The sequence below is a fragment of the Pocillopora verrucosa genome, chromosome 1 (assembly GCF_036669915.1).
Source record: "Pocillopora verrucosa isolate sample1 chromosome 1, ASM3666991v2, whole genome shotgun sequence".
Taxonomy (NCBI): Eukaryota; Metazoa; Cnidaria; class Anthozoa; order Scleractinia; family Pocilloporidae; genus Pocillopora; species Pocillopora verrucosa.
Window position 1 is genome coordinate 32,168,678 of NC_089312.1, and position 71,095 is coordinate 32,239,772.

The window sequence follows — 71,095 nt, forward strand, 5'->3', positions numbered from 1 at the left end:
TGACGTCACTGTTTGGATCTCATTTCCTCCCACGATGAATTTATAATATTGACATTCGATTAAGGAGGCTTACTCGTTTTAATCCCTTTTAATTCCTTTTTTACCCTAAGCTTTTCAGTAATGTGGGGTTCTATTCGTTACATAACCAAGATAAATTTCGAATTAGACTCATCACTCGGTTTTTAAGGTCCTCTACGCAATTTCTAATCGATACGACCGTGGAATAAAATTTTACTCTTGGCAGAATTAGAAATAATGATAATAATAAGATATGCAAATTCATGTCAAGGTGGTGTCTGGAGGTAAACTCGAAGAGGGGAGGTAGCTATTATTGAATGTTATAAAATAACTTAGGTAATACATGCGCTCTGATGGTCAAGAATCTATCGTTTATTGCACTATAAGAGCAATACACTGCATTTTCTCTCGGTTTACCGGCGTGTTAACCCATGCGGGATGTTGGGAGAATAGAGAATCAAGAATAGTTTATAAATCACAAGCAGGCCGGAAAATAATTATTTATAAACTTCTCTCCCATCATCCCTGGTGGGTTTTTTATGCCAGCAAACCAAGATAAAGTGCAGTCTATTGCTATAATATAATTAAATCGAACATTTTCCGTCTTTTCCGTGAAAACAACATGCAAGATCCTCACTCATATCTTTTGAAATCCTCTAGTTTTACATTCCTAGCAATTTTGTACCACAGCAGCACTTGCACACAGCTGTGCCACATTACAATTATTATTGTTTTTATCAGTTTCCCGTCCGTTCTTCAATTAAAACGGGCTTTGAAGATTATATCTGTAAATTGGATGCCTTTTGGCGATGGATTATGTGGGGTTATTTACAGAACTGTCATTGGCTTTATTCAAATTAATAAAGATGTGTCAGAACCTGTCGCTTCATCGGTGCCTCAATGATTGGGTTTAGTCAAGCTACGTATTAAGCCTTTGTTGTTCTGCAATCATTGTGTATGACAGAAAAACCTCATTCAGAGCCACGTGCAGAGTCTTAAGTCAGAGTTGATAAACACGCGACATCGCCATCCAAGATAATTGGAAAAATACATGGTAAATGTACACTTCTTGCTTAATTTCCGCCTGCAGGTCAGGCGTAATTTTGGCGAGCGAGTGCTTAGTACTTTCTTAACGAAAATTATGGCTGCCATCTTTCATTTCATTTTTAAGTTTCTATATGCCCAAGGAGTACTGTTTAATAGACGACTTTGAGTTAAATCCCATAACTTTTTTCAACGCAACGCTGCGGCTGCGCAATTGTCGAACCGTGAAGTGGAGTAAACAAGATTTGAGTAACAGTAAATGTATCTGCGCGGGTTTTGTGCGCGCAAAAAATTTGGGCCTACATTTTTTACTTTTAACAACGAATGTAGCATATATTTGCATAAAGTTTTTTCTCAAAATATTTCTCGATCATTTTTGTTCTGCTTTTCATTTTCATAGTTCTAATTTTTGGTTAGCATACAATTCTCTGGTAATCCGACAAATTTGTATGCCTGGAAATCTAATTCCCACGGATGTTCCGCGACTGAATCTTGAATTTCTTAGTATGCATCTAGTAATTTTCCTCCATTTTTTATTCAGTGTTTTAGCCTAGGGAAAGGGTAATTAAATGTACCTGTATCATTTTAGCTTGGCCTTTGGAGAAGGCGAAGGTGTTATGTTTTAGGTTTTTTAACTACCAAGCCAGTATTACTCTGGGCTACGCCTGAAGCTACTCTCACACACCTCTCGTGAGTTCCAAACTTTCACGTGCTTCATATCTAGACGAACGTCCGCGGGCGCATAAACCAGCCTGGTAAACCCATTTGAGCTTTTACTCTGAATTAAGTAAAACTACTTATTAAGTAGTATTACATTTTGTTGACATAAGCCATATATGATGAGCTTATTGTTATTTTTAGCCACCAATAATGCATTATGCTAGTGGTTAGCTAAGAAAAATTATAGTTTTGTTTTTGGCAGAGACGCCCAAAACGAGGACATATTTTCTCCCAGGGCCGTCAGAATAAAGCGGTATTGCCGTTTCACAATCATTTTTACAAAGCTTGTATTACGATCCATCCATTACTTACATGATTACCTGCGAATCGCGGAACCATCACTGGGAATCGCGGAGCTCACTTTCCACGACCGAGACATGTTCGATCCGGTCTTACTCTGTTACAATTCAGTTGAAACTCAGACGGAATTGTTTGACAGATTCGCTGGACCTGGAAAATCCTCTGCAACGATCTGAAAAAATTCTGCCATTACTAGGAATCCTTCCCACGGTTTTGAGGAGCGATATTTCTTCGCCAATTTGTTCAGTAGTACAACTTTTACTCTTACCAAAACATGAATTCGAATTTCCCAACTGGAAAGTGACTTCTCATTTTGTGAAAATATTTCCTATCCATGACGATTTTAAGCGGGCTGATTTTAAACACCGATTTTACACAGCTATCTGGTGTTTCGTACTTTTGCATGTTCCTAATAATTTAAACAAAAACAAAATTCTTTTTGAGGATCTCTCTATCATTGATGTCAAGAGTAAATATTAATACTTGTAACATCGCAGTTCAGAGCTCGAGACTGAGTATGTAAGGTCATCGAAATAAACTTATATCTTTAAATTTAGTAACTAAACAATATAAACATGATCAGTTAACAAAGTCGACTTTTTATGAATTCCCCCACCCCTCTCAAAAAAATTACAAAAAAATAGGAATTGCAACAATAATGAAAATTACTAGCCACTGATTTAGAAAAAAGAGTTATGGTGGGTAAGATATCAAGGCCACTGGACTGGCTTCGTATTTTAAAAACCTTTGGTAAAGAATACTCACGTTTCATGATGGTCTACTTCCGGAAAGCAGCTTCTCAGCGTTCTCCGTGCAAATTTTAGCGCCATGGAAAGCACTTTTTCTTTGGAGCAAGAGGACCAGTGACTGATCTCAGGCGCTGGTCAAATTTTTATTCAATTAGTTATGCAAAGGCGATATCCCAAAAGGTTTGGAAATGGAGGTAATAACCTCATTGGCTTTTGTGGTTATAAGCTGCATTTTGTGAATATTAATCTCTATTAATATGAATCTAGACATCGATAACTGAGAGGCCTGGACTGGCACAGGCAGGTTGCAAGTTAGTACTTTCCCTTTTCTGTAAGATTGAGCAATTTGTTCAGCATATAAGTCATAAGACTTTGGTAGAGCCAATGGCTATTCACCACGCTAACGCGTTTTAATTGCGAAATTACTGTAGTATTACCGCTTAGGTATATGTGCACGTATGATTAGTAATCTTGCAAGCAAGCAACAAGTTTATTTGTAGCATTAAGAAAGTTTTAGTTTCCCACCCACCCACACCATCGACAGTTTTGATTGTACCTAAATCTCATTCGTGTTTGCAATTTATTCTTGATTACTGGACCGTTGTTTTAGTGTATTCGTCCAATATCTTCGTTAAAAGAAACAGTCTAGAGTGTTATTTACGTAGGATATATACATTTAATAAACTGTCTGGTCCCAAAACAAGCCTCTGTCTGTTATGGTGTTTAGTTCATATCTCAATTTGCTTTAACATTATCTTATATCATTTTGTACAATGTAGTCGTTAGAGCTCTTCCACATGTCCAAAATCCCACCTTTGAAAATAAACCGGGGCTCTCCACAGGCCACCAGACTCCACTGCGAGTTCCAGGTAAAATTCTCCTCTACAAGAATAGTTTGGTTTTTCTTATATTGGTCAATGTATTTATAGAGAAAGAAACAAACTGAAATATAACAGATGATGTAACTACCATGGTTATTGCGAATGATTATAATCATGACAAACACCGAAATATCCTCCGTCTGATATATACATTGAGATGATTTTTTATAACACTTAATAATAGCTGCCTTCCCTCTTCAAGTTTATCTCTAGACACCACTTTGATATGAATTTGCATACCTTATTATCACGTTTATTAATTCTGCCAGGAGCAAAATATTTCCCTCGGTCGTATCGACTAAAAAATTGCGTACAGGACCTTAGAAACCGAGTGAGACTAATTCGACATTTATCTTGGCTATGTAACGAATGGAATCCCACATTACTAAAAGAGCTTAGGGCAAAAAGGAATTAAGAGTTAATGTCAACATGCATTAGACAAACAGCGGCAAGTCATTCAAAATTTGCTTTCACTCCTACCTTCATATTTTGTAGCCCAATATAAAAGACAGTTTAACAATGACCAATATGACAGAATCTACTGAGCTTCTAGATTTTAAAAGACAAAAGGATGTTTATAAAGATACTGTAAAAATTTCCTTGTGTATTTGTGTTGTTCTATCGTGAGACGAACCACCGTTTACTGTCATAAATCACCACAATTCGTACAAAAATCTAACATAACACTCTCACCTTGTTTATTTATGATCTTATTAACTGTTGTCAGAAGCCCAGGTTTTGTGCTGTGTTTTCCCCTCCCCCATTTATATCATAAACTAGTCACGCAATGATTGATGCCGACACAAATGAACATATACCCTGTATAAAGATTTTTGTTTATATATGTTGAATTGAAAATATTAGAACATGTGCTTTTTGTGGTCACTAATCGTTGTTTCAGGCGCTGCGAAGCAGTTAAAAGCGGGTTGTTGCTTCAGCGCTATTGAAATTTATAGTATTCAGACAGGAAAGCAAAGCGTGATGCTCTCGGAATAAAAACTTTTAGGGGCCTTTTCTATGATATCGGAATGAGTTTTGTTCAAGAACGAGTTCATCCCGGTTGCCACATAATACCAGAGTAAAATTTATTCGAAACGAGTCATTTCTGAATGAGTTTTTGGGGATTCCCTATTAATTAATCGCTAAATTCTCTACTAATTATAATTAATCCGGAGAAAACCAGAGTCTTTCTTGTGGGAGTGCCGCAGTTAGTGCGTAAATTGCCTCCAATGTCAAACTCCCTTTTAGGAAAGGAAATAACACCAGCTCCCGCAGCAAAGGACCTTGGTGTCTTCATCGATCAGTCCTTAACTAACAACGATCATGCTGCAAAAACTACCTCTAATTGTCTATTTAAATTAATACAGATTAGCAGGATGAAACACCCTCTGGGTAGAAAGTCTCTTATATTGTTGATGAACGCTTTCGTTTTTAGTAAACTGTTCTATTGCTCAACTGTATAGGCTAACACTTCTCAAGGCAATGTAACACTCCACTTAGTACATATTTTTTCGCTGCGCGTATCGTATTAGGTCTTAGGAAAGATGACCACATCTCAGAAGGCATAAGATCCCTTAACTGGCTTACTGTTAAGGATAGGCTCCTTCTTAACGATGCTGTAATGGTATTTAAATTTCTTAATGATTTAGTCCCAAAATATCTGGCCAATATATTTGTACCTCGCTCTCATATTCACACTAGGACTTTGAAAGCTGCGGACTGTGTAAATAGCTTCAGGCGTGGTTTATTGCAGAAGCTATTGTTCCGCTTAGAAAGTAATGCCGACGAACTGATCATGACTACAAATCGTATAATTTGATTGTTGTTTATTGGGACGATACCGGAATTTATTCGATCTGGCAAAAGGACAATACAAAATTGTTTGTAACTATGTATAACTAAATTCTCATACAATGATTTGACTTCAAAATAGCTCAAAATTATAATTTATACTTACTTCTGTAGCGGGCCGTTGGTTACAGGTTAACTTAAAGGCTTGTTTCTGGTTAGCAAATTACACTAAACCTTTCCTTTTAAATTGATTTACTGACTGAAATGTGATGTAAAGTACAAAGCTTAAATGTCAATCAATGTTCTAAATCACGTGATTCTCATTCATTTTTAACGAAACAGCTATTAAGCGGTGAACATTTGTGTTGAGTATAACTTAATTTTTTAATTATATTGTTAGGTCTTTTTTGATTGATTCTAGCCATAAAATGTATTACTTACCTGTTATTCCTTATCTTTTTTAACTTACATGTAGTTTAAATATTATAGTTAGACATTGTAACCGAAAAGCCCAAGTTGGGGGTTACAATAAACGTATATATGTATGTTTTCATTCCAGAAAGTAACACTAATTCTGGACGACTTTTTGTACCTGTATAATGTAAATGCGGTACGACACTCATATCTGTATGAATCCTCTTTAGGAGCGAGAGAAGCACAGAAAAAGACAGAAAAGGACATAAATACTTGTTTTTACAGCCTAAATTATCTTGAATGTAAACGCAGTATGAAATTCATTTCGTTCCGGAACGAAACTCATTTTGGAATTATGTCAAAGGGGGATTAGATTTTTGAGGGGGGGACTTTTGATGACGGACGAAGGGAGATTTGGTCGTGATCTATTGATTTGTCCATTATTTTCATTCGAACAGGAAGGTAAAAGATTGCGATATTAGAGATTTTGTGTTAATTAAAGAAGGATTACAAAGGCGACTCTTTTTTGGGGTTCCTTGGAAGAGTCCGTCTGGAGAGTTTGAAGAAGGCTAGCAATTAGCTCGATCAAATAACCGCTTTGAAGAATTCTGGCATTGATAAGTAGTTGTATTTCCCGTTTTGTTTCTTAATTAATCACACACCCTTACATATTAAAACAGGTGATGACACCGTTGACCAGTGAAAGCTTGGATTTTAGATTTTACTTTTTAAACAGAAGTTTAAGGCCTCATTAGAACAGTTTTATATTTTTAATTATGCTGCTGAAGGACAACATGAACAGATTATTGAAATGTTCAGCGTTCAATGTTTAGTAGTCAATGCGCCTTGCTACACCTATCTAGTTCTCAAGCATGCCTCTAGTTCTCAAGCATGCCTCTAGTTCTCAAGCATGCCTCTAGTTCTCAAGCATGTCACTTTAACTGAAAGAAACAAATATTTCAAATAAACATAAATCGAACCTGCAGTTGGATAAACCAATACCAGTTTTCCTGAGTCAGGATAAAGACAGAGTACAGAAAAAATAATTACCAGAACCTACAAGCCCCTACTTCCCCTAACTATGGTTTGACTTAGCAGAGGAGTAAGAGCGGTTTAGTTTTCCGCCCCCCCCCCCCCTCCTACACAAATAAACTCATCCTTTTCTATATCTGTTTTGTTATTTCATATTGCAGTTCAAATATATTAGGGTACACATGTAGTCTTGCACAATCAACCTTCTTGTTGAATTCCAGAAAACAAATCATTGCAAACCAGATAATGGCTAATTGTTCACAAGTAATATAATGATTTACAATAATTTACTTGAGTGTTCTTTCTTTATTTACATAAATGTGCAAAAAAATATTAAACTTTCAAAGATCTTTGAATGTTTTAAAAATATACAAAGATTACAATCTTACAATTAAAAAATAACTTTTCATAACCCAACAACAGTCAATTAATAACAAGTTAAGGATAATGTTGGGTTAGGGGAGGGGTAGGTGGGCAGTTGCCCAGGTACTGATATTGATCCGAAATTTCATTTTTTCCTGGAGATAAGGGGTTGGGGTCACCACGTGAAACAAGGCAACAGTATTTTCTTTTTGCAGTTAACCCTGTATGTGTAATGCAGATTGTTTGTAATTCATATCTTTATTAATAACTACAACCCCAGGACCACAAAGCCACCTTTCGTGTCGTAATGTTACTCACAAAGCCACAATTTCTTTACTTAGGCCATCCCTCTCCTGGATAACTGGGCCTCATCTTTTGGATCCTGCATGCCAAACCATGAGAATGTTGTACCCTGCTGCTGAAACAGAAATCAATTGAAATAATAACCCAGCAAGGAATAAATCCTACGGAATTGTGTTTATTGACTGTAGTGTAATGTCCTGTCCATTACCAACATCCACCTAGCCCTGCATCTCCATCTTGAAAATCTATTGGACAGAGGATTATCTATAATAGACCCGGGTCTAAAAACACGACAAGCAAAATTTTAAAATGTATCATTTTACCTGACAGCCATGTTTGACATGTTCCTGCCACAAGCTGCTGTAAATTAATACAATTTTAGCACCATTTGTATTAAGAAGATTTAAAGATTTATTGACTTCTTCAAGTTGGGTACCAAGGCCTTCACCTTTAGATTGGTTTCCACCACTGCTCACAGATTCGTGCTGCTCAATGAAATTCTTAAGGTCCACAGGGAACAGGGTACGATCACATCTGCATGGGCAATAATAAAGAAATTTTGTCAACACAACAATACAATTATTTTAATATTGCATTGAGCACCCTGATGATCTGTAAATTACCATGTTGGCGTTGAAATTGTTCTTTTGATTTGAACTTGCCTGCCAGATAGTCCTTGCTGCTGCATTTAACTCTGCATTTCATGCAAATAAATCTGGGGTGCACATTCGGTAAATCCACCAACACAGAGACCTCCCAAATTTGTTTAATTTCATCCTCGTGCGTAGCGACGTCTTCTTTCCTATCTTCTCCCTTTATTTTTTTTCCCACAAATTCGGTAAAGTGCCTGGAGCAGTCGAATATGCTCTTCCATGTACTTAATAGAGAAAAATAGAAAACAACTGTCGTAAAAACGAAGGTACGATGCATTACTCAAGCCTTACAACAACAGCGGTTTGGGTACACTTGTCAGGCCTCAACAGGCCCCTTGTAAGGCCCCTTGCCATGTTGAAACTTTAACAGCACTAGAACCAGTAAAAAATATAAACAGCTCAACAAAAATACGCAAATACTAAGAAATAACGCGTTCTCTTTACTAACCTTAGGATTAGACCTCACAATCGCGTCTATCTCGTCGCTTGACACCGAAAAAATTCAATGATAATTAGACAGTTTGCGCTCTCTCACTTCCAAAATGGCCGCTTATTCTCCTTCTCAATGTTAGGTCGAAAAACGTCCCCGATAATGCCGGATGGACGCTAGGAGAGAATGGAAACAACAACAAAGGTCCACCATTTTTGGGAGGGAATGAGATTCAAAATATAAGTGACGTCACCTACACTGTTTCGCAGGGACCAGTGAATGGGCGCAAACTGTCTGATCAACGTATACGTACCTGTGAACGTTAAAACGTTGTCTATAATCCTCGTTCGAAAGCTGCTCTAGGACGTAACAGCCCCATGGTATACGAATACGTATGGAGCGTGAAGTAACACATTTTTCATACAGAGGAAAACAAATAACCTTCACCGAAAGAATAAAACGAAAATGTTAATTGGTTTCACGCCGTGAAATGCAAATGATCTCAACCAAACGCATGATCAGTCATACATGAAACGAGTAAGTCGTTAATAGCAGTGATCAATATTACTGTTTACGGCGAGACTGGGATACTATGAATCTCTGGTAGATATCTACCGAAAGATTCGAAATGATAACAATCATTGAATGTAAAGTTAAGCTTAAAGAAAGAATGAAGTGTGAGAAAAACACACTTACTTCGCAGTTATATGGCGATTAAACCCAAAAAACAGACAATTTTCTCCAAGTAAGGCCAAATTTCTACTGTTCGAAAAATCTAGTTGTTCTCATATGTTACCAAATTAACATAGAACAATAGCACAAAAGAATGAAAGATTCACGTTTAAATCTGTGATAAAAATCGAGTTCCATTGAAAATACTAATTTCTTATGTAGGAATTTCTGTTTAGGAGTGAAATGCCTGACAGTCAGTAGAGACGAAATTAGATTTGGCTGGCTGATGGGTAGGTGTCACATGCGGACCACAGCAACCTGTCATACCTATATTGGTTTTGAATATATTAATAAATTAATGACATAATAGCGCGGAAAGGGCTAAGGAAACCGGTAGTACTATTGAAGATACGTTGAGGTCGAAAACGAACCAGCTCGTTAATAAAATGGATAATAGTACTTGTAGCAGCGAACAAGAAGATGCTGCCAACCGATGTCGTTGGTTTCGCATCAATTGGAAATGGTGCAAAATGGGCAGCTCTAGTCTCGGAATAAATATCCGCTTAAATCCAATGGTGTCGCTTGTTTCTGCTCTGATTATTTGGGGCTTTGTCGCTTGGTGCATAATCAAACCAGAGACAACGAATTCTACGATGGCCGAGTGGAAAACATGGATCACTGCTACCTTTATCTGGATGTACATTGGTACCCAAGACGCCTGGGCTGCAAATACGGCAACATGAAACTGGGAAAACCAAATGAAAAACCTGAATTCAAAGACGCGACCTACTTCACCATGCTGTTTGCCGCTGGGTATGTTTACACCAGTTATTAGTGTAGTTAGTACGGTTCCAGCAATAATTCCTCATTCGAATTATTTTTGTAAAAGGCGTTTTAAATAGAGCGAAACTGGTCGAACGGCTGGTGAGAAACGATAATATTTCTCGCTCATCAGAACGCTGATTTTGTTTTATACGGTATAAAAAATATGCGAAGAATATTAAATCTCTCCTACTTCTTTAAAATATAAAATAAGATAAAGAAGGCGATTTCATGATAATATTTCCTCAGAGTTCTCTGAGTGAAATTCCGATTATTTCATTCGCACATGCTCAGTAACGCTCATAGCAAGTAAAACTACTTTCCTCGGGTTAGAGTACAACTTTTCATATGTGGAAGTAAAATTACTATGATGTCGTTACGCGTGATAACCTGCCACTTAACGCGTCAAATGAATATAAACTATTAAAAGCATTGTTTACAGACCGCAGAAAAGCTGCGCGCTATTTATGCAATTACACTCTTTGAGTGGTTTTACGAGCCAGTCACATAGGAAAATTCGTTCATTTCCTAAAGAGCTTAGGTTAAATATGTATTATGGAAAAAGCTGTTATTTTCGTTATTTTCGTTATTTTTTAGAATTCAAACGTGTACGACTTATCTTTGCTTCATATTCGCTAATGCAATGACAGTTTTGACAATTGACTTTGAAATGGCTTCCTGGGGCGCACGCAGATGCGATTTACGATGTAAACAACTGAATGAAATTGATTAAAAAAGATTGAGTTTTCGAACTATGTGATCACCCGTTTAATTCTATAGCTCTCAGGTGTAATCGATTTTCTTTGCAAACGAGTATTGAGACTTCAAATGGTTACATGACAGCAATGAAAATATTCTTCGGCGATCACTGAATATGTTCTGGTTTCGCTCCATCTCACATGCCTTTTACAAAATCGCGGTTCTTGAAATAATTCGAATAAGGAATTATTGCTGGAATTGTACTAACTGCAATAATAACTGGTGTAAACATACCCACTCCGAAGTAGAATAAACCGATCCCTATGCCAGTGGCACCAGCATGGTGAAGTATGTCGCGTCGTTGAATTCAAGTTTTTCATCCGGTTTTCCCAGTTTCATGTTGCCGTATTTGTAGAAGTACAGGACTATTATAATTACAGCCCAGGCGTCTTAGGCACCAATGTACATTCAGGTAAAGGTAGTGGTGATCCATGTTTTCCACTCGGCCATCGTAGAATTCGCTGTCTCCGGTTTGATTATTTGACAACCACTTTTGTGGTCACTAATCGTTGTTTCAGTGGCAGCGTAACGGTTCAAAGCGGGTTGTTGCCTCAACTCTATTGAAATTTATAGTGTTCTGGCAGGAGAGCAAAGCGCGATGCTCCGGGAATAAAAACTCTTATGGGCTTTACATTATATCGGAATGAGTTTTGTTCAAGAACGAGTTCATCCCGGTTGCCACATGATACCAGTGTAAAATTATTCGAAACTAGTCATTTCTGAATGATTTTATTGAGGTTTTCATTCCAGAACGAAACACTTATTCCGGACGACCTTTGGTACCTGTATAAAGTAAACGCGGTACGACACTCATATCTGTATGAATCCTTTTTAGGAGCGAGGGAAGCATAGAAAAAGGACGTAAATACTTGTTTTAACAAGTTAAATTATCTTGCATGTAAACGCGGTATGAAAGTAATTTCGTTCCGGAACGAAACCCATTTTGGAATAATGTAAAAGGTACCTTAAGGACGGACCATTAGATTTTTGATCCAGGGGGGGGGGGTCTTTTGCCAATTGCACGATGTATTTTCTTCCATTAAGCCTATGCTCGATTTTTTTGCCCAAATACCGAGCGAATTTCAAGTGATAATTTCAGGAAGTAAGAAGCAACAACAAAAAGATTCCTATCAAAGCGAGGTGCCATTTCCAGTCATACCTGGTCGGACACCTTGAAAACAAAGGATGACACGCAAGCAGTTTACTGCAAATTTGAAATGAAAAAAAGCCTTGAACAGTAGACATCGCAAGGTCTTTGACGATGTTACAAAAGAATACTTATTGCATTAGAAGTGCAAACATCGAGCACATCGATAAAAGAGTGCTTATTTTTAGGATTTTTTAAATTTTTTTGCGTTTAAATTGGTAATTTTTAGGGGTAGATATCAGTTGTTGCCACTCCCACACGGATAAGACTCAGGTACCTTTATAATTTTATAGAGGGTCTCAATGGGGTGATGGCTTTTACGGCTAACGGTTAAAATTTTGGCCAATTTATGGCTAACGGTTAACACCTTTCCATTGTTTCCTTGAAACACTGTGCGCTTAATTACGCATCCCGCCAGACGGCGGGAAGTCTACAAAGTGCTCAGACATGAGTATAGAAAACTCCGCCTCTGTCTGGATTTTTGGTAGCCTATTAACCAATTCCCAATCAAGGCCTAAGTCTGACGGGACGCGTAATTTTGCACAAGGTGGTAAGTAGCCAGGTTATATGAATTTTCCAACGTCTTGCGTACTGTCTGTGGTACAAGCTTGCCAATTCCCCAATAGGCTTTTGGAATCGACTTAACCCTACCTTTACCATGGCCGTACGCTTCTTGAGGCACTCTACATCTACTAATGGAACCACGAATCCACCTAACACCGGCACCGAGATTTAATCTATGAGTGGGGCAAATTGTAAAATCATCGATATCTTTTGGCGTCTCGAAGATGCCGGCTCGCGACAAAATAAGATCAACTTCAGTTTCTGGATCTCCGCAAGTAACTTGAAATGTCTCTTTTACAACTACGCAAGGGAACGACCTGAGATATGCAACGTCGGTCTTCTCGATAACAAAACCTAAAAGTCCCACCAGCGAACGATTTAATTGAACAGCAACTCTCCTTGTTTGCATGTAAAATGAGACGCTTATACAACAGATCAGTTAGCTAAATCAGTATGTAGCTTGTCAATCGAATTGACTTTAGTAAACATTCTTTGACTTCCGCCGGCAAAGGAATTATTGATGGATCTGGACAATTTAGTTTTCTGAATACAGTAATTCTTGGAAGGTTTTTATAGATATGCAGAGAGGGCCAAAAAACCTTTCTCTTGGTAATTCGAAGGGTTAATTCATTTTTGAATTTATATGTATCACGCTCGTCATGCAACTAATATAATAATGTGGAGAAGACTGGGATTTATAAACTGCAAATTAAATCTGGCTAAAATGTGGTAGAGCATAACTTGATCATCCAAACAGCTAATAAAATCATAAATAAACAAGGTAAGAGAGTCATGCTAGATTTCTTTACAAATTGTAGTGATTTATGCAAATAAACGGTGGCGATAAGTAGGCACACCATGTTTATTTCATAGTCGCTAGCAAGTAAATTTTGCCGGACTTTTTCACGATAGAACAGCACAAATACACAAGTAAATTTTTACAGTATCTTTATAACCATCCTTTTGTCTTTTAAAAGCTTGAAGCTCTGTAGATTCTGTCATATCGGTCATTGTTAAAACTGTCTTTGTTTTGATGCTACTTTTCGACATAGAAAAAGTATGTCGGACAAAAATATTTACCAAAAAATTAATATTTCTTTGCCAGCTTCAATAATGACAAGGAATTAAGTTTAGATGATAAAACAAAGGATTATGCCGACAGAAATACCGAAGGTCAAGTAAATTCGTTACATGAGGTCACACAACTCGGGTAATATTCAGGGTGAGAATTTGCATATTTGAGCGATCGAACGAATTTAAAGTACATGTGACGGGGGTTCCCCTTCATTTACTTCACTAAAAAGCTATCAACGAACATTTTCTGGCTAATAAGAGAATATGAATTTCAATTACATAAATCGAATTTCCCTTCATTTACTCCATTATAGGGCTATCAACGAACATTTTTACGCTGATAAGGGTACGAATTTCAAGTACATGTACATAAAGTGAGATTCCCCTTCATTCATTTCCTTTTGGGCGAAATTACTGATAACACTTGAGTGAAAGTTCGACGGTATCCAGTACATTTGTAACCTGGTTAACGTACCGTTAACCAAAAAGTGATAATCTATAGTCTACTTTAACCCTCGAAACTGGCAGCCTTGGACATGTCAGCCAGGTTGGTTTCATTTCCATAAATATTACTATAAACAGTCATTGAATCGTTAATTTAAAATGTCACTTCAGTTGATGCAGTTGTTAGTTTCCAAACGCTTAGTTAGTAAACTCTTTATTATCGTTTTGTTCAGTCTTTCGTTAGTTAATGATTATTACATAATAAGTTTGTTCAAAGACGTGTATAAGAGATTGGATTTCGATCATTGTTACTAGATATCAGTTTGTTCTTAGATGCTATCGCTGTCAGTTATTTGCTGTCCTTAGGAGCTGAACAAAGTAAGTCTTTATCTCTTCTGCATTTACGATGTTTAACTTTTGTCTGTATTATTGGCGTTGTTCTCGTATTCAGCTTTCTGTGCAATTGCTTCATTTTTAGTTAGGTTGATGTAACATTTCGCAACGCATTTTTCTTAGTTTAGTTTCTGTTGTATTTTCTCTGAGTTCTTACCATACCATACCATACCATACAACCCTACGTCTCAGCGCTATCTTCTACAATCATTAAAGATCGCTTCACATTCTATATGCGTTCGAATTGTCTACTCAGCCGCTTAGGCAACCTTTTGAGGTTACAGCAGTCGCCGATTCTCTAATAGTTGTAGATGCGCAAATTTACTTACATCGCATTATTTTTAAAGATCAAAGGTGACCATCGTCCTAAATATAACGATAACGAAAATGATGCATTTGTACAGCGCACTATCCATATCAAAATGCTTTACTGTGCTTTGCAACACTTTGCAATCATGTGTTATTAGCGGAGCTACTGCTAAAACATGCGAAAAATTAAATTTTTACCTTACAAAATTTTAAATAAAATTAAATATTTACATATTATTCAACAAGCTGCTGGAAAATTGTGCGCCCTAGCAATCTCCGTGCAAAGCTTCTCAAAGTTGTCGTTTCCTGTTGTCTTATGAAGATTATAACTTATGATATTTGTCCTTAAAATTGACCATAAACAGAACAAGAACTTTAAATTAAAATTTTTTAATTATACTATAAGTCCCATAAAATGATATCTATACTAAGAGTTAAAAACATTATACGTCCGTTTTTCTAGCATCTGGATCCATTAGTTTTTCCATCTCTCCGAGAGGTATACGACATGACTCAGGCAGACAGTGTCCATTTTGGATATGATTCGTCGGCTTATGGTTTTTCATGTGGTGTTCCATCTGGTAAGCAGCAAATGGGTATAACACCATGACTGCGAAGAAGTCTTCAGCTATGTTTCCGTTGATTTCGTATTTCTCGCGGATCGAGTTGCGTACCCCGGTAGCATAGGCGAAGAAACCAAAGAGCAGAGTATATCCAACGTAGCAGATCCCTGAAAAAACGCAGAGGCGTTCCAGAACCAGCATGGAAATACAAGCGTAGAACGGTAGCGCCATGATCAGCATATGGGTCCACATTCTACCATTTTGTTTCTCTACCATTCCAGCTGCAGTTCCCATGGAGTACCAGGGAGCAAAGATGCTGATTATTACTTTACATACGCTCTCGACGGTTGGGGTACTTAAAACATCCAGAAGTCCAGTGGTGAATTGTGGACCGTTAGGATCCAGGTCTCCAGCCTCTACTTTGACGGCCTTCCATAGTGCCTTGGACATAAAGCAGAGTATGATTGTGTATGGCGCTCCAGAAGCGATAGAAACTGTTTGCAAGGCATTCAGTGCTTCGTTGCCTCCGACGTAAAGAAGAGCAGTGGCTGTAGCACCTTCTGTTAGAGCCCAAAAGACTCGTTGTAGGACTGGTGGCTTTGGGTCGCCATTGGCTGACAGACAGTCTATAACAAGTGAACCACTGTCAGAGCTTGTGACAAAGTAAAGGGCAATGCTGATCAAGGAGAGCGCGGAAAGGAAACTTCCCATGTCTCCATATTGGCTCATTACATCGAACCACATGCCATTTTCATCACGACAGGACGGGCGGAATAAACCGTTCAGAGACTCTGAAGCGTTAGTTCTACCCAGAGCTGAGTCGCATGTTATATTGGCAAGAGCAGCCTTTCTTTCCATTTGAAGTCCTGCTCCTCCAAAAACGCTGAACCATAAGATTGAGAAGGCCACTGGTGCAGCGAATGTTGCGATGATGAACTGTCTGATGGTTCTTCCTCTGGATATCTTTGCGATGAACATGCTAACGAATGGTGTCCGAGCAATCCACCATCCCCAGTAGGAAATGGTCCATGCGTCCATCCACCCAGTGGCTTCCTTGCGATCGGGTGCATTTCCAAGTTGAGCGAAGGCGTCAGTGTGGATGCCACGTTGGACGATAGTTTGCATGTAATAACCAGTGCTCTGGACGAGCAAGTTCAGACTATAACAGGGAGCGTCAAAGAAGAACACGAGCATCATAATGAACACGCCCAAGGCAAAGCAAGTCTCGCTTAGGCGTCGGATCCCCAGTTTCAGTCCACTGTTGATCGAGACAATAGCACAGGCCATTACGCACCAGACGATGATAATTTGATTAAAGGTGCTGACCTCTACTGAACTTTCTAGGCGATGGACACCGGCATTGAGCTGCATAACACCCAGTACCAAGCTTGTACATACGCCAAACATAGTACAGACCACTGAAATTATATCGATGGCGTCGCCTATCCATCCATAAATCTTGTCACCTATGAGGGGGTACATGCAGGAGCGCATTGTCATGGGAAGCCCTTGTCTGTATCCTACAAAGGCAAGGAGAAGGCCAACTACAACGTACACAATCCATTCGTGAATTCCCCAGTGGAATAAAGTTAAGTTGATGGAGTCTTGAGCGCGTTGATTGTCAGTGTACCTGGGGCAAAGGAATGATTAAATAATTTAGTTGTGTAAAAAAATAGTCGAAAATTTTTGTGATTTATTCATTACCAGGGTAATTTAATCATTAATCACTGCCGTCCCCCTGTTCTCCCGTTCCGCTGTTCCGCTGTTCCTCCGTTCCTCCCGTTCCCCTACCCCACGTTCCCCGTTCTCTATTTTAAAGATAGCCTACACATTTGTTGGAAAAAAATGTAAGTAATTAAGTAATTCTACTGACAGTAACTCAAATGTTATTTCTGTGCCACTATAGCTGACATATATATTAGTGAATACCCTCTACATACCTGTTATAATGGCGTTTTTCATAGAAACCAGGTGCGTAGTGCCATACTGGTTCAGCTGTAACACAAGAATAGCCACATTAGCATGAGGAGAACTGGTCAGGGTAAAATATCAATTGCTACATAATTAACTGGTCCATCGTGTATTGACTCGGAAGAACTGGAATGCCAAAAATTATTCCTGTAAATCAGTTAATATGAATTGTTACGCTTGTGAACTCATAATTCAGAAACACAATTGAAGTTCACGGAAAACACCAAGAATAGTTCTCTTTGCCGTACACTTTTAGAAGTTCAAGTCAGAATGTTACATTTTTGCGTATTGTTAACCGTCCAAATCCGCACAAGCAGGAATAGAGTTGTAAGCAGTAAGAATATAAAGTTTGACTATTCTCGCGGTTGAGGGGCAGATAACTGGCTTATTTACGATATTGAAAGCAGTGAACAAAGCTCTTGAACATTCTTAAAATATTCACAGCGACATGCCATTTGAAAGCGTGGGTAAATGGTCCACTTGAACTTTGTACTCATAAAGCGCGCGAAAAAATATACGTTAACCATTCATTGATTCATTCATTTATTTATGTGAATGAATTCCAGTTGTGTCATGCCATGTGGATTATCCATTTATTCACCGTAATGCATTTCTTGTTCTTTAATTGAAGTCAGTCTCATGAAGCGCCATTAATAACGTTGCTTCAAGCTAAGTTATTATTTCGAGTAAAATGTTTTTTGGACCTAAATCGAGTTGGATAGTGTAAATAGTATCATAAATAATTTCAGGCATTGAGCAAGGAATTTTAAAAGTGTTTTTACAGTAAAATGGAATATTATCGAAACAAAATACGCAACGAATCTTACAGAATCAAAACGGATGAACGGTATGAACTACAAAAAAAAAACAACAACAACAAACTGAGAAAACGAAACGGGTTATTCTATTGGGTTATCATACGACAGAATACGTGACATCGCTGTTTAGCGATATAATCGAACCGCTTGTTAATTCTAGGAAAATCATTGCTCGCCGTTATCAGTTAGGCGCAGTTAAATTGTCCCTGATCTTAACAACATAATTGACATCATTCTCTGAATCCCATTCAACTGAAGTGATTTCTATCAACTTGAAGGTTATAAGATATTTGATCTACAAGAGTAGCCGTTCATTCATTCGAATGCCGTTCAAAGTCTAACCTAGGAAATAAATATCATTACGTCGGTTTGGTACCGCTCGAAAATAACGGCTTTTCCATAACACATATTTAACTCAAGCTCCTAAGAAAGGAAAGAGTTTTCGTGGCTGGCAAGTTAAGTCACTCAAAGAGAGTTGCATAAATTGCGCAAGGTTTATCTGCGATTACAGTAATACGGTACGATCGTAATGTTTATCTCGTCAGCTGTTTCTTAAATACTCTACTAAATTTATTTATGGATCGAAATTGAAAATATTTCATTGGTAGATTGTTTAACTCAAGCCAATAGAGACCAATTACTACTAGGCTTTTGTTACTTTCATTCTTGTGTTTATAACGTATGCAAATGAGGACGTACTTGAAAAACAATAGAATAATACGCGAATAATACGCACCGCGATTTTGATGGTTATTTTCATAGAAAGAAAGTGCGCATTATACAAGGGTAAATAGTACTGACTACGATAATAACTGCTCTAAACATACCCACTCCGAAGTAGAATAAACTGATCCCTGTCCCAGCGCCAAACAGCATAGTGAAGTAGGTCGCGTCTTTGAATTCAGGTTTTTCATCCGGTTTTCCCAGTTTCATGTTGCCGTATTTGGAGAAGTACAGATAAATTATAAATCCAGCCCAGGCATCTTGGGCACGAATGTACATCCAGGTAAAGGTAGTGGGGATCCATGTTTTCCACTCGGCCATCGTAGAATTCACTGTCTCCGGTTTGATTATACACCAAGCGACAAAGCCCCAAATGATCAGAGCAGACACCAGCGACACCACTGGATTTAAGCGGATATTTATTCCAAGACGATAGCTGCCCATTTTGCACCATTTCCAATTGATGCGAAACCACCGACATCGGTTGGCAGCATCTTCTTGTTCGCTACTACAAGTACTATTATCCATTTTATTAACGAGTTGGTTCGTTTTCGACTTCAACGTACCTTCAATAGTACTACCGGTTTCCTTAAACCTTTCCGCGCTTATATGTCGTAGTCTTGCGTCACATGCGAGTAAAATTACTAATAGTCAGTTGAGACTAAATATGGTTACCCGCCACGCGACATACCTATATCGGTTTTGAATATATTAATAAATTAGTGCCGTATATTTCCGAGTGAAATTACTTGTAGTTTAGCGTCACATGCGAGTAAGATTTTGATGGGTGAGCTCACATGCGGACTTTAGCCACCTGTCATAAATTAGTGCCATAAGCCACAGTTTTTGTCACAGTTAAGCCACAGAATTTATATCAGATTGCTTAAAAACCTTTCTAGTTTGCCAAGAAAGTTAGAATTTGCCCTCTCAACATATTTGAAAAGGCGAATTTTAGCATATTCTGACCACTAGAAATCGCCATCGGCCGATGGCCGTAAATAACCTTGATTTAGACGCTAAGTTTTGGGATTTGGGACCTGGTTGACGATTCTATCCTACACAGCCGTTAAGTTTAGACCTTTATAGGCAAAACTAAGCAAAAACCCCTGTACGTTTTCGATTTTTTAAAAGTTATGACCGTTTGAATCAGAATAATTTATCTGTACTTCTCCAAATACGGCAACATGAAACTGGGAAAACCGGATGAAAAACCTGAATTCAAAGACGCGACCTACTTCACCATGCTGTTTGGCGCTGGGACAGGGATCAGTTTATTCTACTTCGGAGTGGGTATGTTTAGAGCAGTTATTATCGTAGTCAGTACTATTCTAGCAATAATTCCTCGTTCGACTTATTTCAAGAACCTCGATTTTGTAAAAGGCGTGTGAGCTGGAGCAAAACCAGTTGAACGGCTGGTGAGAAACATGACCGCAGATAAACCTTGCGCAATTTATGCAACTCTCTTTGAGTGACTTAACTTGCCAGCCACGAAAACTCTTTCCTTTCTTAGGAGCTTGAGTTAAATATGTGTTATGGAAAAGCCGTTATTTTCGAGCGGTACCAAACCGACGTAATGATATTTATTTCCTAGGTTAGACTTTGAACGGCATTCGAATGAATGAACGGCTACTCTTGTAGATCAAATATCTTATAACCTTCAAGTTGATAGAAATCACTTCAGTTGAATGGGATTCAGAGAATGATGTCAATTATGTTGTTAAGATCAGGGACAATTTAACTGCGCCTAACTGATAACGGCGAGCAATGATTTTCCTAGAATTAACAAGCGGTTCGATTATATCGCTAAACAGCGATGTCACGTATTCTGTCGTATGATAACCCAATAGAATAACCCGTTTCGTTTTCTCAGTTTGTTGTTGTTGTTTTTTTTTTGTAGTTCATACCGTTCATCCGTTTTGATTCTGTAAGATTCGTTGCGTATTTTGTTTCGATAATATTCCATTTTACTGTAAAAACACTTTTAAAATTCCTTGCTCAATGCCTGAAATTATTTATGATACTATTTACACTATCCAACTCGATTTAGGTCCAAAAAACATTTTACTCGAAATAATAACTTAGCTTGAAGCAACGTTATTAATGGCGCTTCATGAGACTGACTTCAATTAAAGAACAAGAAATGCATTACGGTGAATAAATGGATAATCCACATGGCATGACACAACTGGAATTCATTCACATAAATAAATGAATGAATCAATGAATGGTTAACGTATATTTTTTCGCGCGCTTTATGAGTACAAAGTTCAAGTGGACCATTTACCCACGCTTTCAAATGGCATGTCGCTGTGAATATTTTAAGAATGTTCAAGAGCTTTGTTCACTGCTTTCAATATCGTAAATAAGCCAGTTATCTGCCCCTCAACCGCGAGAATAGTCAAACTTTATATTCTTACTGCTTACAACTCTATTCCTGCTTGTGCGGATTTGGACGGTTAACAATACGCAAAAATGTAACATTCTGACTTGAACTTCTAAAAGTGTACGGCAAAGAGAACTATTCTTGGTGTTTTCCGTGAACTTCAATTGTGTTTCTGAATTATGAGTTCACAAGCGTAACAATTCATATTAACTGATTTACAGGAATAATTTTTGGCATTCCAGTTCTTCCGAGTCAATACACGATGGACCAGTTAATTATGTAGCAATTGATATTTTACCCTGACCAGTTCTCCTCATGCTAATGTGGCTATTCTTGTGTTACAGCTGAACCAGTATGGCACTACGCACCTGGTTTCTATGAAAAACGCCATTATAACAGGTATGTAGAGGGTATTCACTAATATATATGTCAGCTATAGTGGCACAGAAATAACATTTGAGTTACTGTCAGTAGAATTACTTAATTACTTACATTTTTTTCCAACAAATGTGTAGGCTATCTTTAAAATAGAGAACGGGGAACGTGGGGTAGGGGAACGGGAGGAACGGAGGAACAGCGGAACAGCGGAACGGGAGAACAGGGGGACGGCAGTGATTAATGATAAAAATTACCCTGGTAATGAATAAATCACAAAAATTTTCGACTATTTTTTTACACAACTAAATTATTTAATCATTCCTTTGCCCCAGGTACACTGACAATCAACGCGCTCAAGACTCCATCAACTTAACTTTATTCCACTGGGGAATTCACGAATGGATTGTGTACGTTGTAGTTGGCCTTCTCCTTGCCTTTGTAGGATACAGACAAGGGCTTCCCATGACAATGCGCTCCTGCATGTACCCCCTCATAGGTGACAAGATTTATGGATGGATAGGCGACGCCATCGATATAATTTCAGTGGTCTGTACTATGTTTGGCGTATGTACAAGCTTGGTACTGGGTGTTATGCAGCTCAATGCCGGTGTCCATCGCCTAGAAAGTTCAGTAGAGGTCAGCACCTTTAATCAAATTATCATCGTCTGGTGCGTAATGGCCTGTGCTACTGTCTCGATCAACAGTGGACTGAAACTGGGGATCCGACGCCTAAGCGAGACTTGCTTTGCCTTGGGCGTGTTCATTATGATGCTCGTGTTCTTCTTTGACGCTCCCTGTTATAGTCTGAACTTGCTCGTCCAGAGCACTGGTTATTACATGCAAACTATCGTCCAACGTGGCATCCACACTGACGCCTTCGCTCAACTTGGAAATGCACCCGATCGCAAGGAAGCCACTGGGTGGATGGACGCATGGACCATTTCTTACTCGGGATGGTGGATTGCTTGGACACCATTCGTTAGCATGTTCATCGCAAAGATATCCAGAGGAAGAACCATCAGACAGTTCATCATCGCAACATTCGCTGCACCAGTGGCCTTCTCAATCTTATGGTTCAGCGTTTTTGGAGGAGCAGGACTTCAAATGGAAAGAAAGGCTGCTCTTGCCAATATAACATGCGACTCAGCTCTGGGTAGAACTAACGCTTCAGAGTCTCTGAACGGTTTATTCCGCCCGTCCTGTCGTGATGAAAATGGCATGTGGTTCGATGTAATGAGCCAATATGGAGACATGGGAAGTTTCCTTTCCGCGCTCTCCTTGATCAGCATTGTCCTTTACTTTGTCACAAGCTCTGACAGTGGCTCACTTGTTATAGACTGTCTGTCAGCCAATGGCGACCCAAAGCCACCAGTCCTACAACGAGTCTTTTGGGCTCTAACAGAAGGTGCTACAGCCACTGCTCTTCTTTACGTCGGAGGCAACGAAGCACTGAATGCCTTGCAAACAGTTTCTATCGCTTCTGGAGCGCCATACACAATCATACTCTGCTTTATGTCCAAGGCACTATGGAAGGCCGTCAAAGTAGAGGCTGGAGACCTGGATCCTAACGGTCCACAATTCACCACTGGACTTCTGGATGTTTTAAGTACCCCAACCGTCGAGAGCGTATGTAAAGTAATAATCAGCATCTTTGCTCCCTGGTACTCCATGGGAACTGCAGCTGGAATGGTAGAGAAACAAAATGGTAGAATGTGGACCCATATGCTGATCATGGCGCTACCGTTCTACGCTTGTATTTCCATGCTGGTTCTGGAACGCCTCTGCGTTTTTTCAGGGATCTGCTACGTTGGATATACTCTGCTCTTTGGTTTCTTCGCCTATGCTACCGGGGTACGCAACTCGATCCGCGAGAAATACGAAATCAACGGAAACATAGCTGAAGACTTCTTCGCAGTCATGGTGTTATACCCATTTGCTGCTTACCAGATGGAACACCACATGAAAAACCATAAGCCGACGAATCATATCCAAAATGGACACTGTCTGCCTGAGTCATGTCGTATACCTCTCGGAGAGATGGAAAAACTAATGGATCCAGATGCTAGAAAAACGGACGTATAATGTTTTTAACTCTTAGTATAGATATCATTTTATGGGACTTATAGTATAATTAAAAAATTTTAATTTAAAGTTCTTGTTCTGTTTATGATCAATTTTAAGGACAAATATCATAAGTTATAATCTTCATAAGACAACAGGAAACGACAACTTTGAGAAGCTTTGCACGGAGATTGCTAGGGCGCACAATTTTCCAGCAGCTTGTTGAATAATATGTAAATATTTAATTTTATTTAAAATTTTGTAAGGTAAAAATTTAATTTTTCGCATGTTTTAGCAGTAGCTCCGCTAATAACACATGATTGCAAAGTGTTGCAAAGCACAGTAAAGCATTTTGATATGGATAGTGCGCTGTACAAATGCATCATTTTCGTTATCGTTATATTTAGGACGATGGTCACCTTTGATCTTTAAAAATAATGCGATGTAAGTAAATTTGCGCATCTACAACTATTAGAGAATCGGCGACTGCTGTAACCTCAAAAGGTTGCCTAAGCGGCTGAGTAGACAATTCGAACGCATATAGAATGTGAAGCGATCTTTAATGATTGTAGAAGATAGCGCTGAGACGTAGGTGTATGGTATGGTATGGTATGGTAAGGAAACTCAGAGAAAATACAACAGAAACTAAACTAAGAAAAATGCGTTGCGAAATGTTACATCAACCTAACTAAAAATGAAGCAATTGCACAGAAAGCTGAATACGAGAACAACGCCAATAATACAGACAAAAGTTAAACATCGTAAATGCAGAAGAGATAAAGACTTACTTTGTTCAGCTCCTAAGGACAGCAAATAACTGACAGCGATAGCATCTAAGAACAAACTGATATCTAGTAACAATGATCGAAATCCAATCTCTTATACACGTCTTTGAACAAACTTATTATGTAATAATCATTAACTAACGAAAGACTGAACAAAACGATAATAAAGAGTTTACTAACTAAGCGTTTGGAAACTAACAACTGCATCAACTGAAGTGACATTTTAAATTAACGATTCAATGACTGTTTATAGTAATATTTATGGAAATGAAACCAACCTGGCTGACATGTCCAAGGCTGCCAGTTTCGAGGGTTAAAGTAGACTATAGATTATCACTTTTTGGTTAACGGTACGTTAACCAGGTTACAAATGTACTGGATACCGTCGAACTTTCACTCAAGTGTTATCAGTAATTTCGCCCAAAAGGAAATGAATGAAGGGGAATCTCACTTTATGTACATGTACTTGAAATTCGTACCCTTATCAGCGTAAAAATGTTCGTTGATAGCCCTATAATGGAGTAAATGAAGGGAAATTCGATTTATGTAATTGAAATTCATATTCTCTTATTAGCCAGAAAATGTTCGTTGATAGCTTTTTAGTGAAGTAAATGAAGGGGAACCCCCGTCACATGTACTTTAAATTCGTTCGATCGCTCAAATATGCAAATTCTCACCCTGAATATTACCCGAGTTGTGTGACCTCATGTAACGAATTTACTTGACCTTCGGTATTTCTGTCGGCATAATCCTTTGTTTTATCATCTAAACTTAATTCCTTGTCATTATTGAAGCTGGCAAAGAAATATTAATTTTTTGGTAAATATTTTTGTCCGACATACTTTTTCTATGTCGAAAAGTAGCATCAAAACAAAGACAGTTTTAACAATGACCGATATGACAGAATCTACAGAGCTTCAAGCTTTTAAAAGACAAAAGGATGGTTATAAAGATACTGTAAAAATTTACTTGTGTATTTGTGCTGTTCTATCGTGAAAAAGTCCGGCAAAATTTACTTGCTAGCGACTATGAAATAAACATGGTGTGCCTACTTATCGCCACCGTTTATTTGCATAAATCACTACAATTTGTAAAGAAATCTAGCATGACTCTCTTACCTTGTTTATTTATGATTTTATTAGCTGTTTGGATGATCAAGTTATGCTCTACCACATTTTAGCCAGATTTAATTTGCAGTTTATAAATCCCAGTCTTCTCCACATTATTATATTAGTTGCATGACGAGCGTGATACATATAAATTCAAAAATGAATTAACCCTTCGAATTACCAAGAGAAAGGTTTTTTGGCCCTCTCTGCATATCTATAAAAACCTTCCAAGAATTACTGTATTCAGAAAACTAAATTGTCCAGATCCATCAATAATTCCTTTGCCGGCGGAAGTCAAAGAATGTTTACTAAAGTCAATTCGATTGACAAGCTACATACTGATTTAGCTAACTGATCTGTTGTATAAGCGTCTCATTTTACATGCAAACAAGGAGAGTTGCTGTTCAATTAAATCGTTCGCTGGTGGGACTTTTAGGTTTTGTTATCGAGAAGACCGACGTTGCATATCTCAGGTCGTTCCCTTGCGTAGTTGTAAAAGAGACATTTCAAGTTACTTGCGGAGATCCAGAAACTGAAGTTGATCTTATTTAGTCGCGAGCCGGCATCTTCGAGACGCCAAAAGATATCGATGATTTTACAATTTGCCCCACTCATAGATTAAATCTCGGTGCCGGTGTTAGGTGGATTCGTGGTTCCATTAGTAGATGTAGAGTGCCTCAAGAAGCGTACGGCCATGGTAAAGGTAGGGTTAAGTCGATTCCAAAAGCCTATTGGGGAATTGGCAAGCTTGTACCACAGACAGTACGCAAGACGTTGGAAAATTCATATAACCTGGCTACTTACCACCTTGTGCAAAATTACGCGTCCCGTCAGACTTAGGCCTTGATTGGGAATTGGTTAATAGGCTACCAAAAATCCAGACAGAGGCGGAGTTTTCTATACTCATGTCTGAGCACTTTGTAGACTTCCCGCCGTCTGGCGGGATGCGTAATTAAGCGCACAGTGTTTCAAGGAAACAATGGAAAGGTGTTAACCGTTAGCCATAAATTGGCCAAAATTTTAACCGTTAGCCGTAAAAGCCATCACCCCATTGAGACCCTCTATAAAATTATAAAGGTACCTGAGTCTTATCCGTGTGGGAGTGGCAACGACTGATATCTACCCCTAAAAATTACCAATTTAAACGCAAAAAAATTTAAAAAATCCTAAAAATAAGAACTCTTTTATCGATGTGCTCGATGTTTGCACTTCTAATGCAATAAGTATTCTTTTGTAACATCGTCAAAGACCTTGCGATGTCTACTGTTCAAGGCTTTTTTTCTTTTCAAAGAGGCATCAGAATTATTTTCATTTCAAATTTGCAGTAAACTGCTTGCGTGTCATCCTTTGTTTTCAAGGTGTCCGACCAGGTATGACTGGAAATGGCACCTCGCTTTGATAGGAATCTTTTTGTTGTTGCTTCTTACTTCCTGAAATTATCACTTGAAATTCGCTCGGTATTTGGGCAAAAAAATCGAGCATAGGCTTAATGGAAGAAAATACATCGTGCAATTGGCAAAAGACCCCCCCCCCCTGGATCAAAAATCTAATGGTCCGTCCTTAAGGTACCTTTTACATTATTCCAAAATGGGTTTCGTTCCGGAACGAAATTACTTTCATACCGCGTTTACATGCAAGATAATTTAACTTGTTAAAACAAGTATTTACGTCCTTTTTCTATGCTTCCCTCGCTCCTAAAAAGGATTCATACAGATATGAGTGTCGTACCGCGTTTACTTTATACAGGTACCAAAGGTCGTCCGGAATAAGTGTTTCGTTCTGGAATGAAAACCTCAATAAAATCATTCAGAAATGACTAGTTTCGAATAATTTTACACTGGTATCATGTGGCAACCGGGATGAACTCGTTCTTGAACAAAACTCATTCCGATATAATGTAAAGCCCATAAGAGTTTTTATTCCCGGAGCATCGCGCTTTGCTCTCCTGCCAGAACACTATACATTTCAATAGAGTTGAGGCAACAACCCGCTTTGAACCGTTACGCTGCCACTGAAACAACGATTAGTGACCACAAAAGTGGTTGTCAAATAATCAAACCGGAGACAGCGAATTCTACGATGGCCGAGTGGAAAACATGGATCACCACTACCTTTACCTGAATGTACATTGGTGCCTAAGACGCCTGGGCTGTAATTATAATAGTTCTGTACTTCTCCAAATACGGCAACATGAAACTGGGAAAACCGGATGAAAAACTTGAATTCAACGACGCGACATACTTCACCATGCTGGTGCCACTGGCATAGGGATCGGTTTATTCTACTTCGGAGTGGGTATGTTTACACCAGTTATTATTGCAGTTAGTACAATTCCAGCAATAATTCCTTATTCGAATTATTTCAAGAACCGCGATTTTGTAAAAGGCATGTGAGATGGAGCGAAACCAGAACATATTCAGTGATCGCCGAAGAATATTTTCATTGCTGTCATGTAACCATTTGAAGTCTCAATACTCGTTTGCAAAGAAAATCGATTACACCTGAGAGCTATAGAATTAAACGGGTGATCACATAGTTCGAAAACTCAATCTTTTTTAATCAATTTCATTCAGTTGTTTACATCGTAAATCGCATCTGCGTGCGCCCCAGGAAGCCATTTCAAAGTCAATTGTCAAAACTGTCATTGCATTAGCGAATATGAAGCAAAGATAAGTCGTACACGTTTGAATTCTAAAAAATAACGAAAATAACGAAAATAACAGCTTTTTCCATAATACATATTTAACCTAAGCTCTTTAGGAAATGAACGAATTTTCCTATGTGACTGGCTCGTAAAACCACTCAAAGAGTGTAATTGCATAAATAGCGCGCAGCTTTTCTGCGGTCTGTAAACAATGCTTTTAATAGTTTATATTCATTTGACGCGTTAAGTGGCAGGTTATCACGCGTAACGACATCATAGCAATTTTACTTCCACATATGAAAAGTTGTACTCTAACCCGAGGAAAGTAGTTTTACTTGCTATGAGCGTTACTGAGCATGTGCGAATGAAATAATCGGAATTTCACTCAGAGAACTCTGAGGAAATATTATCATGAAATCGCCTTCTTTATCTTATTTTATATTTTAAAGAAGTAGGAGAGATTTAATATTCTTCGCATATTTTTTATACCGTATAAAACAAAATCAGCGTTCTGATGAGCGAGAAATATTATCGTTTCTCACCAGCCGTTCGACCAGTTTCGCTCTATTTAAAACGCCTTTTACAAAAATAATTCGAATGAGGAATTATTGCTGGAACCGTACTAACTACACTAATAACTGGTGTAAACATACCCAGCGGCAAACAGCATGGTGAAGTAGGTCGCGTCTTTGAATTCAGGTTTTTCATTTGGTTTTCCCAGTTTCATGTTGCCGTATTTGCAGCCCAGGCGTCTTGGGTACCAATGTACATCCAGATAAAGGTAGCAGTGATCCATGTTTTCCACTCGGCCATCGTAGAATTCGTTGTCTCTGGTTTGATTATGCACCAAGCGACAAAGCCCCAAATAATCAGAGCAGAAACAAGCGACACCATTGGATTTAAGCGGATATTTATTCCGAGACTAGAGCTGCCCATTTTGCACCATTTCCAATTGATGCGAAACCAACGACATCGGTTGGCAGCATCTTCTTGTTCGCTGCTACAAGTACTATTATCCATTTTATTAACGAGCTGGTTCGTTTTCGACCTCAACGTATCTTCAATAGTACTACCGGTTTCCTTAGCCCTTTCCGCGCTATTATGTCATTAATTTATTAATATATTCAAAACCAATATAGGTATGACAGGTTGCTGTGGTCCGCATGTGACACCTACCCATCAGCCAGCCAAATCTAATTTCGTCTCTACTGACTGTCAGGCATTTCACTCCTAAACAGAAATTCCTACATAAGAAATTAGTATTTTCAATGGAACTCGATTTTTATCACAGATTTAAACGTGAATCTTTCATTCTTTTGTGCTATTGTTCTATGTTAATTTGGTAACATATGAGAACAACTAGATTTTTCGAACAGTAGAAATTTGGCCTTACTTGGAGAAAATTGTCTGTTTTTTGGGTTTAATCGCCATATAACTGCGAAGTAAGTGTGTTTTTCTCACACTTCATTCTTTCTTTAAGCTTAACTTTACATTCAATGATTGTTATCATTTCGAATCATTCGGTAGATATCTACCAGAGATTCATAGTATCCCAGTCTCGCCGTAAACAGTAATATTGATCACTGCTATTAACGACTTACTCGTTTCATGTATGACTGATCATGCGTTTGGTTGAGATCATTTGCATTTCACGGCGTGAAACCAATTAACATTTTCGTTTTATTCTTTCGGTGAAGGTTATTTGTTTTCCTCTGTATGAAAAATGTGTTACTTCACGCTCCATACGTATTCGTATACCATGGGGCTGTTACGTCCTAGAGCAGCTTTCGAACGAGGATTATAGACAACGTTTTAACGTTCACAGGTACGTATACGTTGATCAGACAGTTTGCGCCCATTCACTGGTCCCTGCGAAACAGTGTAGGTGACGTCACTTATATTTTGAATCTCATTCCCTCCCAAAAATGGTGGACCTTTACGCACACAAAGAAAATATGTTGTTTCCATTCTCTCCTAGCGTCCATCCGGCATTATCGGGGACGTTTTTCGACCTAACATTGAGAAGGAGAATAAGCGGCCATTTTGGAAGTGAGAGAGCGCAAACTGTCTAATTATCATTGAATTTTTTCGGTGTCAAGCGACGAGATAGACGCGATTGTGAGGTCTAATCCTAAGGTTAGTAAAGAGAACGCGTTATTTCTTAGTATTTGCGTATTTTTGTTGAGCTGTTTATATTTTTTACTGGTTCTAGTGCTGTTAAAGTTTCAACATGGCAAGGGGCCTTACAAGGGGCCTGTTGAGGCCTGACAAGTGTACCCAAACCGCTGTTGTTGTAAGGCTTGAGTAATGCATCGTTCCTTCGTTTTTACGACAGTTGTTTTCTATTTTTCTCTATTAAGTACATGGAAGAGCATATTCGACTGCTCCAGGCACTTTACCGAATTTGTGGGAAAAAAAATAAAGGGAGAAGATAGGAAAGAAGACGTCGCTACGCACGAGGATGAAATTAAACAAATTTGGGAGGTCTCTGTGTTGGTGGATTTACCGAATGTGCACCCCAGATTTATTTGCATGAAATGCAGAGTTAAATGCAGCAGCAAGGACTATCTGGCAGGCAAGTTCAAATCAAAAGAACAATTTCAACGCCAACATGGTAATTTACAGATCATCAGGGTGCTCAATGCAATATTAAAATAATTGTATTGTTGTGATGACAAAATTTCTTTATTATTGCCCATGCAGATGTGATCGTACCCTGTTCCCTGTGGACCTTAAGAATTTCATTGAACAGCACGAATCTGTGAGCAGTGGTGGAAACCAATCTAAAGGTGAAGGCCTTGGTACCCAACTTGAAGAAGTCAATAAATCTTTAAATCTTCTTAATACAAATGGTGCTAAAATTGTATTAATTTACAGCAGCTTGTGGCAGGAACATGTCAAACATGGCTGTCAGGTAAAATGATACATTTTAAAATTTTGCTTGTCGTGTTTTTAGACCCGGGTCTATTATAGATAATCCTCTGTCCAATAGATTTTCAAGATGGAGATGCAGGGCTAGGTGGATGTTGGTAATGGACAGGACATTACACTACAGTCAATAAACACAATTCCGTAGGATTTATTCCTTGCTGGGTTATTATTTCAATTGATTTCTGTTTCAGCAGCAGGGTACAACATTCTCATGGTTTGGCATGCAGGATCCAAAAGATGAGGCCCAGTTATCCAGGAGAGGGATGGCCTAAGTAAAGAAATTGTGGCTTTGTGAGTAACATTACGACACGAAAGGTGGCTTTGTGGTCCTGGGGTTGTAGTTATTAATAAATATATGAATTACAGACAATCTGCATTACACATACAGGGTTAACTGCAAAAAGAAAATACTGTTGCCTTGTTTCACGTGGTGACCCCCACCCCTTATCTCCAGGAAAAAATGAAATTTCGGATCAATATCAGTACCTGGGCAACTGCCCACCTACCCCTCCCCTAACCCAACATTATCCTTAACTTGTTATTAATTGACTGTTGTTGGGTTAGGGGAGGGGTAGGTGGGCAGTTGCCCAGATACTGATATTGATCCGAAATTTCAATAAGCAATTTATTAGCCCTAAATAATTAACTAACATAGTAAGTAGATCAGGTAAATAACCTGTTTTTCAAAATTTGATTTTTTTGTATTTAGAAGAGTGAAGTGAAGCTTTTTTTAGTATATTAAGTTTTCCTCCTCTTTGCTGTAGTGCTTAAAATAGCAGCTGCCATCCATTACAACTTTCTTATTATTTCCTCATTCTGTGAACTTGCATCGACTTCCCTCCCAATATAACCACAGGTATTTGAGCAGACCACTTGATGAAAAATTACATGCTTCTGTTGATGGCAAGGCTCTTGGCCTGAGTCTGGTTGATGTAACAGAATTAGCCTCTGCCAACCGAGAAATGGCCTTCAAGAAGCGCTCATTAATGGAAAGCAGAGAGTAGACCTGCCCTTGACTCCTTTAGTGTATGTAACTAAAGATGAAAGGGAGGAAGCATCTCATCTAAAGAACATGAAGAAAGTGGATTTAGACAAAAGGATTGAAAAGCTTGTATCCAAATTATCAGACGAATCAGCAATCATATTTTATAAGGAACAGTTACATAACATCCAAAAGAAGTTGGCATCCACCAAGAAAGAAATCATTATTGCCCCCTGTGAATAGGTTGAGCAGCCAGCAGAACTACTTGATGTACCGAATCAGGAAAATACAAAAACAGATGAATGATTTCCATAAGTTTTGTCTTTTATTTATATTTAACAGTGAACAGTAATCAGTAGCACAGCTTAGGAAATAAAAAACGGAAAAGCAATTAAAAGTTTCTGCTTATCTATGCAAGGTTGGTTTGGAAACCATCGCATGAAAAGAAAATAAAATTACGAGTATAAACTCAGCTGCTATCTACCATGAAAACCAATGTTTCCAGAAAGACCATTAACACTTATATTTACCTAAAAAAACCATGTAATAAATGACAAAAGTGCCGACAAGCAGGTGCATAGTAAAAGTGAGTAATCAACAAAAATCTATTCTAAAAGCCATTGTGGTTTTTATGCATTTTATTTTTTTAAAATGAAAGGACTTGAAATGGTTAAATGTGAAAGTTTACGAATAAATATGTACCGAATAACACACACGGGAAAATCAGTAAATTTTCCCGTAACACCGTCCTTGAACGTAGCCATCCCCTATAGAATGGCAAGCCGGTCTTCGTCTATTTCCTCTTGATCTTATCATAGGCGGATCCTTTTTTGTCAGCTTCACTGTGTTTGTCTTTGTTAGGGTGCTTTTGGATGGCAGTCAATGACTGAAACGTCTCGATACGTTCTTCCTTTTAGCAAGAATATCTCGCTTTCTTGTTTTGTCTGTGACGGATTGGATATAGTTCTTGCAATGACCCACGTTCAGAGATCTGTGCACGTTACCGATAACCACCCGCTTCTACGATTAGTTTGCTGAAGGTTTCTAATGTGATGAGCCTAGTGAGACCCTGAGGTGCTCCAAACTGTGTCAGTTGGTCTGAGATCTAAACTTGTCGCAGTTCTTAAGTCAGAGGGAGGATCGCCCACCTCTATTTATGAGAGCGCTTCTACAGTACCTGCGTATCCCTAGCAATCATGTGATATAAAGTTCATCTCAGTCACAAATCACCAGTTAGGAAAACTGATGTTCAGATAAGCGCTCTTCTTGCCCTTCTTCCTTATTCATGACCGACATCTAAGATAGCAGTTACAGTAAGTGTTCTATTATGTTTACAGTCACCTTGCCACCAGGAAGACTCGCCACTAGCTTTGATTTCTTCTGCCATCTGCAGATTCATCTCTCTCTCACTTTATGTCTCCGATTTTTATGAGGAGGATACTGGCATTTACGAACCCAAAGGTCTGAATCTCACACTAAGTTGTGCACGATATTTGAGGCACATCGTGAAATAGCGGTCTTCGTAACTCTCCAAATAAGCCAATACGCGCTAGAATAAGCTTCTTCTCGAACGAAATGCATGTTTGGGATACATCGACGTCTCTCAAATGTTTTGTTTTTAAGCTGTACAACCACGAATTTATAGGTATGAGCTGTTGCCATCCCTGGCCAGCGCGAGAAAAATAACATTTGGTTCTACAGTTAGTTGCAAATGAGCAAGACAACTGCACCATCTTGACTCTATCAATTCGAGTGTTAGGTTGAATTGAGGGCTCTTTAAACACTTGATTTCTTATATGGCATCACTATGAAGACGTAATACAACTGATACACCTACACTACATAGGATTAACAATGTCTGTTGTGCTGTTGCGAGAATGAGGACACGTTTCAGAGATGTCTATCTTTGGCTGTCACAAAAAATTGACCCCCACTTAAATTCATTGGGAAAAATTACAAACTCCTTGTTGAAAAAATTGGAATTTATTTGTTCGATACGCCGGTTGTTTCAATTTTTCTTTTTCCTCGCGCTGTTATAAAACAGTTCATAAATTGACCAATAAATAAAATATTTTGAAATACCGTTCGGAATTTGCCTTTTCTTTTCTGCGTGCAATCAAGGGTAGACAAAGTTTTCAAAACATTTGACAAGAATTTCATTACCTAAATGGGTAGTTACGGTATCAAACCATTGATTATGACAGTGTAAGCTAAATTTTTCTGTCGAGGTCGACGTGACTTCACATTAAAAGCGTTTTTGACGGAACAAGCTAGTGAGCACCACCGCACGAACTGAGAAAGTAAAAACTTGTATTTATCTCCCACACGTTTCATCTGACAAGAGTAGACTTCATCAAGGACTTTTTCAAGTAGGGCAAATAAGCTTGTTCATATACAAATAGTAAATAGGTAGTCTCTTTACTATTGAAGCCAGCGGATAGAATTCGCTAGGTGCGCCCACGGTGTGATATATGCGTGATATTTTCCGGACGTTACATGTACGAGTACGTGATCCTTTGAGGGTAACAGATTTAGTGTAAATATTTGACCCCTCAACATCACTTAATGTCTCTAGTTTACAGGGGTCTTAGAACGTTTCATTACATGGATTTGCCTTCTGCGGGTAGAAGGCTAAAAGCGAATTTCTCAGGCGTAATTGCCTTTGATTTCTTAATTGATGTTGTCGCAAACACAGTTTTTGGGGGTCACGAAACAAAAAAACTTATCAGGACTTAGTTTCATGTTCTAATGGAAATAGATAGCAAATAAAAACACATTCTATTGAGAAATAAATTTATAAATAACAGGGGTTCTCTGTAACAAATAGTGATAGAAAAGGGTTTAATATTGGTCAATATTGACTTTTCATAGCCTACTTCCAAATCTGAGGGAACGCGCTGAGGGAATAAAAAAAACATAAATGTGTGATAATGCAAGAGAGAGAATAAAAATACAAATAAAGAAAAAGGAGCAAACATAGGAACCCGTGTTGCAGCGTGCAAATATCTTTTGAGCCAGACCAACACACCTAAGCCCGACACCACCCAAAGAAACTCGAAAGAGTGCTGTATATGACTAGCACGCACATGCACGCAGGAAAGGCCATGACAATCGGCGAGAATAATAGCAAATGTAGATGATATCTGCAGTCAAAAAACAGGAAAATAAGATAACAGAAGGATTAAGAACTTTCTAGAAGTGTCTTCTTGAAAAAAAAAAGATAAACAATTTTTACTTCTCATGAAAGGTCAAGCAGCCACGCTACAAATACTACTTCTACGTGGAATTTCTTGATGGTGGAAGGTGGAAAAAACATTTTCCAGTCTTATTTTCTGGAAACATGACGCAGTTAATGAATTTTATGGGGCTATTGATATTTCCTATCAAATAAGGGGAGTTTCCTGTCATCCGGGAAAGCCGAAGTTGTTTCACACAGGAACTTGTAATTCAACAAGCACGCGACATGACTTTAAAATCTCCTCTCCTGTTACAGTTTCCTTATTATTTGTGCGATAATGATAATAGACGATCAAATTATGGGCTAATGCATGTTGTGTTCTGTAACTAGACCATGTGAGCAGGGTAACTGGGATACCTGGATGGTACTGGATCCTTGGAATCAAGTGTAGTTATACTATGGGTGTCGGACTAGTATACTGAAATAGTGCGCTCAAGTCTGGCCAAGGGCATACACCTATTTCAAAACATAGGCATGCTATGCATGCAAGAGTTATTTTTTGTAGGGTGGGTGGATTACTTGAAACATTGTGAGTGATGTCTACATTCTTACAAAAGGAGAGAAGAATATTAATGTGGGAAAGAACGAAAATGTCGAATTACCTCACTCACAGGTATTTTGTGGTAGATAATGTGTGTTTTGCGAATAAATGTAACCAAAAATAAACTGTATTGGTGCCACGGATACCTGTTAGTACAAAATGCAGACAGCAGACTGCAGACCGGATACAAAATATAGACTGCAGACTGCAGAGTGGGTACAAAATGCAGACTAAGAATCTGAAGAGTTTTTACGTCAGGTATATAATAACATGTCAACCTACAGCTTACCGAGCGTCACGCAATCGCTTTACTGCGATCCGCGTTCGCGATTATTTGCACTATTGTGGAATATTCCTGGCCCATTTCTTGGTGAAAATCGATCGCAATATTATTTCAAGCCTTCAGTCTTCTTACTTTGCGCGCGAGTTGGTTGATGTGATGTCTGTACAGATTTTACCAACGTAATAAATGTAGATGACGTGATAACAGTGATGGTTAAGCAAGCTTAGAACGGCAGAAATCGCCAGAAAATACAACGGATACACAGGGTATGAGTAAGTTTTATTGATTTTACGAGAAAAATGTTCATATTTCGAAATATGTATCGTTGTAAATCGACCATACTTCGTACCCTATACTATTCCTTATAACGTGCAGTTCCTCTCGTAACTTAACACCGAGTCACACAACGCGTGACGCGTTCATGAATTAATCGTTGGCTTTTTCTCGAGACGTGAGCTTGGGCCGCCTGTGACAAGACAACTGCGTAAACAATATTTAGCATAATAACATTATACACAAAAAAAACAGGGTTTCGATCACGTATTTATTAAAAAAGAATATCCATACAACTACAATGAAAACAAACATAAGATTCCTTTCTGATCGTGAAATTAATACCATTCGTGCTGTTATCGTAGCCACGTTCCTTGCTATGAAGTGAATCCAACATGTTGTCTTTCTTCACAAGCAGTTTGCACCATTATAGTTATGTTCTTCAGTCTAACGGTAGTAGTGTTGTTCAATAGATTGCATAGAGTATATGCAGTTTGGTTTCAGATTTCAGATTTTGCTTTTTACAACAAGTGAACGTTTTTCAACTAAGACATTGGCATACTTAGCATACAAGGCATTCAAGGCTTTCATGGCTTTCAAGCGTTCGCGACTCAATCCGTTCCAAAATTACCGCTAAATAACATCTTTCAGTGTGGATTAGCCGCGATTAATACGACTTGTATATGCGTCTGTAAGTATTTTACGCGTTTGCGCCATAATGCTCCAGGAGATCGCAACCCAAATACGTTGAAATACAAAACAACTGACCAAAGAGTTTTATAAGCAAAATCTCGTGATTCGTCATGTGACCCGGCCCTGTCTGTGCATCACAACGTCAATCATCATCAAGATAACACGCGTGATCGGCATGTGAACACCTCATTGGATCACAGTTAGTTGTCACGGTGTTGAGGGCCCAATGACCTCTGGGTACGATTGCGCAATTACACTCTCAGAGTGATTTTACTAGCCAGCCACATAGGGAAATTCCTTCATTTTCTAAAGGGCTTAGGTTGAATATGTATTATGGAAAAAGCTGTTATTTTCGTTATTTTCGAGCGGTACCGACCCGACTTAATGGTATATATTTTTTGAAAAGATAGAATGTCCTAGGTTAGACTTTGAACTGCATTCGAATGAATGAACGGCTACTCTTGTAAATCAAATATTTTACAACTTTGAAGTTGATAGAAATCACTTTAGTTGTACGGGATTCAGGGAATAATGTCATTTATGTTGTTACGATCAGGGACCATTTAACTGCGCCTAACTGATAACGACAAGCAATGATTTTTATAGAATCGCATAACTGAATAAAATCTCGCATTCTGATTGGTCAACGAAGCGAAGTATTTAGCGTGGAATTGAGAGTTGAAAACGAGGCTGAGTGATTTTGTTTCGCATCTAGGTAAACATAACAACCATCGTCAAAGTGTAACAATGTTTTCTACAATGTCATTTTAGAGTGTTTTCAAAACAATTTTCACCTTTTGAAGAGCCAAAAACAATCGCAAGCGTTTTTCAAAGCAAATCAGAGGTTCTTCCCTGTTTTGAAATAAAATTCAAATTCTTGGAGAGGCATAAAAAACCTCTTTCGCTCGCGAGGACGAGAAAGCGAGAAAATCCTGCTCAGAAAATGGCAAGCAAAAGTGCAACCAAACAAGACGAAGAAGGGACAACGGAAGAGGTGCCAGGGTCGATTGTCATATATATAGAGGAAGAAATAAATTAATACCTTTAATAGCGATGTTAAACTTTTAGTGCTTTCGCTTGGACACTTCATTTCTTTCAGTTTTGCCACCAAAGTGGTAAAAGTGTAAATTATTTTCCTTCTCGAGCAAATGATTTGGAAATTTGGAAAAAGATGTTTACGATAAAAGGCTTGTAAATTCAGTGAAATACCACTATTATCCTTAAGATAGTGAGGCTTGTTTAAAAAGTTTGAAAACGAATGTAAAAACAAGCGCAAGGTACAAATAAAGTTGTCGAAGATTCAAACGTGTACGACTAACCTTGCTTCATATTCGCTAATGCAATGACAGTTTTGACAATTGACTTTGAAATGGTTTTCTGGGGCGCACGCAGATGCGATCTACGAAGTAAACAACTGAATGAAATTGATTCAAAATGATTGAGTTTTTGAACTGTGTGATCACCCGTTTAATTCTATAGCTCTCAGGTGTAATCGATTTTCTTTGCAAACGAGTATTGAGTCTTCGAATGATTACATGACAGCAATGAAAATATTCTTCGGCGATCATTGAATGTGTTCTGGGTTTCGCTCCATCTCACATGCCTTTTACAAAATCGCGGTTCTTGAAATAATTCGAATGAGGAATTATTGCTGGAATTGTACCAACTGCAATAATAACTGGTGTAAACATACCCACTCCGAAGTAGAATAAGCCGATCTCTATGCCAGCGGCACCAGCATGGTGAAGTAGGTCGTGTCGTTGAATTCAGGTTTTTCATCCGGTTTTCCCAGTTTCATGTTGCCGTATTTGGAGAAGTACAGAACTATTATATTTACAGCCCAGGCGTCTTGGGTACCAATGTACATCCAGATAAAGGTAGCGGTGATCCATGTCTTCCACTCGGCCATCATAGAATTCGCTGTCTACGGTTTGATTGTATATGCACCAAGGGACAAAGCCCCAAATAATCTGAGCAGACACAAGCGACACCACTGGATTTAAGCGGATATCTATTCCAAGACCAGAGCTGCCCATTTTGCACCATTTCCAATTGATGCGAAACCACCGACATCGGTTGGCAGCATCTTCTTGTTCGCTACTACAAGTACTATTATCCATTTTATTAACGAGTTGGTTCGTTTTCGACTTCAACGTATCTTCAATAGTACTACCGGTCTCATTAGCCCTTTCCGCGCTTTTATGTCACTAATTTATTAATATATTCAAAACCAATATAGGTATGACAGGTTGCTGTGGTCCGCATGTGACGCCAACCATCAGCCAGTCAAATCTAATTTCGTCTCGACTGACTGTCAGACATTTCACTCTTAAACAGAAATTACTACATAAGAAATAAGTATTTTTACTGGAACTCGATTTTTATCACAGATTTAAACGTGAATCTTTCATACTTTTGTGCTATTGTTCCACGTTAATTTGGTAACATATGAGAACCACTAGATTTTTGGGAGAGTAGAAATTTGGCCTTACTTGGAGAAAATTGTCTATTTTTGGGGGTTAATCGCCGTGACTGCGAAGTAAGTGTGTTTTTTTTTTTACCGTTTCTTTAAGCTTAAATTTACGTTCAATGATTGCTATCATTCAATAGATATTTACCAGAGATTCATAGTATCCCAGTCACGCCGTTAACAGTAATATTGACCACTGCCATTAACGACTTACTCGTTTTCGTGTATGACCTTTATGCGTTTGGTTGAGATCATTTGCATTTCACGGCGCGAAATCATTTAACTTTTTCGTTTTTTCTTTTCGGTGGAGGTTATTTGTTTTCCTTTGTATGAAAAAATGTGTTACTTCACGCTTCATATGTATTCAAGTATTCGTTTAAAGACAATTAAAGACAACTTTTACAGGTACGTTTATCAGACAGTTTGCGCCCATTCACTGGTCCCTGCGAAACGGTGTAAGTGTCGTCACTGATATCCTCCAACGAGGAATTTATGATATTGACATTCGGTTGAAGAAGCTTACTCGTTTTAATTCCTTTTAGTTCCCTTTTTGCCTAAGCTTTTCGGTAATGTGGGGTTCTATTCGTTACATAGCCAAGCAGTCTCATCACTCGGTTTCTGAAGTCCTGAGTGCAATTTCTAATCGATACGACCGGGTGAAATATTTGGCCTACGAACGGAGTTCCTGATAGGTGCAGTTAAGCTCCAGCTGTCAATCACGAGCCTAATGTGTCATTTGAGCGTCATTCTGACATTTTGTCCTAGTGGGAGAAAAGCAACGATGGCGAGCTCTGTTTGTAAAGATATTAATTTTCATTCCGCCCTCAAGGAAGCTCTTAAGTATCTTTAGACCCGAGGGCGATAGGAGTTTTGTTTCAGATTTTATTAAGATAGTCTGTCTACTGTTAGCCTCGAAAGACAGACGTTTAGGAGCCTACAAAGGAGAATAAACATGCTGAGGAAAATTCAATTTTAAAAATTTGCTTTAGAGTTTACGATACTTCGATTCTAAATAATGAACTTGCCGACCTCAACTGAAGTTTTCAGCTATTTGGGCCATACTTGGGAACAGTAAATATAATTTTTTAGTTTTATATTTGTCCAAGGAGTACTGTTTAATAGACGACTTTGAGTTAAATCCCATAACTTTCAGAATTTTTTAAGGTAACGCTGGAACTGGAAAATCCTCTGCAACGGCCTGAAAAAATTCTGCCACTACTAGAAATCCTTCCCACGGTTTTGAGGAGCGATATTTCTTCGCCAATTTGTTCAACAGTACAACTTTTACTCTCACCAAATTAACAGGAATTTGAATTTCCCAACTGGCAAGTGACTTCTCATTTTGTGAAAATATTTCCTATTCATGACGATTTTAAGCGGGCTGATTTTAAACACCGATTTTACACAGTTATCTAGTATTTCGTACTTTTACATATTCTTAATAATTTAAACATATACAAAATTATTTCTGAAGATCTTTCTATTGATGTCAAGAGTAATTGCCCCGTACTGCTCTCCCCTTTAAGCCCTACGAGAAATTTACCACAGGACCAAGTATTTTTTGCCGTATTTTTACGGCTGATTACAATGAATTCGAAAGATTGAGTTTGTCACATGGCAAAGCTCAGGTATTTGTCGTAATGTTACGGCATTTGAACTGAAGTCCAGGTACCAGTGGCCGTCTGTTTGGCGTACCTTGTGGCTACGTTTATTTTGTGCATAATTAGCCACCTATAGTCTTGTGCTGCTCTTGACGAAGTGATGAACAGCTAAGGAAGTAGAAGGACCTGAAAAAGGTAAGAACTATTAGCTTTTGGATATCGATATCATCACTAATTCCAAGTGTAGTATGATCCATGCCATGTGTCATGAAGAATCATTTTTTGAAGACTGCGCTTTTCACTTTTCCAGGAAAATAAGGGATAATCAGTTATGCTTGGTATCTGTTTATTATTCCTTCTACCTTCTGGTAAGTGTACGTCCAAACAAGATAAAAGCATCTTGTATCATTTGGTTCAAACAGAACTTATTCACTGGCCCTTCTTAATACGTGATTGGCCCAGAGGTAATTGGTGAAGACAGAGAAGTCACCTAAAAGTAGTGAAAAGTATTCTTACTCATATCAAAGTTCCCTTTGGAGTAGATATTTATACTTGTAAGAACATCGCAGTTCAAAGCTCGAGACTGAGTACGTAAGGTCATCAAAATAAAATTATATGTTTCAATTTAGTAACTAATGAATACATACATGATTCTTATGAATTCCCCTCACCCCTCTAGAAAAAAAATACAGAAAAAGATATGTCAGCCACTGAATTAGATATAAATATACCAGCCACTGGATTAGAAAAAATTGCCAGCCACTGAATTAGGAAAATGAGTTATGATGGGTAAGATGTCGAGGCCACTGGACTGACTTCGTATTTTAAAAATCTTTGGTAAAGGGTGCTCACGTTTCATGATGGTCTACTTCCGGAGAGCAGCTTCTCAGCGTTTAATGCACTCTCAGTGCAAATTTTAGCATGGAAAGTGCTTACTCCTCTGGAGCAAGAGAATCAGTGACTGATGATCTCCAGCGCTGGTCAAATTTTATTCAATTAGTTATACACCGGCGATATCCCACATGGTTGGGAAATGGAGGTAATAACCTCACTGGCTGTTGCGGTTATAGGCTGCTGTTTTCTATATTTCAATTTGTTTAACATTATCTTATATCATTTTGTACAAAGTAGTAGTTGAAGCTCTTCCACATGTCCAAAATTCCACCTTTGAAGATAAACCGGGGTTCTCCACAGGCCACCAAACTCCACTGCAAGTTTCAGGTAAAATTATCCTTTACAAGAATAGTTTGATGCTACTTATATTAGTCAATGTATTTATAGAGAAAGAAACTCACTGAAATATGACAGATGATATAACTACCATGGTCATTACGAATGGTCATAATCATGACAAACACCAAAGTATCCTCCATCTGTAAATATATTGAGAATGATTGTTCATTTTGAGGTTGTTCGTTCAAATTAGGGAAATATCTTATTCTTTTTAAACGTGTATATTCGTACGCTTCTCACCTATAAAGCGAGCATCTGTCTTATTTCACCCACATATTCTCGGTAACTCAGTGATAGAGCCTCGGGGCACGAATTCAGATCGCGTGAGGTTTGACATCTCTTTGTACTTTACGACCACAAGGGAAAAAGCTTCGAGCTATCATTTTGAGACAACCTTTAAAACCAAAAAATGTGCGAGGAACGACTGAATTGTTGTTAAAATAACTGACACTTCAACCTATTGGAATTGGAAAAGTGTCCGCAAGTGGAGCTTCCCGTTTGCCTATTCGAATAGGGTGGATGAAGACAGGAGACCATGACACACGTGACCATTACATGACACCGCAAATGTCATGTGGGACTCTTGTCAAACGAACGGACAACTTGGCTTTCCCATAGACAAATGGAGATTTGACAAACCTGATCCCCACTGTTCTGTTGTATGGTCATATTCAAAGGTCATATTTTTGTTGATTTTCAAATTAAAGATAGAGTTTATCTTTAAAAGTCAGTTATCATGCGAGAGAGTGAAAAAAGTGAAAAAGGCAAACGACCGAAAACAGGAAAACGTAGAAGTTCAAAAGGATCGGGTTTTACTTTTGTATAAGATTGGTTTAGAGCAGGGCACAAGTTTGCTACTAGTCGCAGAGTGAATTCGAAATGAAGAGGTAAACTCGATGAAACATTTTTCGAAAGCGAACCAAAGAACGTCAAGAATACAATTATAGTTGAGCCGCCTCAAAAATTGCTCTTCCTTTAGGTTTTAATAATATTCCTTATTTATTGTGCAAGACTATATCAGAAACGATGCAGCAAATCTCAAAAATGAAGTGTCTGAGGTACGAGATGTGATTGGCTCCAAGCGCGTCCCTGCCGCAGTGATGGTAAACCCTAAGGTTCAGGAAGCCGCGGTTGAAAAAGGAATCGAAGTGGCTGGAAAACTTGTGGACAAACAACTGCAGACAATTGATGATGCCCAGCGAAAGGCTGCGGATTTTCTAAAGAAGGAGGTTAGCACAAGTAACTCAGGGAAACAGCAAACAGTACCATTGGACTGAATCCACAACTTTTTGTTTAATTGTAATCCCCAAAAGTTCTATAATTGTGTCTTTACTTTTGAATGACAGCCCATTCGGGAATAGCCATTTAGGTTCCAGTAATAAACAATTTTGTTTCTCTTATTCCGACCATTCGGACTAGCCACCCGCATTTAGGCAACGAAGAAAAACAATACAGGAAGAAAAATTCTTTGAGTCTGAACATAACTGAAGAAGAAATATCAACGAAATAAGGCCTGAATTACCGCATTGTGTCTTTTAACTTGAATCCTCTCTTACGGTAATCAATTTAATAAATTTAACCGCCCTTGCCTAGCTCATGTTGTATAGCGCCAGACAGCCGTGCAGAAGGGTTAAAGCCAACACTCAGGCTCTTAAAATAACCGAAGGCAATGTGCTGTCTTAAACTTTCAATTCTTCTCGGTTAAAGAAGATAAGCCGTAGGCCCTGCCTCCTGCATTTTCCGCTATACTGGTTAGCAAGGGACGAACCCACACATTTCTCGCAAGGAACATAGCTCTCAGTGTTGTGGTCTGGGCTTGTCATTGTTTATACAGGCCCCTATTCAAACAAGCTTAAAGCTGAACTGGGCCAGCCTGTTTAAATATCGTAAATACGTACATGAAATTGGAACAGAACAGCAATAAATTCAATATAAACCATATACCATTTTCATATGGACAATCAATTGCTCAACGAGAAATTCTAGAAAACTTCTTAACCTTTCTTCTGACTCAGCAACTTGACAGCTTTTCAATGTTAGTCCTGATTGGTGATTATAAGAAATTAACAAAAAAACCTTAAGAAATAACTGATTTATGTTTCCATTGATAGATCAAACTTGACATCACTCCAGACAAAGGATGGGAAAGTGAGGATATGTTTCTCCCTCCTGGATATCACATCGATGCAAGTATCTCAGGGGGAGAAGAGTCGCCCAAAGAAGGAGGAGAAACTCCTTATGTGTTTCCTGCGGGCCTTGGAACGGCACTAATGAACGGTTGCTGGGGATCTGGGTACAAAGAAACTGATCCTTGTTATTCGGCAAAATGGAAGTCGAGTATTTGTCAGGTAAATGAACACCCTGCTTCATGAACAGTATTTGACTATAAAAAAGTAGGAATATAAATATATGCTTCCAACTCTGCCCTTAGATTCGTTCCTCTCAGGAGCAAATTATATTGACTACCATCCAATTTTTTTTTTTTTTTTTGTAAAAGGTTTAATTTTTATAAACTGCAGTGTTATATAAGGATTTCCAGCCCTAAGAAAAGTCGTATCAATACACGTGAAAAAATACGACAATATTTCACGTGTGTTTAAAATAGCCAATCAGTTGCGGACAGGTCACTCGTCTTTCGCGCTACTCCATCATGCAAAGCCTTAACCTTAAAGTGTGGAGTGTGGCTGCTAAAACACTGAAAAATCCACATCGCCTACAGATAGTGACGTTCAAAACTTCCTAGAGAGGGAAGAAAACCAAAATACGAAAAGAAAAACCGTGAGTTTCGTACTTAGTGGCTTTAATTTGGTAGTTGCATTTCTCGCGGCTGAGGACGAAAGAGACAACTAGATGATATATCCCCAGCCGAATTTGGCCGTGTACCTGAAAAGATTTCTTCTGTCGGGGAGGAAAAAGTTCATAACTGAGAATTTTGTGAATTGAAATTACGCACATTGTTTGTTTTCGTAATGATTCAACGCATTTTTCATCTGAAGCCTTATCGCCAACGCACTTTACAACTTTTTTCATTCATTAAGTTGACTTTTCTTGTCAGTGAAGGGCTTTTATGCTTATAGAATAACCCAATAAGACATGGGGTAGATATGGAATTTCTCTTCGAGTATTCAACGCGATATCTCACTCGTGAGCTATCATGTTAAACACTCGAAGAGAAATTGTATTGTATTGTACTATTTGTATAAGTTCAGTTCTCACCGTAATTAAGATTGTTCCATTCTTGAAGTAAATTTTTAACGATTTACGATTCGTAATGCTGACTGGGACAGAACATGATCGATGGTGCAGCGTTTATGGGAGTTGGTTTTGACGGGAGAGGAAAATACAGCCCAGAATCCAGAAAAATCAGCATCGTTCAAAGAAACTGCGCAAACAAAGCCACGTAAGTTTGCTAAATGTTTGAAACACCGAGCACCGTGGTTTAACAAAATGCCAGAAATTTCATTATTAAAGAATTGTCACAATTCTTTACAGATGCTTATGATCAGAACCGCACCGTTTATTTTTATTCCTACCACTAGCCGTCTGCTGAAAGTTTTTCACTATGGACCTAGTTAAGCCCAGCCTGCCTCGAGTCACATAGCACTAATTATCGGAGGATCGACGAGTATGGCTGTGTCATTCAGTGATTAATATTATCTTTCACTATTTCATATCTTTTGGACAGGGCATCACCGGATTGATGAAAGTGTTTCTCCTTATTTCTCTCGAGATCGCTGGCAGTTGATTGTTTCAGACATTACATATTGCAGCTATTACTTCCCACATTTCCATCACCTTTGCCGCATTTTTCTGATCCATCGAAATTATATTTCATCCGTATCAATTTACCTTTGATTATATTAAGAAATGAATTGAATAGGTATTAATTGAGTCATCGTGCTCAGGTTCAATTTCACTTCTATTTTAGGTACGATGGCCTGGATGTTCCGGATACCATGAACGTTCACGGTATCTATGACACGTCCGCCTCGTTAATGACGTTTGAAAGTCGCGAGGAATATCGGAAGCACATTCAACAACAGGCAGGCGTATCTGGCTCGTACTACGGTTTCTCTGCAGGAGTGAAAGAAGCCTGGGGAGAGTCCACAGCAACCGCTCGCCAGAAGTACTTGGCAATGATGGACGTTGATGTTGACAGGTAATTGTCAGTTGAAGACAACGTTAGGGAGCGGGAACTTAACTTAGCCATGGGAACGAAGGTGATGATGATATTCGTGTCATGGTAGGTAACGCTATGGGTGATGGGTATCATAATGGTACTTCCTTTTATTATGATGTAATGATTGTTTTGCATTTCCAACTCAACCAACTCATTTAACTTGGGTAATGTCGGGATATTTGGGTATAACAAACACGTAATTAATTTTTCTTCGCAGATATGAAATATTTCTGGATGAGGTTAAGCCACAAGATCTTAGCATGTCATTTCTACGAGAATTCATGAACTTACCAACTTCCTACTTCTCGGCAGGAGGACCTCTTAAATATCGTTAAGTATCATACCTTGACACGTAGAGGAGATGTCGATCCTAAGCTCATCGTCAAAAAATGTGTAACCTGACTTTGATCAACATGTTATTAGGTAATATTTTTTTACGCCGAAGGTCCAGAAAATAATAAGTTTTCAATTAGGTTGTTTTTCTCTATTTATGCCCTTGGAGGTAGTCTTGGAGCTCTCCGCTTCAGCTTCTTTTTGAAAACTGAGTTTCAAATCTGCATCAATTACATTAACGTATCTTTGGTTTTCTAGAAAACTTTATTCAACGCTGGGGAACACATTTTGTCAAATCTGCAAAGTTTGGCGGCCAGTTGGAGATACGCAAAACGATGGATGCTGAAGAGGCTAAAAGCAGAAAGGAATTTGAAATTCAAATGGAAATGGAGTTTAAGAATTTGTTTGCAAGTGTTGGCGCCGGTGCTTCTTTCGAGACAGGTGAGAGCAGCAGGAAACAGACAAAGACCACATCAACTTCAGTGGTGGCCCAAGGAGGCAGCCAGCATATTGCGTCCATTTTATCGGACGTGTACTCGCCAACTTTTAAAACAGAATTCAAAGAATGGCTCAAGACAATTCCAGACTATCCGAAGGCCTTCCGTTTCCAAATAGGATCTATCACTGACCTCCTCGATTTTAGGGCTAATGATTTATTCCAAGATGATTCGGTAGATTGGGGTTGTGAAGGAAATGCTGCGCACTTACAGACGGAAGAGAAAGGAGGCAAAACCATAAAATATTACGAAGTAGAAGATGATCATGGAACGAGGCGATATTATTGTGAGTTTGACAGTCGCCAAGCAGTGGAAAATGCTGTACAAAGACGAAGGTTGAGCTTGAAAAGGGCAATTGAGATATACATGGAAGAGGTATTATAATTTGGTTTATAATTCATCCAATAATTTTGCTCGTGCGAGACTGGTCTAAACTCATCACGCGATCGAATATGCCCCAACTAAAACCGGGGAGTATCCGAGGATATACCCCAAGTGATATTACCACATTTTGAAACCATACGTCTATTACGATAAAAACGTTCATTTTAGAGTCAATTCAAGATAAGAGAGCGTCTAGTTATTGTTACAGAAAAGGAAGATGTTTGTTTGTTCATGAAGTTATATCACAGAGCACTGAAAAGTAAACGTACCACAGGCAGTAAAAAGTTTCATCCACGCGTTGCAAAATATCTGAAAGATAATAAACGAAATAAAGCCCTTTTTGGCGTAAAAATATGCTAGAATATCTGTTCCTCCAAACTCAAAGTTTCCTCAAGCTTCGCTCTCGGATAGCTGTTCGCATCTCGGAACAGAGAACGTCCGCGGACAAATATCGATGCATATTTTCGCGCCAAATAGAGGCTATCGATGGTATATTCTTCTTATTCTTAAATGGGTATCTATTTGACGTAATGATAAACGTCCTAATTGGAAAATGATTGATTCAAGTCTGATAAGATCTTGAAATTTTGACCAGGTTACAAGAACAGGAACGATAGGAATGACTGTTGGATAGCAAACTATATAGGTATTACTTGTCGTTGAAATGAATCTGATCTTCTTTTATTTAAGGGTGCAATGTCTATCTCCGACATCGAGTTGAATGCCTGTACACCACATAGCGACCAAACATTCAAGGATAATCACCAGAGTCCTTTTTTAACTACCGTGAGCCTCTAAGTTGGGCGGATATTATTAAAGACAGCACAGTTTTGAAGGTTTCCTTGACATGGTAGATGATCTACCCAATGCTCAACGTTCAACTTTCAACATTGGTCATAATATGACCCGCCTTGTAAAATTCTATGAAAAGAAATGGTATACAAGTGATAACGATGGTTCCTTTCATCTGTACGGTGCATACGGTAACAGGAACACCAACAATGTTTCTCTGAGAAAAATTTCTATTTTTGGTCTTGTGCTAACGTTTAATGAAGTCGATAACAGCCTTGTTCTGGATCCCAGCGATTTTTAAGGTATCGAAAAGGTTCTTTCCCACTTTAGCGGAAGACATGGTTGGAACTCAGTTAGCCCCGTGTGTACATATCATCTACAAGTTCGGACAAACGATCTACATCAAGGCAGCCTTCAAGGGCAACCCAACTATGTCAAGAGAAATGGTCAAATGCACTCCGATGTGACCCCACGGACACCGAGGGTAAATGCTTGCACTTTACTGCATCAACAGCAGGAACATTATTTGTTATATTTGCAGCTCTGCCCAAGGAACCAGAGTCGCGTTATTTGGTGGAAATTTCTCCTGAAGGGGTGTCTATTTATAAGGTAAAACTAGCAACAAAAATGCAGTATTAGCCCTTAATACGTTAATACAAACATAATTATGTAGAATACTACCGCAACTTTGTTGTTTAAATAGCATCAAAATAAATTTCAAACTTACGGTTTGGATCGAATCACAATCATTGAAATTAGTACTGTTTCAAAAGTTTAAGAAAACAATAGCGCTCGCAAATGTAACTCTTGAAATGTTAATCTATGTGAAAAAATCATGGCAATAATGCTGCATCCGTGCTTTCAATTTGGTTGCAAGCGACCAAAGTACTATGCTCCCTTTGATTAAAGGAAATAAGTAGTTTTGGCTGAGTCTAGAATATTAAAACACATATCTGATTGTAGGAAAAAACCAGAATCGGGCCTAGATGATGAGTTCTTGCACATTTTAAATCAGTTCGAAAAAGCGGTCCTCGTTGTCTCCTTAATCATAGAACGCCTTAAGTTTTATCAATCTTTCCAAAATATGTAACTTATTAGAATTTGACTAATTTCGTCCGTAAATCGCCTCGTTTCTTCATTATCTGGTCAACGGTGTCTTTATTTCTTAGGGTACATTTTTAAAGAAATCAACCACGAACGCCAACGCTCGAGCACTTGGATATGCCTCCCTTTATCAGTCGTACTTTGTTTGCATCACGGAATCAGAAGAGAGCACCCTCATTGAATATGGAAAGAGTCTAGGGACATCTGAGAGTGGGGATATCTATCTGATTTTTGTTGACAGCGGGGATCACCTAAATGCTCGTTTCTACGCGTTTGGCAATGACCAGAATCCTGCCAAGGTGATGGATGTTCATATCGGGTCTCGCCATTTGACGAAAGCAGAATGTAAAGGAGAAACAGTCAAAGATTTGGAGACAAACCTTTGCGTTCAGAAGTGTCATAAGGATTGCGATCCCTTGGCTGGTGAGACCTATAATCAAACGTGGAAAGTTGTTTTAGATCTTCTTGGAAATATTCTCTATTGTTCCAGCTATTTTTTCCTCTCCATCGTACTGAGATTCAGTTTATCTGTCGATATACTTTTAGATGGACGAATTCAAATACGGTTTATCAATTTTCATTAATTCTGGATTAGATTACAATTTGCCTGACTTGAGAAACTGTACAAAAAAAAACATGCATTCAAGCTAGTAAATAGTTTATTGCGGGGTCTGCTTGCTAATCAGTGTTCGTACCGTAGACCTGAAACGAAAGAAAGAAGGTAAAGAAACGTGCTTGCAGCACGCTTCTACTCTAAGTACCTCTGTATAGTGATCATCATATGACCATCTAGCATAAAAGAAAGGTTTTTGTTGTAGTAATCTCTTTGGTTTTGTCTCGTGTGCGTCCGTCTATCACGTCCTGCGGGTGGAAACAAATTTTCAAAATTTTCAATAGTCCTCGGTCATATGGTAAAAAGCTTATTAACTGAGTTTGATCGGGCTAGACGGATTAAATTTGACTCTCGATCTTGATGCAAGAACCTCACTGCGCTGAGTCCGAACATCATGACTTCGAGCCAAATTTTTCCCGTCCAGCCCTCTTGACAAAATTTCTTTATTATTGCCCATGCAGATGTGATCGTACCCTGTTCCCTGTGGACCTTAAGAATTTCATTGAGCAGCACGAATCTGTGAGCAGTGGTGGAAACCAATCTAAAGGTGAAGGCCTTGGTACCCAACTTGAAGAAGTCAATAAATCTTTAAATCTTCTTAATACAAATGGTGCTAAAATTGTATTAATTTACAGCAGCTTGTGGCAGGAACATGTCAAACATGGCTGTCAGGTAAAATGATACATTTTAAAATTTTGCTTGTCGTGTTTTTAGACCCGGGTCTATTATAGATAATCCTCTGTCCAATAGATTTTCAAGATGGAGATGCAGGGCTAGGTGGATGTTGGTAATGGACAGGACATTACACTACAGTCAATAAACACAATTCCGTAGGATTTATTCCTTGCTGGGTTATTATTTCAATTGATTTCTGTTTCAGCAGCAGGGTACAACATTCTCATGGTTTGGCATGCAGGATCCAAAAGATGAGGCCCAGTTATCCAGGAGAGGGATGGCCTAAGTAAAGAAATTGTGGCTTTGTGAGTAACATTACGACACGAAAGGTGGCTTTGTGGTCCTGGGGTTGTAGTTATTAATAAATATATGAATTACAGACAATCTGCATTACACATACAGGGTTAACTGCAAAAAGAAAATACTGTTGCCTTGTTTCACGTGGTGACCCCCACCCCTTATCTCCAGGAAAAAATGAAATTTTCGGATCAATATCAGTACCTGGGCAACTGCCCACCTACCCCTCCCCTAACCCAACATTATCCTTAACTTGTTATTAATTGACTGTTGTTGGGTTAGGGGAGGGGTAGGTGGGCAGTTGCCCAGATACTGATATTGATCCGAAATTTCAATAAGCAATTTATTAGCCCTAAATAATTAACTAACATAGTAAGTAGATCAGGTAAATAACCTGTTTTTCAAAATTTGATTTTTTGTGTATTTAGAAGAGTGAAGTGAAGCTTTTTTTAGTATATTAAGTTTTCCTCCTCTTTGCTGTAGTGCTTAAAATAGCAGCTGCCATCCATTACAACTTTCTTATTATTTCCTCATTCTGTGAACTTGCATCGACTTCCCTCCCAATATAACCACAGGTATTTGAGCAGACCACTTGATGAAAAATTACATGCTTCTGTTGATGGCAAGGCTCTTGGCCTGAGTCTGGTTGATGTAACAGAATTAGCCTCTGCCAACCGAGAAATGGGCCTTCAAGAAGCGCTCATTAATGGAAAGCAGAGAGTAGACCTGCCCTTGACTCCTTTAGTGTATGTAACTAAAGATGAAAGGGAGGAAGCATCTCATCTAAAGAACATGAAGAAAGTGGATTTAGACAAAAGGATTGAAAAGCTGTATCCAAATTATCAGACGAATCAGCAATCATATTTTATAAGGAACAGTTACATAACATCCAAAAGAAGTTGGCATCCACCAAGAAAGAAATCATTATTGCCCCCTGTGAATAGGTTGCAGCCAGCCAGCAGACTACTTGATGTACCGAATCAGGAAAATACAAAAACAGATGAATGATTTCCATAAGTTTTGTCTTTTATTTATATTTAACAGTGAACAGTAATCAGTAGCACAGCTTAGGAAATAAAAAACGGAAAAGCAATTAAAAGTTTCTGCTTATCTATGCAAGGTTGGTTTGGAAACCATCGCATGAAAAGAAAATAAAATTACGAGTATAAACTCAGCTGCTATCTACCATGAAAACAATGTTTCCAGAAAGACCATTAACACTATATTTACCTAAAAAAACCATGTAATAAATGACAAAAGTGCCGACAAGCAGGTGCATAGTAAAAGTGAGTAATCAACAAAAATCTATTCTAAAAGCCATTGTGGTTTTTATGCATTTTTTTTTTTAAAATGAAAGGACTTGAAATGGTTAAATGTGAAAGTTTACGAATAAATATGTACCGAATAACACACACACGGGAAAATCAGTAAATTTTCCCGTAACACCGTCCTTGAACGTAGCCATCCCCTATAGAATGGCAAGCCGGTCTTCGTCTATTTCCTCTTGATCTTATCATAGGCGGATCCTTTTTTGTCAGCTTCACTGTGTTTGTCTTTGTTAGGGTGCTTTTGGATGGCAGTCAATGACTGAAACGTCTCGATACGTTCTTCCTTTTAGCAAGAATATCTCGCTTTCTGTTTTGTCTGTGACGGATTGGATATAGTTCTTGCAATGACCCACGTTCAGAGATCTGTGCACGTTACCGATAACCACCCGCTTCTACGATTAGTTTGCTGAAGGTTTCTAATGTGATGAGCCTAGTGAGACCCTGAGGTGCTCCAAACTGTGTCAGTTGGTCTGAGATCTAAACTTGTCGCAGTTCTTAAGTCAGAGGGAGGATCGCCCACCTCTATTTATGAGAGCGCTTCTACAGTACCTGCGTATCCCTAGCAATCATGTGATATAAAGTTCATCTCAGTCACAAATCACCAGTTAGGAAAACTGATGTTCAGATAAGCGCTCTTCTTGCCCTTCTTCCTTATTCATGACCGACATCTAAGATAGCAGTTACAGTAAGTGTTCTATTATGTTTACAGTCACCTTGCCACCAGGAAGACTCGCCACTAGCTTTGATTTCTTCTGCCATCTGCAGATTCATCTCTCTCTCACTTTATGTCTCCGATTTTTATGAGGAGGATACTGGCATTTACGAACCCAAAGGTCTGAATCTCACACTAAGGTTGTGCACGATATTGAGGCACATCGTGAAATAGCGGTCTTCGTAACTCTCCAAATAAGCCAATACGCGCTAGAATAAGCTTCTTCTCGAACGAAATGCAGTTGGGATACATCGACGTCTCTCAAATGTTTTGTTTTTAAGCTGTACAACCACGAATTTATAGGTATGAGCTGTTGCCATCCTGGCCAGCGCGAGAAAAATAACATTTGGTTCTACAGTTAGTTGCAAATGAGCAAGACAACTGCACCATCTTGACTCTATCAATTCGAGTGTTAGGTTGAATGAGGGCTCTTTAAACACTTGATTTCTTATATGGCATCACTATGAAGACGTAATACAACTGATACACTACACTACATAGGATTAACAATGTCTGTTGTGCTGTTGCGAGAATGAGGACACGTTTCAGAGATGTCTATCTTTGGCTGTCACAAAAATTGACCCCCACTTAAATTCATTGGGAAAAATTACAAACTCCTTGTTGAAAAAAAAAATTTTATTTGTTCGATACGCCGGTTGTTTCAATTTTTCTTTTTCCTCGCGCTGTTATAAAACAGTTCATAATTGACCAATAAATAAAATATTTTGAAATACCGTTCGGAATTTGCCTTTTCTTTTCTGCGTGCAATCAAGGGTAGACAAAGTTTTCAAAACATTTGACAAGAATTTCATTACCTAAATGGGTAGTTACGGTATCAAACCATTGATTATGACAGTGTAAGCTAAATTTTTCTGTCGAGGTCGACGTGACTTCACATTAAAAGCGTTTTGACGGAACAAGCTAGGTGAGCACCACCGCACGAACTGAGAAAAGTAAAAACTTGTATTTATCTCCCACACGTTTCATCTGACAAGAGTAGACTTCATCAAGGACTTTTTCAAGTAGGGCAAATAAGCTTGTTCATATACAAATAGTAAATAGGTAGTCTCTTTACTATTGAAGCCAGCGGATAGAATTCGCTAGGTGCGCCCACGGTGTGAATATATGCGTGATATTTTCCGGACGTTACATGTACGAGTACGTGATCCTTTGAGGGTAACAGATTTAGTGTAAATATTTGACCCCTCAACATCACTTAGGGTCTCTAGTTTACAGGGGTCTTAGAACGTTTCCATTACATGGATTTGCCTTCTGCGGGTTAGAAGGCTAAAAGCGAATTTCTCAGGCGTAATTGCCTTTGATTTCTTAATTGATGTTGTCGCAAACACAGTTTTTGGGGGTCACGAAACAAAAAAACTTATCAGGGGACTTAGTTTCATGTTCTAATGGAAATAGATAGCAAATAAAAACACATTCTATTGAGAAATAAATTTATAAATAACAGGGGTTCTCTGTAACAAATAGTGATAGAAAAGGGTTTAATATTGGTCAATATTGACTTTTCATAGCCTACTTCAAATCTGAGGGAAACGCGCTGAGGGAATAAAAAAAACATAAATGTGTGATAATGCAAGAGAGAGGAATAAAAAATACAAATAAAGAAAAAGGAGCAAACATAGGAACCCGTGTTGCAGCGTGCAAATATCTTTTGAGCCAGACCAACACACCTAAGCCCGACACCACCCAAAGAAACTCGAAAGAGTGCTGTATATGACTAGCACGCACATGCACGCAGGAAATGCCATGACAATCCGGCGAGAATAATAGCAAAATGTAGATGATATCTGCAGTCAAAAAACAGGAAAATAAGATAACAGAAAGGATTAAGAACTTTCTAGAAGTGTCTTCTTGAAAAAAAAAAGATAAAATTTTTACTTCTCATGAAAGGTCAAGCAGCCACGCTACAAATACTACTTCTACGTGGAATTTCTTGATGGTGGAAGGTGGAAAAAACATTTTCCAGTCTTATTTTCTGGAAACATGACGCAGTTAATGAATTTTATGGGCTATTGATATTTCCTATCAAATAAGGGGAGTTTCCTGTCATCCGGGAAAGCCGAAGTTGTTTCACACAGGAACTTGTAATTCAACAAGCACGCGACATGACTTTAAAATCTCCTCTCCTGTTACAGTTTCCTTATTATTTGTGCGATAATGATAATAGACGATCAAATTATGGGCTAATGCATGTTGTGTTCTGTAACTAGACCATGTGAGCAGGGTAAACTGGGATACCTGGATGGTACTGGATCCTTGGAATCAAGTGTAGTTATACTATGGGTGTCGGACTAGTATACTGAAATAGTGCGCTCAAGTCTGGCCAAGGGCATACACCTATTTCAAAACATAGGCATGCTATGCATGCAAGAGTTATTTTTTGTAGGGTGGGTGGATTACTTGAAACATTGTGAGTGATGTCTACATTCTTACAAAAGGAGAGAAGAATATTAATGTGGGAAAGAACGAAAATGTCGAATTACCTCACTCACAGGTATTTTGTGGTAGATAATGTGTGTTTTGCGAATAAATGTAACCAAAAAATAAACTGTATTGGTGCCACGGATACCTGTTAGTACAAAATGCAGACAGCAGACTGCAGACGGATACAAAATATAGACTGCAGACTGCAGAGTGGGTACAAAATGCAGACTAAGAATCTGAAGAGTTTTTACGTCAGGTATATAATAACATGTCAACCTACAGCTTACCGAGCGTCACGCAATCGCTTTACTGCGATCCGCGTTCGCGATTATTTGCACTATTGTGGAATATTCCTGGCCCATTTCTTGGTGAAAATCGATCGCAATATTATTTCAAGCCTTCAGTCTTCTTACTTTGCGCGCGAGTTGGTTGATGTGATGTCTGTACAGATTTACCAACGTAATAAATGTAGATGACGTGATAACAGTGATGGTTAAGCAAGCTTAGAACGGCAGAAATCGCCAGAAAATACAACGGATACACAGGGTATGAGTAAGTTTTATTGATTTTACGAGAAAAATGTTCATATTTCGAAATATGTATCGTTGTAAATCGACCATACTTCGTACCCTATACTATTCCTTATACCGTGCAGTTCCTCTCGTAACTTAACACCGAGTCACACAAGCGTGACGCGTTCATGAATTAATCGTTGGCTTTTTCTCGAGACGTGAGCTTGGGCCGCCTGTGACAAGGACAACTGCGTAAACAATATTAGCATAATAACATTCTACACAAAAAAAACACGGGATTTTGGATCACGTATTTATTAAAAAAGAATATCCATACAACTACAATGAAAACAAACATAAGATTCCTTTCTGATCGTGAAATTAATACCATTCGTGCTGTTATCGTAGCCACGTTCCTTGCTATGAAGTGAATCCAACATGTTGTCTTTCTTCACAAGCAGTTTGCACCATTATAGTTATGTTCTTCAGTCTAACGGTAGTAGTGTTGTTCAATAGATTGCATAGAGTATATGCAGTTTGGTTTCAGATTTCAGATTTTGCTTTTTACAACAAGTGAACGTTTTTCAACTAAGACATTGGCATACTTAGCATACAAGGCATTCAAGGCTTTCATGGCTTTCAAGCGTTCGCGACTCAATCCGTTCCAAAATTACGCTAAATAACATCTTTCAGTGTGGATTAGCCGCGATTAATACGAATTGTATATGCGTCTGTAAGTATTTTACGCGTTTGCGCCATAATGCTCCAGGAGATCGCAACCCAAATACGTTGAAATACAAAACAACTGACCAAAGAGTTTTATAAGCAAAATCTCGTGATTCGTCATGTGACCCGGCCCTGTTGTGCATCACAACGTCAATCATCATCAAGATAAACACGCGTGATCGGCATGTGAACACCTCATTGGATCACAGTTAGTTGTCACGGTGTTGAGGGCCCAATGACCTCTGGGTACGATTGCGCAATTACACTCTCAGAGTGATTTTACTAGCCAGCCACATAGGGAAATTCCTTCATTTTCTAAAGGGCTTAGGTTGAATATGTATTATGGAAAAAGCTGTTATTTTCGTTATTTTCGAGCGGTACCGACCCGACTTAATGGTATATTTTTTGAAAAGATAGAATGTCCTAGGTTAGACTTTGAACTGCATTCGAATGAATGAACGGCTACTCTTGTAAATCAAATATTTTACAACTTTGAAGTTGATAGAAATCACTTTAGTTGTACGGGATTCAGGGAATAATGTCATTTATGTTGTTACGATCAGGGACCATTTAACTGCGCCTAACTGATAACGACAAGCAATGATTTTTATAGAATCGCATAACTGAATAAAATCTCGCATTCTGATTGGTCAACGAAGCGAAGTATTTAGCGTGGAATTGAGAGTTGAAAACGAGGCTGAGTGATTTTGTTTCGCATCTAGGTAAACATAACAACCATCGTCAAAGTGTAACAATGTTTTCTACAATGTCATTTTAGAGTGTTTTCAAAACAATTTTCACCTTTTGAAGAGCCAAAAACAATCGCAAGCGTTTTTCAAAGCAAATCAGAGGTTCTTCCTGTTTTGAAATAAAATTCAAATTCTTGGAGAGGCATAAAAAACCTCTTTCGCTCGCGAGGACGAGAAAGCGAGAAAATCCTGCTCAGAAAATGGCAAGCAAAAGTGCAACCAAACAAGACGAAGAAGGGACAACGGAAGAGGTGCCAGGGTCGATTGTCATATATATAGAGGAAGAAATAAATTAATACCTTTAATAGCGATGTTAAACTTTTAGTGCTTTCGCTTGGACACTTCATTTCTTTCAGTTTTGCCACCAAAGTGGTAAAAGTGTAAATTATTTTCCTTCTCGAGCAAATGATTTGGAAATTTGGAAAAAGATGTTTACGATAAAAGGCTTGTAAATTCAGTGAAATACCACTATTATCCTTAAGATAGTGAGGCTTGTTTAAAAAGTTTGAAAACGAATGTAAAAACAAGCGCAAGGTACAAATAAAGTTGTCGAAGATTCAAACGTGTACGACTAACCTTGCTTCATATTCGCTAATGCAATGACAGTTTTGACAATTGACTTTGAAATGGTTTTCTGGGGCGCACGCAGATGCGATCTACGAAGTAAACAACTGAATGAAATTGATTCAAAATGATTGAGTTTTTGAACTGTGTGATCACCCGTTTAATTCTATAGCTCTCAGGTGTAATCGATTTTCTTTGCAAACGAGTATTGAGTCTTCGAATGATTACATGACAGCAATGAAAATATTCTTCGGCGATCATTGAATGTGTTCTGGGTTTCGCTCCATCTCACATGCCTTTTACAAAATCGCGGTTCTTGAAATAATTCGAATGAGGAATTATTGCTGGAATTGTACCAACTGCAATAATAACTGGTGTAAACATACCCACTCCGAAGTAGAATAAGCCGATCTCTATGCCAGCGGCACCAGCATGGTGAAGTAGGTCGTGTCGTTGAATTCAGGTTTTTCATCGGTTTTCCCAGTTTCATGTTGCCGTATTTGGAGAAGTACAGAACTATTATATTTACAGCCCAGGCGTCTTGGGTACCAATGTACATCCAGATAAAGGTAGCGGTGATCCATGTCTTCCACTCGGCCATCATAGAATTCGCTGTCTACGGTTTGATTGTATATGCACCAAGGGACAAAGCCCCAAATAATCTGAGCAGACACAAGCGACACCACTGGATTTAAGCGGATATCTATTCCAAGACCAGAGCTGCCCATTTTGCACCATTTCCAATTGATGCGAAACCACCGACATCGGTTGGCAGCATCTTCTTGTTCGCTACTACAAGTACTATTATCCATTTTATTAACGAGTTGGTTCGTTTTCGACTTCAACGTATCTTCAATAGTACTACCGGTCTCATTAGCCCTTTCCGCGCTTTTATGTCACTAATTTATTAATATATTCAAAACCAATATAGGTATGACAGGTTGCTGTGGTCCGCATGTGACGCCAACCATCAGCCAGTCAAATCTAATTTCGTCTCGACTGACTGTCAGACATTTCACTCTTAAACAGAAATTACTACATAAGAAATAAGTATTTTTACTGGAACTCGATTTTTATCACAGATTTAAACGTGAATCTTCATACTTTTGTGCTATTGTTCCACGTTAATTTGGTAACATATGAGAACCACTAGATTTTTGGGAGAGTAGAAATTTGGCCTTACTTGGAGAAAATTGTCTATTTTTGGGGGTTAATCGCCGTGACTGCGAAGTAAGTGTGTTTTTTTTTTACCGTTTCTTTAAGCTTAAATTTACGTTCAATGATTGCTATCATTCAATAGATATTTACCAGAGATTCATAGTATCCCAGTCACGCCGTTAACAGTAATATTGACCACTGCCATTAACGACTTACTCGTTTTCGTGTATGACCTTTATGCGTTTGGTTGAGATCATTTGCATTTCACGGCGCGAAATCATTTAACTTTTTCGTTTTTTCTTTTCGGTGGAGGTTATTTGTTTTCCTTTGTATGAAAAAATGTGTTACTTCACGCTTCATATGTATTCAAGTATTCGTTTAAAGACAATTAAAGACAACTTTTACAGGTACGTTTATCAGACAGTTTGCGCCCATTCACTGGTCCCTGCGAAACGGTGTAAGTGTCGTCACTGATATCCTCCAACGAGGAATTTATGATATTGACATTCGGTTGAAGAAGCTTACTCGTTTTAATTCCTTTTAGTTCCCTTTTTGCCTAAGCTTTTCGGTAATGTGGGGTTCTATTCGTTACATAGCCAAGCAGTCTCATCACTCGGTTTCTGAAGTCCTGAGTGCAATTTCTAATCGATACGACCGGGTGAAATATTTGGCCTACGAACGGAGTTCCTGATAGGTGCAGTTAAGCTCCAGCTGTCAATCACGAGCCTAATGTGTCATTTGAGCGTCATTCTGACATTTTGTCCTAGTGGGAGAAAAGCAACGATGGCGAGCTCTGTTTGTAAAGATATTAATTTTCATTCCGCCCTCAAGGAAGCTCTTAAGTATCTTTAGACCCGAGGGCGATAGGAGTTTTGTTTCAGATTTTATTAAGATAGTCTGTCTACTGTTAGCCTCGAAAGACAGACGTTTAGGAGCCTACAAAGGAGAATAAACATGCTGAGGAAAATTCAATTTTAAAAATTTGCTTTAGAGTTTACGATACTTCGATTCTAATAATGAACTTGCCGACCTCAACTGAAGTTTTCAGCTATTTGGGCCATACTTGGGAACAGTAAATATAATTTTTAGTTTTATATTTGTCCAAGGAGTACTGTTTAATAGACGACTTTGAGTTAAATCCCATAACTTTCAGAATTTTTTAAGGTAACGCTGGAACTGGAAAATCCTCTGCAACGGCCTGAAAAAATTCTGCCACTACTAGAAATCCTTCCCACGGTTTTGAGGAGCGATATTTCTTCGCCAATTTGTTCAACAGTACAACTTTTACTCTCACCAAATTAACAGGAATTTGAATTTCCCAACTGGCAAGTGACTTCTCATTTTGTGAAAAATTTCCTATTCATGACGATTTTAAGCGGGCTGATTTTAAACACCGATTTTACACAGTTATCTAGTATTTCGTACTTTTACATATTCTTAATAATTTAAACATATACAAAATTATTTCTGAAGATCTTTCTATTGATGTCAAGAGTAATTGCCCCGTACTGCTCTCCCCTTTAAGCCCTACGAGAAATTTACCACAGGACCAAGTATTTTTTGCCGTATTTTTACGGCTGATTACAATGAATTCGAAAGATTGAGTTTGTCACATGGCAAAGCTCAGGTATTTGTCGTAATGTTACGGCATTTGAACTGAAGTCCAGGTACCAGTGGCCGTCTGTTTGGCGTACCTTGTGGCTACGTTTATTTTGTGCATAATTAGCCACCTATAGTGTTGTGCTGCTCTTGACGAAGTGATGAACAGCTAAGGAAGTAGAAGGACCTGGCTGATGAAAAAGGTAAGAACTATTAGCTTTTGGATATCGATATCATCACTAATTCCAAGTGTAGTATGATCCATGCCATGTGTCATGAAGAGTCATTTTTTGAAGACTGCGCTTTTCACTTTTCCAGGAAAATAAGGGATAATCAGTTATGCTTGGTATCTGTTTATTATTCCTTCTACCTTCTGGTAAGTGTACGTCCAAACAAGATAAAAGCATCTTGTATCATTTGGTTCAAACAGAACTTATTCACTGGCCCTTCTTAATACGTGATTGGCCCAGAGGTAATTGGTGAAGACAGAGAAGTCACCTTAAAGTAGTGAAAAGTATTCTTACTCATATCAAAGTTCCCTTTGGAGTAGATATTTATACTTGTAAGAACATCGCAGTTCAAAGCTCGAGACTGAGTATGTAAGGTCATCAAAATAAAATTATATGTTTCAATTTAGTAACTAATGAATACGTACATGATTCTTATGAATTCCCCTCACCCCTCTAGAGAAAAAATACAGAAAAAGATATGTCAGCCACTGAATTAGAAATAAATATACCAGCCACTGGATTAGAAAAAGTTGCCAGCCACTGAATTAGGAAAATGAGTTATGATGGGTAAGATGTCGAGGCCACTGGACTGACTTCGTATTTTAAAAATCTTTGGTAAAGGATGCTCACGTTTCATGATGGTCTACTTCCGGAGAGCAGCTTCTCAGCGTTTAATGCACTCTCAGTGCAAATTTTAGCACGGAAAGCGCTTACTCCTCTGGAGCAAGAGAATCAGTGACTGATGATCTCTAGCGCTGGTCAAAATTTTATTTAATTAGTTATTCACCGGCGATATCCCACATGGTTGGGAAATGGAGGTAATAACCTCACTGGCTGTTGCGGTTATAGGCTGCTGTTTTCTATATTTCAATTTGCTTTAACATTATCTTATATCATTTTGTACAAAGTAGTAGTTGAAGCTCTTCCACATGTCCAAAATTCCACCTTTGAAGATAAACCGGGGCTCTCCACAGGCCACCAAACTCCACTGCAAGTTTCAGGTAAAATTATCCTTTACAAGAATAGTTTGATGCTACTTATATTAGTCAATGTATTTATAGAGAAAGAAACTCACTGAAATATGACAGATGATATAACTACCATGGTCATTACGAATGGTCATAATCATGACAAACACCAAAGTATCCTCCATCTGTAAATATATTGAGAATGATTGTTCATTTTGAGGTTGTTCGTTCAAAATAGGGAAATATCTTATTCTTTTTAAACGTGTATATTCGTACGCTTCTCACCTATAAAGCGAGCATCTGTCTTATTTCACCCACATATTCTCGCTAACTCAGTGATAGAGCCTCGGGGCACGAATTCAGATCGCGTGAGGTTTGACATCTCTTTGTACTTTACGACCACAAGGGAAAAACTTCGAGCTATCATTTTGAGACAACCTTTAAAACCAAAAAATGTGTGAGGAACGACTGAATTGTTGTTAAAATAACTGACACTTCAACCTATTGGAATTGGAAAAGTGTCCGCAAGTGGAGCTTCCCGTTTGCCAGAATTCGTCCAATAGGCAGAATTCAAAGAAAAATAGGGTGGATGAAGACAGGAGACCATGACACACGTGACCATTACATGACACCGCAAATGTCATGTGGGACTCTTGTCAAACGAACGGACAACTTGGCTTTCCCATAGACAAATGGAGATTTGACAAACCTGATCCCTACTGTTCTGTTGTATGGTCATATTTAAAGGTCATATTTTTGTTGATTTTCAAATTAAAGATAGAGTTTATCTTTAAAAGTCAGTTATCATGCGAGAGAGTGAAAAAAGTGAAAAAGGCAAACGACCGAAAACAGGAAAACGTAGAAGTTCAAAAGGATCGGGTTTTACTTTTGTATAAGATTGGTTTAGAGCAGGGCACAAGTTTGCTACTAGTCGCAGAGTGAATTCGACATGAAGAGGTAAACTCGATGAAACATTTTTCGAAAGCGAACCAAAGAATGTCAAGAATACAATTATAGTTGAGCCGCCTCAAAAATTGCTCTTCCTTTAGGTTTTAATAATATTCCTTATTTATTGTGCAAGATTATATCAGAAACGATGCAGCAAATCTCAAAAATGATGTGTCTGAGGTACGAGATGTGATTGGCTCCAAGCGCGTCACTGCCGCAGTGATGGTAAACCCTAAGGTTCAGGAAGCCGCGGTTGAAAAAGGAATCGAAGTGGCTGGAAAACTTGTGGACAAACAACTGCAGACAATTGATGGTGCCCAGCGAAAGGCTGCGGATTTTCTAAAGAAGGAGGTTAGCACAAGTAACTCAGGGAAACAGCAAACAGCACCATGGGACTGAATCCACAACTCTTTGTTTAATTGTAATCCCCAAAAGTTCTATAATTGTGTCTTTACTTTTGAATGACAGCCCATTCGGGAATAGCCATTTAGGTTCCAGTAATAAACAATTTTGTTTCTCTTATTCCGACCATTCGGACTAGCCACCCGATGTTTACTTTGGGATTCTCCGCGAAAATATTTAGGCAACGAAGAAAAACAATACAGGAAGAAAAATACTTTGAGTCTGAACATAACTGAAGAAGAAATATCAACGAAATAAGGCCTGAATTACCGCATTGTGTCTTTTAACTTGAATCCTCTCTTACGGTAATCAATTTAATAAACTTAACCGCCCTTGCCTAGCTCACGTTGTATAGCGCCAGACAGCCGTGCAGAAGGGGTAAAGCCAACACTCAGGCTCTTAAAATAACCGAAGGCAATGTGCTGTCTTAAACTTTCAATTCTTCTCGGTTAAAGAAGATAAGCCGTAGGCCCTGCCTCCTGCATTTTCCGCTATACTGGTTAGCAAGGGACGAACCCACACATTTCTCGCAAGGAACATAACTCTCAGTGTTGTGGTCTGGCCTTGTCATTGTTTATACAGACCCCCATTCAAACAAGCTTAAAGCTGAACTGGGCCAGCCTGTCTAAATATCGTAAATACGTACATGAAATTGGAACAGAACAGCAATAAACTCAATATAAACCATATACCATTTTCATATGGACAATCAATTGCTCAACGAGAAATTCTAGAAAACTTCTTAACCTTTCTTCTGACTCAGCAACTTGACAGCTTTTCAATGTTAGTCCTGATTGGTGATTATAAGAAATTAACAAAAAAACCTTAAGAAATAATTGATTTATGTTTCCATTGATAGATCAAACTTGACATCACTCCAGACAAAGGATGGGAAAGTGAGGATATGTTTCTCCCTCCTGGATATCACATTGATGCAAGTATCTCAGGGGGAGAAGAGTCGCCCAAAGAAGGAGGAGAAACTCCTTATGTGTTTCCTGCGGGCCTTGGAACGGCACTAATGAACGGTTGCTGGGGATCTGGGTACAAAGAAACTGATCCTTGTTATTCGGCAAAATGGAAGTCGAGTATTTGTCAGGTAAATGAACACCCTGCTTCATGAACAGTATTTGACTATAAAAAAGTAGGCATATAAATATATGCTTCCAACTCTGCCCTTAGATTCGTTCCTCTCAGGAGCAAATTATATTGACTACCATCGAATTTTTTTTTTTTTTTTTTGTAAAAGGTTTAATTTTTCATAAACTGCAGTGTTATATAAGAATTTCCAGCCCTAAGAAAAGTCGTATCAATACACGTGAACAAATACGACAATATTTCACGTGTGTTTAAAATAGCCAATCAGTTGCGGACAGGTCACTCGTCTTTCGCGCTACTCCTTCATGCAAAGCCTTAACCTTAAAGTGTGGAGTGTGGCTGCTAAAACACTGAAAAATCCACATCGCCTACAGATAGTGACGTTCAAAACTTCCTAGAGAGGGAAGAAAACCAAAATACGAAAAGAAAAACCGTGAGTTACGTACTTAGTGGCTTTAATTTGGTAGTTGCATTTCTCGCGGCTGAGGACGAAAGAGACAACTAGATGATATATCCCCAGCCGAATTTGGCCGTGTACCTGAAAAGATTTCTTCTGTCGGGGAGGAAAAAGTTCATAACTGAGAATTTTGTGAATTGAAATTACGCACATTGTTTGTTTTCGTAATGATTCAACGCATTTTTCATCTGAAGCCTTATCGCCAACGCACTTTACAACTTTTTTCATTCATTAAGTTGACTTTTCTTGTCAGTGAAGGGCTTTTATGCTTATAGAATAACCCAATAAGACATGGGGTAGATATGGAATTTCTCTTCGAGTGTTCAACGCGATATCTCACTCGTGAGCTATCATGTTAAACACTCGAAGAGAAATTGTATTGTATTGTACTATTTGTATAAGTTCAGTTCTCACCGTAATTAAGATTGTTCCATTCTTGAAGTAAATTTTTAACGATTTACGATTCGTAATGCTGACTGGGACAGAACATGATCGATGGTGCAGCGTTTATGGGAGTTGGTTTTGACGGGAGAGGAAAATACAGCCCAGAATCCAGAAAAATCAGCATCGTTCAAAGAAACTGCGCAAACAAAGCCACGTAAGTTTGCTAAATGTTTGAAACACCGAGCACCGTGGTTTAACAAAATGCCATAAATTTCATTATTAAAGAATTGTCACAATTCTTTACAGATGCTTATGATCAGAACCGCACCGTTTATTTTTATTCCTACCACTAGCCGTCTGCTGAAAGTTTTTCACTATGGACCTAGTTAAGCCCAGCCTGCCTCGAGTCACATAGCACTAATTATCGGAGGATCGACGAGTATGGCTGTGTCATTCAGTGATTAATATTATCTTTCACTATTTCATATCTTTTGGACAGGGCATCACCGGATTGATGAAAGTGTTTCTCCTTATTTCTCTCGAGATCGCTGGCAGTTGATTGTTTCAGACATTACATATTGCAGCTATTACTTCCCACATTTCCATCACCTTTGCCGCAATTTTTCTGATCCATCGAAATTATATTTCATCCGTATCAATTTACCTTTGATTATATTAAGAAATGAATTGAATAGGTATTAATTGAGTCATCGTGCTCAGGTTCAATTTCACTTCTATTTTAGGTACGATGGCCTGGATGTTCCGGATACCATGAACGTTCACGGTATCTATGACACGTCCGCCTCGTTAATGACGTTTGAAAGTCGCGAGGAATATCGGAAGCACATTCAACAACAGGCAGGCGTATCTGGCTCGTACTACGGTTTCTCTGCAGGAGTGAAAGAAGCCTGGGGAGAGTCCACAGCAACCGCTCGCCAGAAGTACTTGGCAATGATGGACGTTGATGTTGACAGGTAATTGTCAGTTGAAGACAACGTTAGGGAGCGGGAACTTAACTTAGCCATGGGAACGAAGGTGATGATGATATTCGTGTCATGGTAGGTAACGCTATGGGTGATGGGAATCATAATGGTGCTTCCTTTATGATGTAATGATTGTTTTGCATTTCCAACTCAACCAACTCATTCAACTTGGGTAATGTCGGGATATTTGTGTATAACAAACACGTAATTTAATTTTTCTTCGCAGATATGAAATATTTCTGGATGAGGTTAAGCCACAAGATCTTAGCATGTCATTTCTACGAGAATTCATGAACTTACCAACTTCCTACTTCTCGGCAGGAGGACCTCTTAAATATCGTTAAGTATCATACCTTGACACGTAGAGGAGATGTCGATCCTAAGCTCATCGTCAAAAAATGTGTAACCTGACTTTGATCAACATGTTATTAGGCAATATTTTTTACGCCGAAGGTCCAGAAAATAATAAGATTTCAATTAGGTTGTTTTTCTCTATTTATGCCCTTGGAGGTAGTCTTGGAGCTCTCCGCTTCAGCTTCTTTTTGAAAACTGAGTTTCAAATCTGCATCAATTACATTAACGTATCTTTGGTTTTCTAGAAAACTTTATTCAACGCTGGGGAACACATTTTGTCAAATCTGCAAAGTTTGGCGGCCAGTTGGAGATACGCAAAACGATGGATGCTGAAGAGGCTAAAAGCAGAAAGGAATTTGAAATTCAAATGGAAATGGAGTTTAAGAATTTGTTTGCAAGTGTTGGCGCCGGTGCTTCTTTCGAGACAGGTGAGAGCAGCAGGAAACAGACAAAGACCACATCAACCTCAGTGGTGGCCCAAGGAGGCAGCCAGCATATTGCGTCCATTTTATCGGACGTGTACTCGCCAACTTTTAAAACAGAATTCAAAGAATGGCTCAAGACAATTCCAGACTATCCGAAGGCCTTCCGTTTCCAAATAGGATCTATCACCGACCTCCTCGATTTCAGGGCTAATGATTTATTCCAAGATGATTCGGTAGATTGGGGTTGTGAAGGAAATGCTGCGCACTTACAGACGGAAGAGAAAGGAGGCGAAACCATAAAATATTACGAAGTAGAAGATGATCATGGAACGAGGCGATATTATTGTGAGTTTGACAGTCGCCAAGCAGTGGAAAATGCTGTACAAAGACGAAGGTTGAGCTTGAAAAGGGCAATTGAGATATACATGGAAGAGGTATTATAATTTGGTCTATAATTCATCCAATAATTTTGCTCGCGCGAGACTGGTCTAAACTCATCACGCGATCGAATATGCCCCAACTAAAACCGGGGAGTATCCGAGGATATACCCCAAGTGATGTTACCACATTTTAAAACCATACGTCTATTAGGATGAAAACGTTCATTTTAGAGTCAATTCAAGATAAGAGAGCGTCTAGTTATTGTTACAGAAAAGGAAGATGTTTGTTTGTTCATGAAGTTATATCACAGAGCACTGAAAAGTAAACGTACCACAGGCAGTAAAAAGTTTCATTCACGCGTTGCAAAATATCTGAAAGATAATAAACGAAATAAAGCCTCTTTTTGGCGTAAAAATGTGCTAGAATATCTGTTCCTCCAAACTCAAAGTTTCCTCAAGCTTCGCTCTCGGATAGCTGTTCGCATCTCGGAACAGAGAACGTCCGCGGACAAATATCGATGCATATTTTCGCGCCAAATAGAGGCTATCGATGGTATATTCTTCTTATTCTTAAATGGGTATCTATTTGGCGTAATGATAAACGTCCTAATTGGAAACTGATTGATTCAAGTCTGATAAGATCTTGAAATTTTGACCAGGTTACAAGAACAGGAACGATAGGAATGACTGTTGGATAGCAAACTATATAGGTATTACTTTTCGTTGAAATGAATCTGATCTTCTTTTATTTAAGGGTGCAATGTCTATCTCCGACATCGAGTTGAATGCCTGTACACCACATAGCGACCAAACATTCAAGGATAATCACCAGAGTCCTTTTTTAACTACCCGTGAGCCTCTAAGTTGGGCGGATATTATTAAAGACAGCACAGTTTTGAAGGTTTCCTTTGACATGGTAGATGATCTACCCAATGCTCAACGTTCAACTTTCAACATTGGTCGTAATATGACCCGCCTTGTAAAATTCTATGAAAAGAAATGGTATACAAGTGATAACGATGGTTCCTTTCATCTGTACGGTGCATACGGTAACAGGAACACCAACAATGTTTCTCTGAGAAAAATTTCTATTTTTGGTCTTGTGCTAACGTTTAATGAAGTCGATAACAGCCTTGTTCTGGACCCCAGCGATTTTAAGGTATCGAAAAGGTTCTTTCCCACTTTAGCGGAAGACATGGTTGGAACTCAGTTAGCCCGTGTGTACATATCATCTACAAGTTCGGACAAACGATCTACATCAAGGCAGCCTTCAAGGGCAATCCAACTATGTCAAGAGAAATGGTCAAATGCACTCCGATTTGACCCCACGGACACCGAGGGTAAATGCTTGCACTTTACTGCATCAACAGCAGGAACATTATTTGTTATATTTGCAGCTCTGCCCAAGGAACCAGAGTCGCGTTATTTGGTGGAAATTTCTCCTGAAGGGGTGTATATTTATAAGGTAAAACTAGCAACAAAAATGCAGTATTAGCCCTTAATACGTTAATACAAACATAATTATGTAGAACACTACCGCAACTTTGTTGTTTAAATAGCATCAAAATAAATTTCAAACTTACGGTTTGGATCGAATCACAATCATTGAAATTCGTACTGTTTCAAAAGTTTAAGAAAACAATAGCGCTCGCAAATGTAACTCTTGAAATGTTAATCTATGTGAAAAAATCATGGCAATAATGCTGCATCCGTGCTTTCAACTTGGTTGCAAGCGGCCAAAGTACTATGCTCCCTTTGATTAAAGGAAATAAGTAGTTTTGGCTGAGTCTAGAATATTAAAACACATATCTGATTGTAGGAAAAAACCAGAATCGGGCCTAGATGATGAGTTCTTGCACATTTTAAATCAGTTCGAAAAAGCGGTCCTCGTTGTCTCCTTAATCATAAAACGCCTTAAGTTTTATCAATCTTTCCAAAATATGTAACTTATTAGAATTTGACTAATTTCGTCCGTAAATCGCCTCGTTTCTTCAATTATCTGGTCAACGGTGTCTTTATTTCTTAGGGTACAATTTTAAAGAAATCAACCACGAACGCCAACGCTCGAGCACTTGGATATGCCTCCCTTTATCAGTCGTACTTTGTTTGCATCACGGAATCAGAGGAGAGCACCCTCATTGAATATGGAAAGAGTCTAGGGACATCTGAGAGTGGGGATATCTATCTGATTTTTGTTGACAGCAGGGATCACCTAAATGCTCGTTTCTACGCGTTTGGCAATGACCAGAATCCTGCCAAGGTGATGGATGTTCATATCGGGTCTCGCCATTTGACGAAAGCAGAATGTAAAGGAAAAACAGTCAAAGATTTGGAGACAAACCTTTGCGTTCAGAAGTGTCATAAGGATTGCGATCCCCTGGCTGGTGAGACCTATAATCAAACGTGGAAAGTTGTTTTAGATCTGCTTGGAAATATTCTTTATTGTTCCAGCTATTTTTTCCTCTCCATCGTACTGAGATTCAGTTTATCTGTCGATATACTTTTAGATATACGAATTCAAACACGGTTTATCAATTTTCATTAATTCTGGATTAGATTACAATTTGCCTGACGTGAGAAACTGTAAAAAAAAAAACATGCATTCCAGCTAATAAATAGTTTATTGCGGGGTCTGTGTGCTAACAGTGTTCGTACCGTTAGACTTGAAACGAAAGAAAGAAGGTAAAAGAAACGTGCTTGCAGCACGCTTCTACACTAAGTACCTCTGTATAGTGATCATCATATGACCCATCTAGCCCCGCGTGTGCGATGTTGTAGAAGCCGACACGTGTAGGAATCGGACGAAATGGCGTGAGCAGGATAAAAGAAAGGTTTTTGTGGTAGTAATCTCTTTGGTTTTTGTCTCGTGTGCGCCCGTCTATCACGTCCTGAGGGTTGAAACAAATTTTCAAAATTTTCAATAGTCATTGGTCATATGGTAAAAAGCTTATTAACTGAGTTTGATCGGGCTAGACGGATTAAATTTTGACTCTCAATCTTGATGCAAGAACCTCACTGCGCTAAGTCCTAACATCATGACTTCGAGCCAAATTTTTTCCCGTCCAGCCCTCACAACCAGTCAATAAGTATATAATAAGAACCCAAAATGTCCTCGATACCTGCACAAGGAGACTTGCTTTTGCAATTGAGTCCACAATCCGATTTTGCTACCTTAAGTGCCATTATTATACTTCAAGCAAGTGGTTACCACCCACATCCCCTGAACTGAATGATCATCTGTT

The 71,095-nt window shown here is 38.6% G+C and overlaps 5 protein-coding genes and 3 pseudogenes across 9 annotated transcripts in view; 6 read left to right on the forward strand and 2 right to left on the reverse strand.

Annotated features, from left to right (window-relative positions):
• Nucleotides 1-7,075: 7,075 nt before the first annotated feature.
• On the reverse strand, nt 7,076-9,151 carry LOC136282290 (uncharacterized). Of its 3 annotated transcripts, none has more exons than XM_066169723.1 (6): nt 9,012-9,151; nt 8,717-8,874; nt 8,278-8,492; nt 8,064-8,149; nt 7,939-7,972; nt 7,076-7,727 (listed from the first exon to the last, which is right to left on the reverse strand). In XM_066169723.1, the coding sequence occupies exons 3-6, from the start codon at nt 8,301-8,303 to the stop codon at nt 7,646-7,648; spliced, it is 228 nt and encodes a 75-aa protein (XP_066025820.1). In that variant the 5' UTR covers nt 8,304-8,492; nt 8,717-8,874; nt 9,012-9,151; the 3' UTR covers nt 7,076-7,645. The 3 variants fall into 3 exon arrangements, with proteins under 3 accessions (XP_066025820.1, XP_066025819.1, XP_066025817.1); XM_066169722.1 differs by having other exon boundaries at nt 7,939-7,975; XM_066169720.1 differs by having other exon boundaries at nt 7,939-8,149.
• Nucleotides 9,152-14,351: 5,200 nt separating this feature from the next.
• LOC136282753 (trimethylamine transporter-like) lies at nt 14,352-19,515 on the reverse strand. The gene is made up of 3 exons (XM_066170567.1): nt 19,062-19,515; nt 17,386-17,440; nt 14,352-17,075 (listed from the first exon to the last, which is right to left on the reverse strand). The coding sequence occupies exons 1-3, from the start codon at nt 19,483-19,485 to the stop codon at nt 15,326-15,328; spliced, it is 2,229 nt and encodes a 742-aa protein (XP_066026664.1). The 5' UTR covers nt 19,486-19,515; the 3' UTR covers nt 14,352-15,325.
• A 610-nt stretch (nt 19,516-20,125) lies between these two features.
• LOC136282756 (glycine betaine transporter 1-like) lies at nt 20,126-24,774 on the forward strand. The gene is made up of 3 exons (XM_066170569.1): nt 20,126-20,247; nt 21,685-21,739; nt 22,051-24,774. Exons 1-3 carry the CDS (start codon nt 20,142-20,144, stop codon nt 23,798-23,800), a joined length of 1,911 nt encoding a protein of 636 aa, XP_066026666.1. The 5' UTR covers nt 20,126-20,141; the 3' UTR covers nt 23,801-24,774.
• Nucleotides 24,775-30,002: 5,228 nt separating this feature from the next.
• LOC136278369 (uncharacterized) lies at nt 30,003-32,245 on the forward strand. 3 transcript variants are annotated; one of them, XM_066161972.1, is made up of 7 exons: nt 30,003-30,142; nt 30,296-30,453; nt 30,678-30,892; nt 31,021-31,106; nt 31,195-31,231; nt 31,443-31,539; nt 32,105-32,245. In XM_066161972.1, the coding sequence occupies exons 3-6, from the start codon at nt 30,867-30,869 to the stop codon at nt 31,522-31,524; spliced, it is 231 nt and encodes a 76-aa protein (XP_066018069.1). In that variant the 5' UTR covers nt 30,003-30,142; nt 30,296-30,453; nt 30,678-30,866; the 3' UTR covers nt 31,525-31,539; nt 32,105-32,245. The 3 variants fall into 3 exon arrangements, with proteins under 3 accessions (XP_066018069.1, XP_066018070.1, XP_066018068.1); XM_066161973.1 differs by having other exon boundaries at nt 31,198-31,231; XM_066161971.1 differs by having other exon boundaries at nt 31,021-31,231.
• On the forward strand, nt 31,604-32,582 carry LOC131775978 (uncharacterized; annotated as a pseudogene).
• Nucleotides 32,583-42,478: 9,896 nt separating this feature from the next.
• Nucleotides 42,479-50,436, forward strand: LOC136279186 (uncharacterized; annotated as a pseudogene).
• Nucleotides 50,437-51,614: 1,178 nt separating this feature from the next.
• LOC136279189 (uncharacterized) lies at nt 51,615-52,564 on the forward strand (annotated as a pseudogene).
• A 9,822-nt stretch (nt 52,565-62,386) lies between these two features.
• The window catches only part of LOC136279191 (uncharacterized), a 13,469-nt gene continuing 4,760 nt past the window's right edge, over nt 62,387-71,095 (forward strand). Inside the window, exons 1-10 of the mRNA XM_066162752.1 lie at nt 62,387-62,458; nt 63,203-63,344; nt 63,507-63,724; nt 64,635-64,871; nt 65,813-65,925; nt 66,455-66,685; nt 66,921-67,033; nt 67,294-67,907; nt 68,608-69,318; nt 69,880-70,237. Of these exons, the coding sequence (XP_066018849.1) occupies nt 62,387-62,458; nt 63,203-63,344; nt 63,507-63,724; nt 64,635-64,871; nt 65,813-65,925; nt 66,455-66,685; nt 66,921-67,033; nt 67,294-67,907; nt 68,608-69,318; nt 69,880-70,237 (2,809 nt within the window). The remainder of the gene's footprint in view (nt 62,459-63,202; nt 63,345-63,506; nt 63,725-64,634; nt 64,872-65,812; nt 65,926-66,454; nt 66,686-66,920; nt 67,034-67,293; nt 67,908-68,607; nt 69,319-69,879; nt 70,238-71,095) is intronic.

Bases quoted from the DNA above. Each gene is read 5' to 3' on its own strand.
- LOC136282290 (XM_066169720.1), bottom strand. From the start codon at position 8,303: ATGCAGCAGCAAGGACTATCTGGCAG. The intron at 8,150-8,277 runs GCAAGTTCAAAT...TTGCCCATGCAG, and splicing joins CAGCAAGGACTATCTGGCAG to ATGTGATCGTACCCTGTTCC. The intron at 7,728-7,938 runs GTAAAATGATAC...CTGTTTCAGCAG, and splicing joins ATGTCAAACATGGCTGTCAG to CAGGGTACAACATTCTCATG.
- LOC136282753 (XM_066170567.1), bottom strand. From the start codon at position 19,485: ATGGATAATAGTACTTGTAGTAGCGAACAAGAAGATGCTGCCAACCGA. The intron at 17,441-19,061 runs GTATGTTTAGAG...CTTGTGTTACAG, and splicing joins TTTATTCTACTTCGGAGTGG to CTGAACCAGTATGGCACTAC. The intron at 17,076-17,385 runs GTATGTAGAGGG...CCTTTGCCCCAG, and splicing joins GAAAAACGCCATTATAACAG to GTACACTGACAATCAACGCG.
- LOC136282756 (XM_066170569.1), top strand. From the start codon at position 20,142: ATGAAACTGGGAAAACCGGATGAAAAACCTGAATTCAAAGACGCGACC. The intron at 20,248-21,684 runs GTATGTTTAGAG...CTTGTGTTACAG, and splicing joins TTTATTCTACTTCGGAGTGG to CTGAACCAGTATGGCACTAC. The intron at 21,740-22,050 runs GTATGTAGAGGG...CCTTTGCCCCAG, and splicing joins GAAAAACGCCATTATAACAG to GTACACTGACAATCAACGCG.
- LOC136278369 (XM_066161971.1), top strand. From the start codon at position 30,867: ATGCAGCAGCAAGGACTATCTGGCAG. The intron at 30,893-31,020 runs GCAAGTTCAAAT...TTGCCCATGCAG, and splicing joins CAGCAAGGACTATCTGGCAG to ATGTGATCGTACCCTGTTCC. The intron at 31,232-31,442 runs GTAAAATGATAC...CTGTTTCAGCAG, and splicing joins ATGTCAAACATGGCTGTCAG to CAGGGTACAACATTCTCATG.